The sequence below is a fragment of the Indicator indicator genome, chromosome 4 (assembly GCF_027791375.1).
Source record: "Indicator indicator isolate 239-I01 chromosome 4, UM_Iind_1.1, whole genome shotgun sequence".
Taxonomy (NCBI): Eukaryota; Metazoa; Chordata; class Aves; order Piciformes; family Indicatoridae; genus Indicator; species Indicator indicator.
The window spans coordinates 13197895-13257618 of NC_072013.1; the positions used below are offsets into that span (position 1 = coordinate 13197895).

The 59724-nt window shown below is 46.9% G+C and overlaps 1 protein-coding gene across 1 annotated transcript; it reads left to right on the plus strand.

Moving 5' to 3' along the window:
- Window positions 1–8470: 8470 nt before the first annotated feature.
- Window positions 8471–52098, plus strand: CD44 (CD44 molecule (Indian blood group)). The gene is made up of 18 exons (XM_054400271.1): window positions 8471–8486; window positions 14627–14792; window positions 18379–18515; window positions 19773–19844; window positions 21077–21316; window positions 27038–27163; window positions 27834–27956; window positions 29069–29194; window positions 29476–29598; window positions 31032–31136; window positions 34249–34446; window positions 38412–38564; window positions 39757–39939; window positions 41436–41633; window positions 42512–42697; window positions 46526–46648; window positions 48692–48770; window positions 51882–52098. The coding sequence occupies exons 1-18, from the start codon at window positions 8471–8473 to the stop codon at window positions 52096–52098; spliced, it is 2571 nt and encodes an 856-aa protein (XP_054256246.1).
- The last annotated feature ends 7626 nt before the right edge of the window (window positions 52099–59724 follow it).

The window sequence follows — 59724 nt, forward strand, 5'->3', positions numbered from 1 at the left end:
TTCATCCTGTTTATTCCTCTGTGTGCTCTCTGTACACACACCGAAGGCTGGCAGCTGTTTGCAGTCCAACAGCACCTGGTTCCTTTCAGTCAACAGCAAATTCAAAGTGTAGTTTTCTGTAGGGGTTCTTGTTCAAGATTTATCTCTATGATTGGGGATGTTTGAAGCTGCTTGGCAAATGAGAACTGAATTAGTTCTTTCGTCCCACTGTCAAACTTCACACTTCTTTAGATTCAAGAGCTTCACAACTGATTTAATAATTAACTCCAGAACGATCTTTTAACTTTAACCAACTTTCTCTGCTGCTTGAAGCAACACTTCCTGATGATAACTTTCAGCTATCTCCTTCAGATCTTGGAGCTATTTGCTCTTGATGAATCACAGAAATATTCAGGTTGGAAAAGACCCTCAGGATTACCAAGTCCAACCCAGAGCCCTGCTCTACAAGGGTCATCCCTAAACCATCACCCCAAGTACCATATCCAAATCACCTTTAAACCCATCCAAGGTTGGTGACTCACATTCCAATGGCAGAGGTCCCTTCCCACCCCTACTATTCTAGAACTCTGTAGCTCTCTAGCAGAGCCCATCTGCCACTGCCACTACTCCAGCACAGATCTTCAGAGAGACTGAAACGACATTGGCATGAGTTTAAAATATCCACAAAGACTGTGTTGAGGGCTGGAGTTTGCAGATCACAAGGTGCCTGCCTTTGTGTCCTGCTGTGAAAGAAACAAGTGACATGGAGCGTTATCAGCTCTTGCTGTGACTCTCATGACAGGGTCCAGGTCCCACTTCTCACCTCAGGTAGATGACAGAACCACCTAGGTAAGAATTATACAAGGGACTATTGAAGCGTGGGGTTGCAAAGGAATCAAAGAGTAAGATGCACCATCAAAAGCTATTTGGTGTGAGGGAGACCATGGTCTGGGATGACTATGGCCTGGAGGTGACTATGATCTAGGGTGACTATGATTTGGGGTGACTCTGTGGTCTGAAGTGACTATGGTCTGGAAGTGAGTGTATAGTCTGGTGGTGTCTATAGTCTGGGCTGACTATGGCTTGGAAGTAACTGTGTGGTCTGGGCTGACTATGGCTTGAAGGTAACTGTATGGTGTAGGGATGACTATGGCCTGGAGGCAACTTTGGGACAGGATTTAATGGCCATGGAGGTCTTAGGTTGAAGGTTGGACTCGATGATCTTAAAGGTCTCTTCCAACTGAGGCAATTCTGTGTTTGTACATAAAGGCTTGATACTCTCTGAAAGATGAGAGCCAAGAGGCAAAAAATGACCCAGCAAAGCAGGAGAGGAGCCAAGAGTAGAGCCATTCTGTCCAACCTGGAGGTGGGTCACCTGCTCCCAATGCCAGAAGGCCAGAGAAGCTGTAGTGTCACTGTGCAGCAACTGTGTGCACGCCGGTGACACCCAGGCATATCACAGAACCACAGAAACATTCAGGTAGCAAAAGCCCCTCAGGATCACCAAGTCCAACCCAGAACCCTATTCTAAAAGCTTCACCCATGAACCATATCCCCAGGCACCACATCCAAACCACCTTTAAACACCTCCAGGGTTGGTGTGTGGGCAACACATTCCAATCCCTGACCACTCTTGCTGGGAACAAATTTTTCCTAATGCCCATCTTCTAAACCTACCCAGTGGCAGCTTGAGGCCATTCCCTCTTGTTCTATCACTAATTACCTGTGAGAAGGGACCAGCACCAACCTCTCTACAATGTCCTTTCATGTAGTTGTAGAGAGCCATGAGGTCTCCCCTCAGCCTCCTCTTTTCCAAAGTAACCATCCCCAGCTCCTTCAGTCTCAGTCAGTTGTATTCTTTTGAACAACTTCTTCTGTTTCTTGCACCTGGTGATTTTTTTCCCCCCCTCCCCACTAATCCATCTCCACCTCTGTGGAAGGTCTGGCTGACCCTTGTCTGTGATAGAGGGTTATACCCTGATCTGATCCAGTACAACTCCTGCTAAGCAGCTTACTCATTCTCAGGCCAAACCTCCACATTTGTAGACAGACAGTGCTTTTTCCAAGGGACCAGCCTCAGAGAAGGCTCAAAGCACAAGCAAAAATTCTCTTCTTTTTTTTGGGTTTTTTTTTTTTTTTTTTAATGATTATCTTTTGGTTTTGATCTGCTGTTCCAGCAAGTCTGCCTTAACTGTCACTGTGTTCAGCATCAGGCTAATAGGGCAGGAGCAGCCAGTAACAACCTGTGAGGCTATGTATGGGTAACATCTGCTTGATGGGACACATCCACATCTTCATGGCTCAAGGTAGACATCAGTAACAATATGCAGTGGTGTTTCCTCAACAGAGCATAGAATCTTAGAGTCATAGAATGGTTTGGGTTGGAAGGCATCTCCAAAGGTCATCCAGTCTAACCCCCCTGCAGGCAGCAGGGACATCCTCCACTAGAGCAGGTTGCTCACAGCCTAACCTTGAATATCTCCAGGCATGGGGCCTCAACTTCCTCCCTGGGCAACCTGTTGCAGTATTCCAACACCCTCCTGGTGCAGAACTTGTTCCTCACATCTAATTTAAATCTGCTCTGCTCTCATTTCAAACCACTGCCCCTGGTCCTATCATTCTGAGATGTGTTCCTTTCACTTGTCATCTGCTGGATGCTTCCAAGTAGTGTAGAAAAAGACCTTGAATTCTTCTTGAAGGAGTGACATCTTACACTTTCTCAGTGCATCACTTCAGAAGGAGGTGGTGTCCCTGACGAAATTTTGTTCTGTGCAGTGTTTCCTTCTGTTGCATGGAGCTCACATAAATATTACACCATTCACTCTAGAGGAGGTTGCTGTCCTCTCTGGTGTGTTTCATCAGCACACTCAGCAGGGTTGTGTTCAACTGGCCATGGAATTTACAATGTCAAGTCCAGGGGCTTGCAGCCTTTTGGAAGTCAGTGATTTTTATCCCCACCTCATAGGTGGGGAAGCAGAGAGAAAGCAGAAGTTGTCAGCCAGCAGCACAGCTGTCAATAAAGTCAATCAAGACTTCTCCCAAGGCCCACCCTGATGGTCCGTCAACAAGATCTGTGCCTCTTTCATGTGAGCTGCAGAAGGCAGATGGGATTTCACACACAGGGCTGTTGCAGCTGAAAGAAGCATTGGTATTATCATTCATTAAAAACAAAAGTCCCTGTGCAAACATCCTCCCACCACTGCTGAAGTGGACAAGAGGACAGAGGGCTGGAGCATTCTCTGGAAAGCTGTTACCTTAGCACCAGGAAACTGTCTGTCACCAACTGTTGGGTAACCCCTCCTTGAGGCTGGCTGTGCACCCCATGCTGCAGCCAGACCATGGTGTGAGAAAGTCCTCATGATGAGTCAGAGCTAAATGTCCCTGGTTTTTGGAAACCCCTCCCCATGTTGTTGGAACAGGCTGCCCAAGGGGGGTTGTGGATTCTCCCTCTCTGGAGATGCTCAAGACCTACCAGGATGTGTTCCTGTGTGATCTGCTCTAGGTGCTCCTGCTCTGGCCAGGGGGGTTGGACTGGATGAGCTTTTGAGGTCTCTTCCAGCCCCTAACGTTCTGTGATTCTGTGTGCAGACCTACACAGGGTTCATGAAGAGCATCTCTCAATACTCTGCCAAACTTCATTACTCATGGTGCTCAGGCCATGCCACCTCATCCACACGAGTCACCATCACGTTGCTCTTGAGTCACAGCAACTGCCAGGCTTCTCCTTCACACCTTTTTTCCACCTCTGAGGTGATATAAACACATCCACATAGTCATGGCAACCTCTTCAAGGCCTAATGCAAGCCTGTCTTTTGCCTGCTTTGGTGTCATGGATTGACTGATGTATTGGGAGGTGCCTGAGTATCTGCTGAGTATCCTTCCAGAGGCAGAGGCAGCTGCCTCAGCAGTGTTGCAGGAGCTGGTGCAGTAACATCTGTGTAAGAGGTGCTGCTAGGCAGGTCAGGAAAGACAAGTGGGATCTACATATAGTGACTGGGAACAGATCATAGAGGCACAGAATGGTTTGGATTGGAAGGGACCTCCAGAAGCCATCCAGTCCAACCCCTCTGCCGGCAGCAGGGACATCCTCCACTAGAGCAGATTGCTCACAGCCTTCTCCAGCCTCACCTTGAATAGCTCCAGGCATGGGCCCCAGCTGCCTCCCTGAGCAACCTGTTGCAGTGTCCCAGCACCCTCCTAGTGCAGAACTTGTTCCTCAGATAATCTGGAACAGTGTTTCCATGCTGTGTTCCAGCTACTTCTGCTGTTCCTAAGAGAGATGTCTGCTTTGCTGAAAGAACTTCCTGATGTCATTTTTTGCAAGTACATGATGAGGTCAGCTGCTTTAAGTCCTTTTTGGCTCGTGTTTCAGGCTAAGCTTACTGCTCTCAGTCTTGTGAACTGTGGATAGCTCACTGTGAATACTCTGTCACAGGCCACAGAAGATCAGGGGGGTTTAACTTTTACTTGACATACAACTCAACTAAATGTAAGCAATTTCCTTGGGGGAAAAAAGAAACTAATCTTGTGGTGCTTTATTAATAACCTGTTGCCACCTGCCTAGGATTTTCTCTTTATTAAGATGGCTTAAACTGACTCTTGCTCAGAGGGAATCTCACTTCGTGATGTTTTCCAATGGCATGAAACTCACAGTACCTGAGCTGAGGTCTGTCACTGTATCAGTTGCCTCTCAAACTTTGATTTAGTTCTGGATGTTTTCTCAAAATCCAGCCACATCTCATTGAGGTTAACAGGTCACTGGAATTGAGGAGCAGCACAGCAAAATCACTGGGTTCACAACTCCTAGATTCATAGAATGGGGTGGGTTTGAAGGGACCTTAAGGGCCATCTAGTTCCAACTCCCCTGCCAGGGACTGGGGCACCTTCCATTACACAGAATCACAGAATTAACCAGGTTGGAAAAGACCTTCAAGATCATCAAGTCAATCATCCAACACCATCTAATCAACTAAACCATGGCACTGAGTGCCTCATCCAGGCTGTTTTTAAACACTTCCAGAGACAGTGACTCCATCACCTCCCTGGGCAGCCCATTCCAATGGCCAATCTCTCTGTCTGGGAAGAATTTCTTCCTAACATCCAGCCCAAACCTCCCCTGGTGCAGCTTGAGACTGTGTCCTCTCGTTCTCATTAGACCGGGTTGCTTGAGACCCTCTGTTCAGGATGTCTGCCAGACCACTGTTTTCTTGGCTTTCAACAGGCTTTGCAAGGTTGTTAAAAAGATCCTTGGGGTTCTTTTCTCTGTTGTTGTGAAATGGTTTTCTTAAAGTCAGTAGGGTGTTCTACTTCTTATTTAAGGCCTTTCTCTTTCCCCAGTTTTGATTATTGCTTACTTTTCCATCATGAACTTATCATACAAACAAGTTTAAAGTGGTAAGGATACATATTATTAGAGAATGGCTTAGGCTGGGAGAGACCTTAGAGATCATTTAATCCAACCTCTCTGTCATGGGCAGGGATACCTCTCAACTAGACCAGGTTACTCAAGTGCCCATCAACCTGGCCTTGACCATCTCCAGGGAGGGAGCATCCACAGCCTCTCTGGACAATCCATTCCAGAGTCTTGCCACCCTCATAGTGAAGAATTTCTTCCTAAGATCCAATCTAGACCTATCCTCCTTCAATTTAAATCCATTTCCCCTTGTCCTTCATGTAGGATCCCTTCAGGTCCTGGCAGGCTGCTCTTAGATCTACCTGGAGCCTTCTGTTCTCCAGGCTGAACACCCCCAGCTCCCTCAACCTGTCCTCCTAGCAGAGCTGCTCCAGCCCCCTGATCATCTTTGTAGCCTTCCTCTGGACTTGTTCAAACAGATCTATGTTCCTCTTATGCAGAACTGGATGCAGTATTTGAGGTAGGGTCTCACAAGAGCAGAGTAAAGGTTTGGATGTTTCCCTGTATAACTCACAGGAGCAGAGGAAATATTAAAAAAACAAAACAAAACAAAACAACAAAACAAAACAAAACAACTTGTTTTAGTTTAGAATTTCTTTACCAAACCTTAGGGGGGAAAAAAAATCAGTAGCATGTGAAAAATAGTTTCAAATCACACGTGGTATCGAGTAGCATACTGCAAATAAATTTTAATAGGATTTGTTAATCATAGTTTTGATTTGGTATCAGTTTCTTATCTACATAACCACAGTGCTTAAATCAGACTTCCTGTGACTTGTCAAGGCTTGGATGGAGGCTGTGTGTAAAAGCTGTAAGAACACAAAGCAAGAACAGTGTCATAGGTCTGTGCTCTTGCAGCATCCCTATCAGTAAATCTCAAATTGCTTTATTAAGGAGGCTAGTTGCAAACTGAGGTAGAGAGATGAATTTAGGTTACATCAAGAGGTAAATGATGGCAGGGAACTGGCAGAAGGCCCTTTGAGCTCCAGGCTGCAGATCTGTCTGCTGAACAAGACTGTGATTCACTGGCTTTAGCCCAGATGACCAAATGGTTTGATTTCAGTCAAACAATGAAAATCAGAGTCCAATTCTTATTGTTCACCAGCTTTGTTTCATGTACGTTTCTTCACCTGGGCTGTGTGGAACAGATTTACTTCCCAGCCCCCTGTTACTCAGCCTCTGGGGTCAGACTGCTCCATGCACAGCCTGAAGCTTTCCTAGAACTGACAGTCATAGAATCATAGAATCAGTCAGGGTTGGAAGGGACCACAAGGATCATCTAGTTCCAACCCCCCTGCCATGGGCAGGGAAACCTCACACTAGACACAGTGCTGACTGTTTTCATCACCTCCAGAGGGGCATATCTGATAACTGCCTAATTCCAGGACTATGATTTCACTGCCTGCAGTTTTTTTCCACTGAGGTGCTGCATAGCTCTGCCATGTTCTAGTGGAATCTGAAAACTTCCAGCTCGCAGTTGGGTGAAACTCACGACAGAAAGCGTTGGGATTACAGTCAGCAGCAAGGAAGTTTACTGTAAGTGATGACGCCGTGTGGAACTGACTCAGGATGTTTACCGGAGCAACAGTTGCCATGCAGATAAAGTATGCTTGGAAGATGCATCAGCAGACTTTTTGTCTTCCTGATGAGGAGTGAAATGTCTGTCTTGTGCTTGCTTGCATGCTGAGCGGCTCTGCGAGCGCCTGATTCACCAGCAGCGCCGCCCCCGCTCCCCACTCCTTTGGAAATCAGTAGCCGAGGAAGCCTGTCAGATTAATGAGAGGCTGAAGATTTTGGCACACCAGTAAACACATCCAGAGACAACGTTTCTGGTGGCCAGGAGGCAGGTTTTGTAAAGAAGAGTTTAGAAGGAAGGCAGCAGCTGGAGGTTCGTTCTTGTGGTGGGTTGAAAATTTCCCCTCCTCAACATTAAATTTGCCAGACCAGCTCAGCTGGAAGCAAATGGAAGTTGTATTTACAAGCAAAACTGCAATCTACAATGGAATGCAATGAATATGTACAAGATATACAGGATTTACAATATTGACAGGGATTTACAATTAACAAACAGCACAAGGACTCTCCTGGCCAGAGACCAGGGGAAGCTAATAGCTTCTCCCTCCCTGACCCCCACCCCCTTACCCTCTTGTACACAAAAGGGACAAGAGAAAGGAGCAAAGAGGGATATTTTGCTAGACTTAGCCAAAACAATGCAGCCAAGGTCAAGGAGAAGCCAGTTAGTATCTCCCAGCCCAAGGAAAGCAAGAAGAGACTAAATACTGTTTTGCACACCAGTTTAAGTCCTTTATCTCTTCCAATGGGATTGTTTAGCATTATTTTCCTTTTTACACCCAATGGTGATTTATTTTACTACTTTCTCTTCAAGATCTGTGAAAAAAAATTTAATGGCATAGCCTAAAACTGCCACAGTTCCCAGCATGTGCTTGCTGAAGTAACACAGACGTGGAGTCCCTATGAAGGGCTGGTGGAGAAAGGAGATCCTCCTGCTGCACTGTAGCCCTCTCTGGCTCCTGTCTGTATCCCCAGCTACTTCAGAGCCCACTTGGAGCACAGGGTTAGCATGGCTATGTCAGGACCTTTTACGTAGTGAACAGCATGCAGGGGAGTGAGGAAGCTGCTCTCTTGCTTACCTTTTCAGACCAAATTGCTAGGTACCCAAATAGAACTGGGTAGAACGTTGGCACAACTTCACACAGAGGTCTGTGCCTTTAGATCTGGGGAGAGGCATCTTCACTTTCTTGTTACCACACCCAGCTCCCAAGAATATGTTGTCTCTATTTATAGCAGGCATTCTTTGCAACAGTCAGGGAAATTTCTTTTGTCTTCCTGAACTTTACTGTCTTTAAAAGGCCAGGTGTGCAGAAAATTTCTCTTCCCTTGAATTATCAGCAAGCTAATAGGGATACATCTATGGTTTGTTTGGGTTTTGTTTTTTTTTTTCTCTCCCATGAACATTTCCAAGACTTGGAACAATTCCCTATGTCACATGTCAGTGAAAATAGGAAGGCTTGTAAAAATTGGCCTGGCTGATTTAAACCATCTCCTTGAATTGCAACCATGTCAACCTTCAAACGTAGCTTTCTTGGTTTATTTTATTTTTGTGCTAACTAATTAATTAAGCTTCAGAATTACAGGCAGTTTCAAACTGAAAAGTGAAAACCCCTTCTTTGGTTTTATTTCACACAATACCCATATGACCATGGATTTAACATTTCTTTGCTGCAAGAGTGGTCAGGCATTGGAACAGGCTGCCCAAGGAGGTGGTGGAGTCACTGTGCCTAGAGATGTTCAAAAACTGTGTTGACATGGCACCTGGGGACCTGGTTTGATGGCCATGGTGGTGCTGGGTTGAAGGTTGGAGCTGAGATTGTTCAGTCTGGAGAAGAGAAGGCTGAGGAGAGACCTCATTGCTCTCTACAGCTCCCTGAAAGGAGGTTGGAGTGAGGCTGGAGTTGGTCTCTTCTCCCAGGTAAGCAGAGATAGGCTTGAATGGGTTGAAGTTGTGCCAGGGGAGGGTTAGGTTGGACATTAGGAAAAACTTCTTTTCTGAGAGAGTGGTGAGGGGTTGGAACAGGCTGCCCAGGAAGGTGGTGGAGTCACCAGCCCTGGAGATGTTCAAGAAGCTGTAGATGTGGAGCTTCAGGACATGGTTTTAGTGGTCATGGTAGCTGGGTTAAGGCTGGACTTGATATTAGAGGGCTTTGCCTGCCTTAGTGATTCTATGAGTGGTTTATCCACAATTCCCCCCCCTCCCCCCCCCCTCCTCTCCCCTTGCTAAATCTAGAAGTGTATTTTCTACAAATCATTTCAGGTTTCACAGCTTGGCAACACCCCAAGGAAAGTATTTCATGTGATGGTTCCCAACAATCTGGAAAGACTTACTTTTACTATCACTGTTTGGAGAAGGCTCTCTTATGGTCTAAGGGGCTTGTTTCCAGGCTTGGTTCTCTACTTTCTGTGGAGAATGGTGGCTAGCAGAGCAAGGATGTCATGGGATGAAGCTGCACCAGGGGAAGTTTAAGTTGGATATGACGAAGCACTTCCTCACAGAGAGGCTGATTGGGCACTGGGATGGACTGCCCAGGGAGGTGGTGGAGTCACCATCACTGGAGGTCTCTAAGAAAAGGATGGATGTGGCACTTGGTGGCATGGGTTAGCTGATGTGGTGGTGTTAGGTCATAGGCTGGACTGGATGATCTCAGAGGTCTTTTCCAGCCTCAATAACTCTGTGATTCTGTGACTGGGAGAACAGGAAAACATCACCCAGACCCACTAAACGCTTGTAGATGTTGCTCATTTTTGGTCTGTTGGTAAAGGACTTCACCTTCACAGGTACATGCTTGCTTAGCTCAGATGGGTCCTGTGGAACTGAACTTCTCAGCTTTGATTAGTGTGGAATCACAGAATCACAGGATGTTAGGGATTGGAAAGGACCTCTGAAGATCACTGAGTCCACCCCCCCTGCCAGAGCAGGACCATAGAATTTAGCACAGGTCACACAGGAACACATCCAGACAGGGCTGGAAAGTCCCCAGAGAAGGAGACTCCACAATGTCTCTGGGGAGCCTGTTCCAGTGCTCACAGTGAAGAAGTTCCTCCTCATGCTGAGGTGGAACCTCCTGTGCTGGAGTTTCTATCCATTGCCCCTTGTCCTATCCCAGGGCACAACTGAGCAGAGCCTGTCCCTGTCCCTTCCCTCTTGACCCCCAGCCCTCAGCTATTGATAGACATTGATCAGATCCCCTCTCAGTCTTCTCCTCTCCAGACTGAACAACCCCAGGGCTCTCAGCCTCTCCTCACCAGCCTCTCACACCAGTTGAGAGTCCAGTTTCCCCAGCACTCTTCTCCTTTCCCCACCAAGCCCTGAGGGACTGAGGTACAGGTGTGTGGCAGTGCTGTCGACACGTGTCTGCGAGTGACTGCAGCTGGGCTTCAGTGAATCATTTTGCATAAGCTTGCAAGCAGCTAGCCAGTGGTTTTCATCACTGCTGCCCTGGGCTGCAGTCCAGCTTCTGACACAGAGGCAGAAGCCTCTCTATTCCCTTACTGCTCTCTGGGCTGGTAATGGTTTTAATGAATGGACTAAGGGCTGCTGCAGGGGTGGTGGAGTCCTCAGCAAACAGTGATGCCGCTCAGAGCTCTCTGCATTGTGGTCCGCGAGGTAATCCCTGAGTGGTGGTGTTGTAGTGCCAAGATGAGGGGAATGGGACTGTCATAGCACATCTGTTGACACAATGTCTTGGGTCCTGAAATGCTTCAGGAGTCCAATCCCATAGGAAATTGTGCACTCAGAGGGTATTTCCTCTCTTCTGGAGTAAAACATATTTTCTTAATGAGCCATAAATTAGTTTTCCTGAGAAACATTCGAAAAGTAAACACCGACTGTCTGACCTGAGAGCTGACTGCTGAACTCTCTGGCCCTACAGATGTTAGGGTTGGCATGGCCCAGTTTTTAGATCTGCCTGGAGAGCAGCCATGGTTCTGGAGGTTAATCCAGGGAGTGGAACATCTCCCTTATGAGGAGAGGTTGAGGGCTTTGTAGCTTGGAGAAGAGGATACTGAAGGGTGACCTCATTGCTGTTGATAAAGATGTGCAGGGTGAGTGCCCAGAGGATGGAGCCAGGCTCTGCAGGGTGATGCCCAATGACAGCACAAAGGGCACTGGGTGGAAGATGAGACATAGGAAGTTCCATGGAAATAGGAGGAAAAAATTTTTCACTGTGAGGGTTGAGAGAACATTGGAACAGGCTGCCCGGGGGGTTGTGGCGTTTCCTTCTCTGGAGACTTTCCAAACCCACCTGAATGCATTCCTGTGCAGACTACCCTAAGTGATCCTGCTCTGGCAGGGGGTTTGGACCTGATGATCTCTGGAGGTCCCTTCCAACCTCTGATACACTGTGACACTGTGAGACAGGTGTTAATTTGTTCCCAAGGCACCACTTGTCACTACCCTATTAACAGCGTGCATTAAAGCAGGTGCTAATCTCCCAAATGAAGCTATCAGTGCTAAGCTAATGGTGGTTCCTGTTTGGAACTGTCACCAGGAGACTGAATAACCTCTGATGATAAGGAAACTTTGGCTTATCTGCCTAGATCTTGAAATCTGCTCAATAAACCTAGAACCAAGTTCTTACAGGAGGAGGCAAAACTATGCTTCACTAAAGCAAACAGCGAATGAAAGCTATCTGCACCATCAATCCCCCTCTTCCCCCCCCCCCCCTGTCCTCGTTTCCAGACCAGATTTATCACATCTTGGTGGCCTACCAACATCTTGAACCCACAAACTGAAAAGGAAAATCCCCACGAGTGCAGCACGCCACCGTTTCCTGGTTGCCATGAACTGCAGACGGTGGTTTTACCAAGAAGTTCTGTTAACAGACTTGAATCTAACTATTCTGCTACAAGTTTTGCTTTAAAGGGGGCAGAGGTTTTTGGTTTGGGTTTGGGGTGTTTTGTTTTGGTTCTTTTTTCTTTTTTTCCTCCCTCCTTTTGCAAATTTTCCATTCAAAATCGACTCCAATGGGAAGAGTTTGCATGAATCAGTGTTACTCATTATGTGTAAGGGTGGAAATAGAGCTTGCACCTGGCTTCCCACTGTGACAACTTCTAACAAGCCCCTAGCATTAATAATCAGGGTGTAACTCACACTTTCATGCAAGAACAATGCTCTTTAGACTGTCTCAGCCAATTCCATTGCACCTCCAAGAGGCTCTAGCTAGCAAATTGTCTGCAGAGCCTGAAGTTAGTGGTTTTGACTGCAAAGTGTACTCATTGATCCTGGGTTAGATACATGAATGGTGGAGAAGGGCCTGCATGCAGCTGCTGGAGACAGGGCACCAGAAATCTCAGGAAAGGCAGGGAGAGGTGACTTGTGTGAAAGTTAATCTCTGTGCTCATAACCCCCGGGCTCAGGGGCATTCCGTGGCTTTGCGCTGAGTCACCCAAGTCTCATGATCTGGGTGAGATTAATGATGATGACCTCTGGTGCTTTTTGCCTCATTTGTGAGCTGCTGTTAAACACTTCAGTGGCAGAAGGGAAGGTTTGGGTGCTGCTTGCACTTCTACTAAGTCCACTTTGAGTCAGCTCCTTTGAAACTTCAAAAGAGTGGAAGGGATCTGTAATAGTTTGACGCCACAGTGTGAGTTTTGCATTGCCTCATCTCTTGAGCCAAAGTACAAAAATCCATCTTTTGCATCACTGTGCCAGAGCCAGCTAAGTAACACTGACATAAGCTTAATGGATTTGACCTTCCTGTGTTATGGGAAAAGGTGGAACATGTATTTAGACTTGGATGTGGCAATTGTGTTTCTTTCTTAACTCAAAATTAGTCTATAAGCATCACTGTGGAGGGGAAAAAAATAATCATAGAATTGTTAGGGTTGGAAGGGACCTCAAGGATCAGCCAGTTCCAACCTCCCTGCCATGGCCAGGGACACCTCACACTAGATCAGGGTGCCCAGAGACACATCCAGCCTGGCTGCAAAAACCTCCAGGAATGAGGCTTCCACCACCTCCCTGGGCAACCTGTTCCAGTGTCTCACCACCCTCATAGGGAGGAAATTCTTCCTCACATCCAATCAGCATCTACCCATTTCTAGGTTTTTCTGCATCCCACCCCCCCCACCCCCACCCCCCAAGTCCTACCACTCCCTGACACCCTAAAAAGTCCCTCCCCAGCTTTCTTGTAAGCCCCCTTCAGATACTGGAAGGTGACAATAAATCAAAGCGTTAATTTAAACCCCATCTTTTACTCTTGAGCATTATTGTATCGATGTGACTTAGAAATATTTTTATTATTCGGTTTAAGAGTCTCCCTTGGGTGGACATTAAAACCTGAGACCAGAAAGCAAACCCTCTGGCTTCCCCGCAGCTCTGGGCAGCAGGCTCTGCACCTCTGTTTTGCCATTTCAAGGAGGTGCTAATCGCTGCAATCACAGAGAGGTTGCTGGGTTCCCACAGGCTGCTTCGGCTGTGAAGCCTTGTGTGAGTTTTTGGCACCGCTGGAGCCCTTCTTCCACACTCCCTGCTTCACGACCAGAGTCTGCACTACCAACAATTTTAATAGTGGGTGTAGCAGATACCATCAAATCGAACACAAAGCCTGCTGTCTCAGCCTCTAGGGCAAAGTGCCCACTGATGGGATGGCCTCAAAACCAGTTTTGAGATTTGGGTTGCCACGTTTTTGCCCTGGACACCCAGCTGACATGAGGCTCCCTGGGAGCCTTGGTCCTCCTGCATGTGCCTGCAGTGCAGCTGAGCTTTAACAAGGCCAAGTGCTGGGTCCCGCGCTCGGGGCACAAGAACCACACAAACACTCCAGGCTGGAAACTGTCTGGTGGAAAAAGACCTGGGGGTGCTGGTAGACAGCCAGCTGAGCATGAGCTGGCAGTGTGCCCAGGTGGCTAAGCAGGCCACCAGCATCCTGGTCTGGATCAGGAATGGTGTTGCCAGCAGGACCAGGGAAGTGAGTGTGTCCCTGTACTGGCCACTGGTGAGGCCACACCTCAAATACTGGGTTCAGTTTTGGGTTCTTCAATCCAAGAAGGACACTGAGGTGCTGGAGTGTGTCCAGAGAAGGGTGAAGGATCTGGAGAACAGGGCTGGTTATGAGTGAAATATTTTTGTTTTCAAAATACATTTCAACATTCTGGTGGTTTTGCAGTCACAGGTGGCCTCCAAGCCAACTTCACAATGCATTTGTATCTTCTGCATTTTATTGTCAGCTCAACAGCACACCAAACCCTGCTGTGTTGCTGGTTTTGGAAAGGCAGAAGGGTTGGCTTGTGTCTCAGTCCAAAGAAGGGAGGTGTGAAGGAGGTGACTGAAAGTGCTGATGTTCTTCCCCCATGATTGGGTAGCTGCTGTTTGTGCACTGAAAGCACCACACCTCACGGGCTCACAGGATGTTAGAGGTTGGAAGGGACCTCTGGAGATCACTGAGTCCAGCCCCCCTGCCAGAGCAGGACCAGAGAATCCAGCACAGGTCACACAGGAATGCATCCAGATGGGTCTTGAAAGCCTCCAGAGAAGGAGACACCACAACCTTTCTGGGCAGCCTGTTCCAGTGCTCCGGGACCCTCGTGCTGAGCTGGAACCTCCTGTGCTGGAGTTGATATCCATTGCCCCTTGTCAGTAAATCATTTCCAGGTCTTTGGTGAAGCAGGCAGCCCAGCAATCAGTAACCAATTTCTTTTCCTCTCCTTTGGGAACAGAATTCAACATCACTTGCAGATACGGAGGAGTTTTTCACGTGGAGAAGAACGGCCGCTACAGCCTCACACGATCCGAAGCCATCAAGCTCTGCAGAGCTCTCAATAGCACCTTGGCAACACTACAGCAGGTGGAGAAAGCAAATGAGCTTGGATTTGAAACTTGCAGGTAAAGAAATTATGGGGGGCAGGGGGAGGGAAAGAACATATCACGACAGGGAGTGATAATTACAGCAGACTTCATGTGGCTGTTAATTAGATGGCCACGTCAGTCCGTAGGTTACACTCTGTGAGGAACAAAACATCTTCCTCTGTGTGCATGGTTCCAGTACCAAATAAGACCTTGACTGCATATGCTTTCTACCAATTATCTTTCAAAAAACATAGCCTCTTACAGAGAAAATATAAAGACAGCAAAAGATTGACAGTGTAATAAACTCCTGATGGAGATCACAGAATGTTAGGGGTTGGAAGGGACCTCAAAAGCTCATCCAGTCCAACCCCCTTGCCAGAGCAGGAGCACCTAGAGCAGGTCACACAGGAACACATCCAGGTGGGTTTTGAATAACTCCAGAGAAGGAGATTCCACAACCCCCCTGGGCAGCCTGTTCCAGTCTTCAGTCACCCTCACAGAGAAAAACTTTTCCTCCTGTTTCCATGGAACTTCCTATGCCTCAACTCCCACCACTGCCCCTTGTGCTGGCATTGAGCACCACCCAGCAGAACCTGGCTCCAGCCTCTGGGCACTCATCCTGCACATCTTTATCAACATGACTGAGGTCACCTCTCAGGCTCCTCCTCTCCAAGCTACAGAGCCCTCAGCTCCCTCAGGCTCTCCTCATGAGGAAGATATTCCACTCCCCTAATCATTTTTTGTGGCTCTCTGATGGACTCTTTCAAGCAGTTCCTTGAGCTCCTTCTTGAACTGAAGGGTCCAGAACTGAACAAGATATTCCAGATGTGGCCTCACCAGGGCATAGCATAGGGGCAGGAGAATAGACGTACTGATGACACCCCTTCTAACCCACCCAGAATGGCATTGGCCTCCTTGACCACAACAGCACATTACTGGCTCATGGTCATCATTCCATCCACTAGGACCCCCAGGTCTTTTTCCCCTTTACTGCTCTCCAATAGGTCAGATCCCAACCTATCCTGGTCCATGGAGTTTTTCTTTCCCAGGTGCAAGACTCTCCCCTTGCCCTTGTTGAATTTCATTCAATTTCTCCCTGCCCAGCTGTCCAGCCTAAGTCTGGCTGAATGGCAGCACAACCCCCTGGTGTGTCAGCCACTGCTCCCAGTTTGGTGTCATCAGCAAACTTGCTGACAGTGCCCTCTGTTCAGGTCCTGCTGTATCACTCATTGGTAAGATAAGTGTGTGAAAATTATTGATGATTTTGATGAGCTGATGTAAGGTCAAAGACTGAAGGTTGTATATCCATAGAGGGAACTCTGTGTGTCCTCCAGAAACAGCAGAAAGCATGAAGTGGTGCAGAGAGGGATGAGCTCTTGATATCCCAGTGGAAAAAAAAAGTCCACAGTATTACTGTGCTCTTCACAGGATCCCAGAATGGTTCAGGCTGGAAGGGACCTCAGAGATCATCCATTCCGACCTCCTGCCATGGGCAGGGACACCTTTCAACTAGACTTAGATGCTCAAGGCCTCATCCAACCTGACCTTGAACACCCTCAGGGAGGAGGCAGCCACAGCTTCCCTGGGCAGCTTGTTCCAGAGTGTCACCACCCTCATCCTGAAGAATTTCCTCCTCAGCTCCAGTCTAACCCTGCTCTCCCTCAGCTTCAAACCATTCCCCTTGTCCTGTCTCTAGACACCCTGAGGAAAGTCCCTCTGCAGCCTTCCTGTAGGATCCCTTCAGGCACTGGAAGGCATCTCTAAAGTTCCCCTGGAGCCTTATCCTCTCCAGGCTGAACACCCCCAGCTCCCCCAGCCTGTCCTCATAGCAGAGATGCTCCAGCCCTTGGATCATCTTTGTGGCTTCTTCTGGATTCACTCCAACAGCTCTGTGTCTTTCTTATGCTGTGTCTTTCAACTGGAGGCAGTATTTGAGGTGGCCACACTCTTTTTGATTCAGCCCAGGATGTGATTTGCCTTCTGTGCAAATCTTATAATCTGAGAGTGGAGAAGTTTCAGAAACAGCCATAAAAATGATGGAAAAAAAAAAATAACCAAACCACATTGTCAAGTGACTTAATTACCCTCTGTAATTTATGATGCACAGGGCAACAAATGTGGATAACACAGATTCCACTTTAGCAAAAAGAAAAAAAACAACAAACCTCACTACAGCAAGAGACTGGAAGCTGGGTAAAAGAAAATCAAGTGAGCACTAATACAGCAAAACACATAAGGATAGTAATTAGCTGAATCACCCCAGAGGGGTGACAGCAGATCCTTTGACACACCAAAATGTCATCAAGAGCAAATATTTTTGCCCAAACAGTACCCAAGCTGGGAGGTTTCTGTGGTTTGTAAATCCATCAGACTGGAGTATCATCTGGTCTTGTTTTACCAAGCAAAGAATGCAGTTATTGTGAGAATCATTCTAAACATCCAGCTGCAGAGAGGAGATGGAACTTAACAGCTGTGACTTTGAAGTTCAACCTGTCCTTTTAGAAGATCAGATAACACAGATTTGTTCTCTCTACATCTCATGCTCCCTGCGGCTCCCTGAAAGGAGGTTGGGTCTCTTCTCCCAAGGAACAAGTGATAGGACAAGAGGAAATGGCCTCATGTTGCAGCAGGGAAGGCTTAGATTGGACATTGGAAGAAACTTCCTCACTGAAAGGGTTCTCAAAGACTGGAAGAGGCTGCCCAGGGCAGTGGAGGAGTCCCCATCCCTGAAGGGGTTTAAAAGCCGTGGAGATGTGGTGCTGAAGGGTATGGTTCAGTGATTACCTGCCAGTGCTGGGTTAACAGCTGAGTTTGATAAGGTCTCTTCCAACTCAAAATGATTTTATGCGGGTAAACCATTATAGAACTGAAGTAAATGTCAGTAGATTTTCAACTTTATTGCAATCTAAAATAAAGGGCAAATATGTAGAAACAGGATTTACCTTCTCACTGACTGGAGTAGAAAAGTTCAGTGGACGTTTCTCCAAAATGGTAAGCCTTCGATTCCAGTACTGTAAGAAACACTCCTGGCAGCAGAGCTGCTTACAACTATTTCCTGTGAATGATTCTGTTCCAGTTTAGTCAGTGGTGTTTTCCTTTTTGAGTGCCTAATGCATGAATGTTCATTCCTACTGGCTTGCAAACCCGTGAGAATTGAATAAACCACAGACTCACAGAATGTTAGGGGCTGGAAGACACCTCCAGAGATCATCCAGTCCAACTCCCCTGCCAGAGCAGGAGCACCCAGGGCTGGTCACACAGGAACACATCCAGGTGGGGTTGGAGAATCCCCAGAGAAGGAGACTCCACAACCTCTCTGGGCAGCCTGCTCAAGGGCTTCAGCACCCTCACAGTCACAAAGTTTTCCCTTCTGTTCCTGTGGCACCTCCTCTGCTCCAGCTTGCCCCCAGTGCCCCTTGTGCTGTCCTTGGACATCCCTGAGCAGAGCCTGGCTCTGTCCTCCCCTCACTGCCCTGCACATCTTCATCCCCAGCAATGAGGGCAGCCCTCAGGCTCCTCTGCTCCAAGCTCCAGAGCCCCAAGCTCCCTCAGCCTGTCCTCACAGGGAGATGTTGCACTGCTGTGGTAGGTAACAGGGTGTGTTTCCCTCTGCTCCTGGCAGGTATGGTTTTGTGGTGGGGCACATTGTTCTCCCACGGATCAAGCCCTATCACCTGTGTGCAGCAAATTACGTCGGCGTTTACAAGCTGCCCGCCAACGCCACGGGGCGCTACGACGCCTACTGCTACAACGGGACAGGTACGTCTGTGCTGTGGGGGCTGGGGCCTCAGGGAATGGTTTGGGAGGAAGGGACCTTCAAGATCATCCTGTTCCCACCCCCTGCCATGGGCAGGGACGCTTCACACCAGCCCAGGTTGCTCAAACCTCATCCAGCCTGGCCTTGGACACCTCCAGGGAGGTCTCCTGGGCTCCTTTCAGAGCAGGGTGTAACAATGTGAGAGCTGAAATCCTCATCCCACACTGACAACAACCAGGCTAGCTCAGTCTGGAAGCAAATGAAAGCTGTATTTACAGGCAAACCTACAATCTATTATGAAATGCAACAAATATGTACAAATACACACTATTCACAACATTTACAAATAGGTACAATCAACAGAAAAAGCACAACCAAGCCCTCTTTGCTTCTCCCAGGGGGCTTCCCCCCTCAGCCAGAAGGAATCTCCCCAGGCCTCCCTGGCAGAAGGCAGAGAGTCAAGCAGCAAAGAGGCTGTTAGGCTTAGCTTGTCAAGGCCAGGATGTTATCTTCAGCCAGAAAAGAAGCAGCAGCAGACAGAAGCCCAGCAAGCAAGCTGAGACTGCCCAACTCCCCAGCCTTGTTTAGAGTAGAGGTTCTTAAACATTTCTCTCTCTCCAATGGAAGTGTTTAGAACAATCATCATTTTGCTTTCTTACACCCAATAGTGATTATTTACATTCTTTAACTTTCTCTGCTTGAACTTTGTGAAGAAAAATGAAAAAGACAGTCTTAAAGCCATCACACAGGGCCAGGGGGTTTTGTGCTGTTTCTATTAATTGTATATATTTGTCAATAAATAGTGTATATTTGTACATATTCATTGTATTCCATTGTAGATTATAGTTTTTGCTTGTAAAATACAGTCCCATTTGCTTCCACGTTGGGCTGGTCTGGTATTGTTAACATGGGGAGAAGGTTTCAACCCACCACAGGCCATCCACAATCTCCCTGGGCAACCTGTTCCAGTGTCTCCCCACCCTCACTGGAAAGAATTTCTTCCCCATCTCCAGTCTCAATCTGCCCTCCTCAAGCTTAAAGGCATTGCCCCTTGTCCCTGTAAGCCAAGTTTAGTGGAGAGGCGTCCCTGCCTATGGAAGGGAGGTTGGAGTAGATGAGCTCTGAGGTCCACCTTCTAGCCTAGGCTGTGTTAGGATTGTCCACATCTGAAGCTGATGGTTTGGGATTGTGTGCAACCAACGTGTGATGTTTTGCTCAATTTCCTCAAACGAGTGTTTTCTGTTTTCCTTCTTTTCCAGAAACAAGGAACCAGACATGTGAGCCTGTTGAAAGCCTGGATGCTTCTTTCCTCTCTGATCAGGATGAAATAGGTACTGTATTGAACAGAAAAACTTGCCACTTGCTTTAGGACCTGGTTATCTTTTTTTTTTTTTTTTTTTACATCAACAACTGCTAGTATGAAAAATCAAACAGAAGTCAAGAGGTGCTGCACAGCAATTAAAGCCATTAGTCATTTGTCATAAGTCTGCTGGATCCTGGCTTTTCTCAAGGTGCTACCAAATTTTTTTTTTTTTTTTTGGTAGGTGTTTGACAATTTTTAGCAGTTCAGGGCTACTAATTCCTTCTTTAACATGTAGGGCTTTGCTTAAAACCTTTCTACATCTTAACATTTCTGCACCTCGTTTGGGCTGCTGCATAGAAAAGCAGCTGGAAGTGGGAGAAAATTCTCATAATGAATTTGTGAGGGGCTTGAAATTAACCCCCAGCTAATTTGGAGAACTACCTCCCCCAAAATTAAAATTGCCAAACCAGCTCAGAAGGCTTTGGAAGCAAATGAATCTCTATTTACGAGCAAACTACAATCTAGAAATATGAAATGCAATGAATATGTACAAAATATACAACATATGTACATTGTATAGATACATTTACAATTTATAAACAACACAGAAACTCCTCAGACCCACCTGGATGGATCCAGGGGACCTGTCACCTCTTTCCCCACTCACTCCCTCCTTTTCTGTTACCTCACACAGTAGTCAAAACAGAGATACCCTGGAAAGGCCATGGGAGAGAGAGAAGTTGCAAGCAGATACAACAGGAGAAGAGAGAGCAAGAACTGTTTCTGCCTCTGCTCTATATCCCCACTAGCAATCCAACGAATTCTATAGACCTTGTCATCATTTTTCTTTTGCTTCCAATGCTCATTTATTTTACTTTCATTCTTTGCAGTCAGGATCTAGGCTGGAGTTCCCCCTTCAAACTGCAACCAAATTATTTGTCCCAAGTTCTGAAGTTCTGATTGACTTTACAGAGGTCAGGATTTTATGTTCACGCTTAAGTTAAGCTGTCTGACCAAGATCCCAAAATACTTGATGCAGAGCAGGCCCTATGTATTTGACACATACCTACACTGGTATGGATAATGCCTGCATGGCGATGTATGAGCTGGATAGGTCAGGGAGGATGGCACAAAGGTATGACCTGGTGTTCATTCACAACTATCGCTTCCTTTGTCTGACTGAAGTTGCTTAGTGTGACTTAAACACAGCTCTGTAGCTCCCTGATATCCATCAGCTCTTTCCTTCTCTCCTCCCAACAGTCATCGACAATGCAGACGGCTCCCGTTACAACGCCGACGGCACCCGCCACGGCGGAGAATCCTTGACCTCAGGTGGGGATGAGGACAATGTAGGTAGTGGATTGACACATGACACAACGCCCATGGATGCTTCCATCCGGAGATCCAGCCCATCATATTATGGAAGCGTGACTCCAGCCTCACAGCTGCCAGACCATTCTTCAGGCGGGGGTGAAAAGGACATTCCTATCAGATATTTTGGTAAGTGCCCTGGGTTTACACTGCCACCTCTGGAATAACTGAGTGAAGGTACAGGATCACAGAATCACAGAATGCCAAGGGCTGGAAGGGACCTCCAAAGGTCATCCAGTCCAACCCCCCTGCCATAGTAGGAGTACCTAGAGCAGATCACACAGGAACACAGCCAGGCAGGGCTTGAATATCTCCAGGGAGGGAGACTCTACAACCCCCCTGGGCAGCCTGTTCCAGGGTTCTCTCACTCTCACAGGGAAAAAGTTTTTCCTCCTGTTTCCATGGAACTTCCTATGCCTCAGCTCCCACCCATTGCCCCTTGTACTGTCATTGGGCATCACCCAGCAGTGCCTCTGGGCACTCACCCTTTATATCTATATCAACAGCAATGAGGTCACCTCTCAGGCTCCTTCTCTCCAAGCTACAGAGCCCTCAGCTCACTCAGTCTCCCCCCATAAGGAAGATCTTCCACTCCTATTATCATCTTTGTGGCTCTGTGCTGGACTCTTTCAAGCAGTTCCCTGAAGTCCTTCTTGAACTGAGGGCTCCAGAACTGGACACAATACTCCAGATATTGTGAGAGAATGAGAAGCACCATCTCTAACTGGTATCCTAGAGAGGAAAAAGGAGAGTGTGTGTCTTTGAAAGAAAGCAGCAGCATTCAGAATGTCTAAGGACACTTTGGATTGTAGGGGAATAGAAAGCAGCCACTGATCAGCACAGTTTCCCAGAGAAACCTTCCCAGGGATTTGAGAAGAGATGGTTCTAAGAATTTGCACTTGTTCTTATTGTTTGTTTCACTGAGGGCTCAACAACATATCTAGCAGTCAACACAGAGGTTAGTCAGGTTGATATTAAATAAGAATAAGAAAGAGGAGCTTACAGCAGAGGTGATTTCTCTTTGCACCAGCGCAGGAGGTATTTGTGCTGCAACGCATCACGGAGCGTTCAGAGAGAGAAAAGTCTCCAATTTAAATGTTATTGATATCTCCTTCCTTTAGGTGGTAAAGCCAAATTCTGTTTTCATGATGCCCTCCCAAATCCAAATGCCACACTGCTTTCTCAGGCTTGCTGCAGGGTAGCAAATCAGTGAATTGCAGCACCTTGCCCGTGCCTGGCTTCCTTAGGAGGGTGGCACAGGTTTGATCTCAGCTTTTGTGTTCCTGGTGTGGCTGAAGTGCTCAGAGGTCTGAAAGACCAACTCCTGTTGAACCTAGCGGATACAAATATAATTCCTCCTCCAAGTACAGTAAAGTTTACTGCCTGACCTCTGACTACAGGCTTTTTAGCAAATCACCAATAACTTAGCAGTGAAGGATGCCAGTAGCTTGCATCACTACCCTTAATAAATACCAAAATTAAGGGAGATGGGGGGAGGAGAAAAGGAAGAGGAAGGGAAAGAAAAGAAAAGGAAAGAAAGAAGAGCAGAAGCATTGGGATTATAAAATCATCATGAAAGGTAAACCCAAAGATTCTCTTCCTAAGAAACTCAGGTTGGAAGCATTGCCCAGGGTGTGTGGCAGGTATTTCAGCTGCTTGCCATGACCACTCTTCCCAACCCCTCTTAGATGCAGAGTTTAGATTTTTTTTTTTTTTTACTAAATCTCAGAATACACCTCAGCAGAAGGGAATACAAACAGCTTCTGGAATCCCTAGAATCCCTGTCCAGGTGGTATAGGGATGCAACTGGAGCTTGTAGCACATGAACAGATCACTTCCAGGACATTCATAGAATCATAGAATTGTTGTGACTAATACACACTGCTCTTGAGATAGCTTGGCTTGGTGATATCTTCACTATGGCTCCTTGGGGGTGAATTATGTGAAGAACCTAGTCTGCATCTTTCTCCTCTCTTGGACCACTGAATGAAGGAATGAAGCTTCCTGTACAGAATAACTGAAGTGGTTGTGAGTTATGAGTCTCACCTCAGTTAATGCAATAGTAATGATCCATCCCTCACCATACAGGTGATGAAGTTTCTCCTGTGTCATCTGCCTTCCCTTTGGTGACAGCAACTGATGACTCCCCTGGCAGAGCTGCTGGACCATATCCTGCGAGTACCAGTAAGATTTATGTATTATCTGTATGCATTAAAACTGCTTTCTCCTTCTAGCAGGACATTCTGGTAAGTGGTGAAGTGTTTCCAGTTCTTGCCAGCCTGCTTAACTTCCGTCTCTGGGACAGGGGGAGCAGAACCAACTACTCTTTGTTTACTTCCATACTTAAGGATGAGTTTAGAAAGATTGCTGGTTTGTGTTTCCCACTGCCTTTTTTTTTTTTTTTTTTGCCACTCCTCTTTGCTCCGTGAGGAACCACAAATGAGTGCAACCACCTATCACTTACCTCAATTTATTCCTGATGGAGGGAAGGGCAGTTTTGTCCATCTTTGGTGAAAGTGCATGTTTCTAATACGTTTGTCTCTGTGAATGTGGGTGATCCACCTGGAGACCATTGCCTCACTCACCAAAGCAGCCAAGAGGCAGTTCCAAGTGCCAAGCCACTTTGCACTGCAAGAACTACTTTGGTCCTTCTTGTTGGCAATTTGCATGAGAACAAAAAACCAAAACCAAAACGACTGGGGCTTGTGGTGGCTCCACAGGCCTCCAGGGCTCAAAAGACCAGCAGCCATCTCTCTGCTTTGTCCTTAAGGAGCTGCACTGAGTGGGGAAAAGGATTTGTGGTGTTTTTTCTCGGGTACGTAGAACAGAGCAGCTACAGCGAATAGGAAACTTTCCAAACCATCTCACCCGTGTTGGGGTGGAACTGTATCTGGGTTCACTCTGGTCCTTAAGTTTAGAGTGAAAATGATCTTTGCCTCTTAGAGTGAAGCTGGAGGGAGGGCATTTGAATTATACAGAGGAGCTCTGCAGAGGCGTGCTGTAATAAAGACTGCACTGACTGAAGTCAAAATTTCTTCCTGCTGACTCTTTTATTCCCACCATGGAAGCCTGCCATAGGATTTTGCTTTCCTGAGCGTGGGCTGCTGCTAAATGATCCAATAGCCTGTGTGACTGAGAGGAACAGTGTCCTTCTTCCTGCATTTGGAAACCACAAGCTAGAATCAAAGTGAGTGGATGTCTGCTGCACTGCGAGGCAGAAATCACTCAGCCAAACTGCTTGGCTGGGAGGATGTGAAGGTTTGGTAACAACTTCACGTAGATGTTAGAAAGAAATATCAGGCTAACCTTCCCCTAGGCTTTGAAAGCAAGTAGAGATTTTTCTGCTGCTTGTTTCAAGTGAAGGGCTTTACTCCCAAGCGTTGCCTGTGAAGGGGAAGGAAGTCCCACCTGCTAACAGTGGGGACTTTGCCTGATTGACTTTGGTGGTGACTTTTCCTCCACAGCTGCTTACTTTTAACTGTGAGTGTGAATTAATGCTTCCTTGTGCAGACATTTCTGCACCCATTGCAAAACTGTCTGCAGCCTTGCTAGGCAGGAAAGCTTCTGGGGTTTTGTTATTGATCCTACATGTTGATATCCCTTCCTTTTGAGAATGGTTCTGTCTCATGGGCATGACTATTTCAGTGAGAGAAAACTAGAGGTATTGAAGACTTTAAAAGATCAAAACAACTTGCAGAGCCATGTAACCAAAGGTGTCAGTACTGATAGATGTGTATGACAGCAACTGTGGCATTGGCATGATTGATTATTGGGGTAGGATGGATTGATTGGTTGATTCCCTGGAGTAAAAAGATTCTAAACGTGCTGCACCTGGGCTTTCCTGGCAGGTTTAGCTATTACTTAGCAACACTACCACTTGTAAAGCCACACAGACCCATTTAATTTCATTTTACTGAGTAATACAGCACTCTGTTCACAAGTCACCTATCTCCACCAGAAATCATCAAATATTCAGCAGCACAGGAGAAAGTTACATAGAGAGCAAGGAAAAAAAAAAAGAAGATAAACCCATGCCCCAATGTCTACATTTATATTGTGCAAGAGTGAAGGCTCACTGAAATATCCTGGCCAGAAATTGATTTCCCAGAGAAAAATCCCACAGAGAGGAAAATTAAGAATTAAGTAAAAAAAAAATTAAAAACAAAATTTAAAAACTTGTTTGGCAAAACACCTTCAGCTAGATGGCTGAAAACACAGAAAATGAGCAATAAAACTAGGGGGTCTCCATGTAGGGGCTGGGAGGGGTTGATCCTTAGAACTCTGATTCCTGTATGTTGTAGGTTAAAGGGAAATCAAGAGTTAATTAGCATAACCTTAAGGAAAAGTCCTCCAGAAGCTAGAGAGTCCCAGGGGATGGGCAGTTCATCCCAGGATATTGTAATCTATTATTCTATTCCATTTTCCTGTACTTCTCTATTTAAGGGAGTGTATAGCCAAAGCTCTCCTCTCCCTCTCCCTCTCCCTCTCCCTCTCCCTCTCCCTCTCCCTCTCCCTCTCCCTCTCCCTCTCCCTCTCCCTCTCCCTCTCCCTCTCCCTCTCCCTCTCCCTCTCCCTCTCCCTCTCCCTCTCCCTTTTCCTCTTCCTCTTCCTCTCCTCTCCTCTCCCCTCTCCTTTCTCTCTCCTCTCCTCTCCTCAATATCTTTTCTCTCCTTTTTGTCCTGGTCAGCTCATGCCTCAGAACTAGGATACTGTGTCTTGCATTTGGATGTGGTGCTTGGGGATATGGTTTAAGGGGTGAACTTTGTAGAGTAGGGTTCACAGCTGGACTTGGTGATCCTGAGGCTCTTTTCCAACCTGAATATTTCTGTGATTCTGTGATTTGTTTCCTGTGCTTTTCAATATTGCACAAAAAAAAAAAAAAATATCCAAACTGGCATCTTTGATGTTATTTTTCAAGGGGTTTCCCTACATGAGTTATTTAAAGGTTTGGTTTCTTCTTCTTCTTTTTTTTTTTTTTAATGAAAAAGAGTACACTATATATATATATATATATAAAAAATAATTTTTTTTTCATCTTTGAGACATAGAGGATGGTCTAAATGTTAACACAAATACTGTGTGCGAGGAACTGCCAGAATAAAAATAATTTCCAGAAACCAAAACCAAAAGCCAGATTTTGAAGTAGATTTTGCTTTCTTGTGGTGAAATGTGTGTCTGATTTGGTGTGCGGCTCATACAAAGTCTGCTTCTCAGCTTCTTGATGGATAACTTGGTAGAGGAAAAGGTGAAACTCTCAGCTGTCTTGCTTGAGGGATCTGAGTTTCTGTGGTGTGCATGCCTCTATCAGCCTTGAGTGCTTTCTGTCAGATCCTGGGCTGTGTCTCACAGCCAGGACAGATTTGGAGCTGTCTCAGGTGAACATGCAGAATTCCTTGACTTCACTGGACTTGCAGAGCTGCTAACAGAATCTCACACTTCTAGTAGAACATTTCAAGCTTCCCTTGCATTCAAAAGCTTTGGATATGTTATCCTGGTGGATATTCCTCATCCTAGAGACTAAGCCTGCCTTCTCTATCCTGCTGGCAAAGCCTAGGAGGAACTGATCTACCTTGTTGAATGTGTTAGCAAACCCTTGTGGGCCTTTTGGTGACTCTTCTCAAGGGACTGTGCTGTTTCCTGGCACTGACACTAGTGCTTGCAACTGGCTGGTTGTTAGAAGAATGTAATGACCCCCAGGGTTCATACATTCACCTGGAACTCACATCCATCTCCGTGGCATGAGCATGCTCAGTGGTGGTGCTGGTGCTGGTGGACTTGACTTTGCTGGAGCAAAAGGACTTCTCAGGAAATCATAACAAGATCTTGGTTGAATGAACCATGTCCTAACAGCTCCCTTGGCTCCTCATGACGACCTGGAGAAAGCCACCACCCAAGCTTGGTGGAATCCACTCTCAAACCACTGGTGGTGGTCAAATCCTGGAGAGAAGACGCAAGGACCCACGCAAGCAACCAAGGGTAAAGAATGTCATGCTAAGGAGGTGCTTTGGTGAGGGGCTGAATAGCCAGGGCAGCAGGGCAGCAAGCTTCAGAAGCACTGGATGAAGAGGGGGGGTTGAATGTGCGACCTGTGTCACTACTTTTTTTACCATGTGTTTGAAGTGGGAGGAGCGAGGTTCAGGGCCACCTCTCACCGACTGCACATTTGGTAGACAGAGCAGTTGTCCACTGCAGTTGTTTGTGTCCTGTGGATAACTTTGTGTGTCTGAAAGGGCTAGGGATGTGAGTCCTCTTACAGAGGACGTTTCTAGAGGGTTTTGCTTTTCTCCTGTTGGAGGCAATTTAGAATTAGACTGTTCCAACGGGAAGGACTTGTGGGATGAAAGTATGAAATTATTTCAAACCAGTCCAGTGTGCTCACTCTGCTAGAAGAGGACAGGGCATGGTTAGTGCTGTGAGCATGCACAAGGCTCTGAAACATAGCTAAGAGCGGTGCTGGGGCAGCTTCCCCAGGAGCATGGCAGAGTGAGGAATCCCTCGTGGGTGGAGGATTCAGGAGGAGACAATGGACTGGGGGCGTCATGGTGCTGTGCAGTGCCCTGTGAGTGAGTGAGACAGGACAGCATGACTGCTGGCAGCAGAAGACCTTGTGGGCTTCGGCTTCATGGCAGATTTAACATCACCACAGCAGATGTGACCTCGAGTGGCAATGGTTCAGATGATGAAGACTCTTCAGAGGAGGTGCCTTACCCAACAGTGTTTGCAGGCTGGGACAGAAGTGTGGTCAAGGATGAGCATGCTCCAAGCACGAGTAAGGAAGTTCCTGCCTCTCTAGATGGTTTCTTTCTTCTTTTTCCTGTTCTCCCCAATGTTCCTCCTCCTCTGACACACGTTTATTGTGTGAAAATTGAAGGCTGTCCTGGCCAGCTCTTGTTTCACACACATCTCCCATGCCACAGCAAAAAAAAAAAACTTTAGATCTTGTGAGGTCCATCTCCTTAGAAGCAGCATCTTCCATTGCTTCTAGAATTGATGTCTTGTCTCCATTCATATCTGATTTGTGTCTTTTCCTTGTGGCATGTTGTGCCTCAGGAATTCCTCTTTGGGGGGAGCTTCTAGTCCTCTACAGGGGTGGCTCTGTTTGCATGCCACTCCCCCTGTGCCTTGCCTAGCCCGGTGGACAAGAAGCCTCTCATTTCTTGTCATTGTTCTACAAAAAAAGAGGTCTTTCCACCCTCCAATGCCCATCCCAAATGATTGTTGCCATGTCCAGTGCTGTGTTCAGAGGAAATGCTGTGCAGTGGTGATGTGATGATGGAGTAAACCTGCAGCTCTCTCTCCATGCTCTGCTGCTGCCTCGCTGTGAGGTGTTCTGCTGTGGGTCTTGCTGCCAGCAGCAGGCCAAGGGCAGTGCCTGCTGCTCAGCCCAGGTCCTTGGCAGTGCTGGCACGTGAGGCTGTCAGTGGCAGAGGAGGCTGCACTAACAGGTGTGCTTACCTCTGGGTGTCCTTTTCTGCCCCTTCTGGATGCTTCTTTCACCTTTCGTATGTGACTTTGTGTTATCCTGGTGGATATTCCTCATCCTAGAGACTAAGCCTGCCTTCTCTATCCTGCTGGCAAAGCCTAGGAGGAACTGATCTACCTTGTTGAATGTGTTAGCAAACCCTTGTGGGCCTTTTGGTGACTCTTCTCAAGGGACTGTGCTGTTTCCTGGCACTGACACTAGTGCTTGCAACTGGCTGGTTGTTAGAAGAATGTAATGACCCCCAGGGTTCATACATTCACCTGGAACTCACATCCATCTCTGTGGCACGAGCATGCTCAGTGGTGGTGCTGGTGCTGGTGGACTTGACTTTGCTGGAGCAAAAGGACTTCTCAGGAAATCATAACAAGATCTTGGTTGAATGAACCATGTCCTAACAGCTCCCTTGGCTCCTCATGACGACCTGGAGAAAGCCACCACCCAAGCTTGGTGGAATCCATTCTCAAACCACTGGTGGTGGTCAAATCCTGGAGAGAAGACACAAGGACCCACGCAAGCAACCAAGGGTAAAGAATGTCATGCTAAGGAGGTGCTTTGGTGAGGGGCTGAATAGCCAGGGCAGCAGGGCAGCAAGCTTCAGAAGCACTGGATGAAGGGGGGGGGGTTGAATGTGCGACCTGTGTCACTGCTTTACTTTGCCATGTGTTTGAAGTGGGAGGAGCGAGGTTCAGGGCCACCTCTGCCCTGTGAGTGTGAGGCTGTGTGTGAGTGAGACAGGACAGCATGACTGCTGCCAGCAGAAGACCTTGTGGGGTAGGGCTTCATGGCAGATTTAACATCACCACAGCAGATGTGACCTCGAGTGGCAATGGTTCAGATGATGAAGACTCTTCAGAGGAGGTGCCTTACCCAACAGTGTTTGCAGGCTGGGACAGAAGTGTGGTCAAGGATGAGCATGCTCCAAGCACGAGTAAGGAAGTTCCTGCCTCTCTAGATGGTTTCTTTCTTCTTTTCCCTGTTCTCCCCAATGTTCCTCCTCCTCTGACACACATCTATATAATCAGCATCTATACTGTAGTGGGCTTCCTGCCTGTGAAAGATGGTCAAGCACAGTTTGGGGAAGCTAATCCTCCAGTGGCGTTTTCATTGGGAAATGTCCACAAGCCAGTCCTGCATTTGCCACCTTCTTCACTTTTCCCCATGTGCTTTCCTGACATCATCTCATTTCTTTTTGTTTATGCACATGTTTAGGCACAATCCAATACCCCAGCTCAGACATTTTAATACACAGCCTTATGTGTCTAATATGGATGGTCCCACACTGATCACCTTGGGTTTTTAAGCCAAAAAAAAAGTAATCTATAACAAAAATCATTTTATCTGAAAACCAGAAGACCACCCCACATGAGGAGCTAAACCAAATGCTATGTCATGAAGGGGACAGCCTGATACTTGGTTGTGAGTAGGGAATGGCCCCAGCCCTTGGTGTTTTCTCAGTATAAGCATTGCCATTAGTGACTATGCTCTAATACTCTCACTTGTACAAAGATAAGAATGTCTTCTTTTTTTTTGGTAAATCAGTTTAATTTGAACACATCTTAATGTATGGTTTCTTTCTGTGCACTCATTTCACAGTGTTTATCCATCACTGATTGCAAGGTTTCTTTGTTTTTTTCTGGAGAGAGTGGACTGCTTGGATTTTTGGGTGCTTTTTTTTTTTTTTTTCAGAGGTGATCGTCATTTTTACAAGGAAATAGAGAAAACTCATTTGGCTCTGGGACTTTTTAATTCTTGGGGGTGTTTCTGGTGTTAATTCATGTCTCTCTGCAACTCTGCATGGGTAGCACATGGCCTTCCAGCTGCCTTGGATGGCCTAGTGGTGCCTGCATGCTCCATGGGGGGCATGTGTACAGCCTCTGCTCACAGACTCCTGTGGAAGTCTTGTAGGAGCCAATTGCATTGTAGCTCTCTTGACCACTGCTGGCTTCCTGGGGGCTGTCCAGGTGCTCAGGTTTGGCTCAGTGGTGGCTATTCTAACACAAGCAGGAGAGCTTCTTGGGTACTTGGCAAGCATGGTTTACATGGATCCAGGCAGCTAACACATTCTTTAGGCCCAGCACTGTCCCTCAGGCTTGAGTTCTGATGCCTGTAACTGCTGCCATGGTTCTGCACGACTTTCACTCTCCCTGATTCCTCTCTGGTTTGTTTTCCCCATTCCTCTCGGGAAAGCTTGCCTCTGTCCAATGCGAAGAAAAGAACCAACTGCTTGGATGCAAAGGGCTTTGTTAAGGAGATTACAGAGCCTGCAGTTAAGCTGTGCCTGGATTTCCATTTTCTATCACCTTTCTGGCACACACGGCCAGCAGGGTACTGGTCAGTGCTGACCCCTCCGTTGTTTAACAGCTGTGGACTCGCAGCATGGGACGCTCCTGGAGATCTCCACACAAGATCCTTGGAACCCTGCCTATACAGATGAAGAGGAGCAGTATCCTAGCTCTGCTGGCAGGGGTAAAGCAATTCAGTATTTCAGACACCACTCAGATTTGTGCAGCTGGGTAGAATTCCCACACCATCAGTCTCAGCCTCAGTCCAGCATCTGTATTAGAGCCCTCAGAAGGGGCACCTCTAATATTCAGTTGTCATCCCAAGTGCTTCCTCTTTTACATTTAGTCCCCATTACTTGCCACTTTTCCTCACATCTCAGACTTTTCAACCTGCACTGCCAGTAGTGTGATATAACTGAGCAGATTGTACCTGATGAGCCATCTCGGTGAGAGGGGGGGGAAAAAAAAAATCTCCTTTTTTCCACTCCCAAATTCCTGTTATAAAATCTGAAGACAAAGGTAAAAAAAGGGAGCTAGTGGTTCAAACACATGAAACTACTACAGAGGGTGATGGAGCATCTCTAGGTGAGTGTGACCATGTTGCTGCCACTCTTAGTGCCAGCAGCCAGTTGAGATGCTGAAAGTGTCCTCATGCTCTTCAAGAGGTTGGAATTTTTTGGCCTAAGCCCCTGTGTAGGCAAAGGCTTGCAGGGCTCATTCTCCAGCTATTTTTGCTCTGTACCTAAATGGTTTCTAGTTGCAATGTTTTGAAGAGCACAGCTGGAGATGAGCTTTGTTTGGGGGATGTTTTGGCTGTCATGCACAGACTTACCCTGTTAAGGAGGAGGTGCAGAACTGAACAGCTGGAGGCACAGCTGTGTGCATCTGGCCTGGGGGCCAGACTTGTCATGACATAAAATTAGATTGTGCTGAAAAGAAACAAACTCCCCTGGGACTTGTGGAAGTCCCTCTGTGAAAAGCTTGTTCCATGCTTCTGGATGGTAGGATCTGCCCCCACAGCCAGATACCTGTCCTTCTGCTCCCAAGGTGCTTTAGCCAGAGAGTTTACACAGCTGCCATCGGAACAGTTGCTGTAGTTGCTTAGAAATCCTTTTTTGTGATACCTTTCTTTTCAGTCTGAAGTGTTGTTAGATCAGTTGGAGGAGGAGTTAATTGGAATTGACTTTTTTTTCCCTTTTTTTCTTTCCGACAAGATAATCTCTGTGGTTTGAATTTAATTACAAAAAGACTTAACTCTGTTTGCATGAGTGTCCTCCTTATGAATGCTGCATTGTCTGGATGTGAAGATAAATATTCCTCCACTTCCTCTCTTCTTGGGCTATCAGGCAGATTTCTCTTTCTGGTGACCTGTGGTGTATGTAGAAGTCCTGGCTCAGTCTTTGCATGCTCTGAAGAAGGACCTTTGCTTTACCTTCAATGTATTGCTCATGGAAACATTTCAAACCTAGGGTGGCTATAATTCAAACTGACTTTTAATGCTCACCTTAATGTATGTTACATGTGTTCTGGCTGTTTTTTTCCCCCCTGGTCTATATTTTCTAAGCCTTTTAATGCTCACTAGTAAAACCCTGATGGTGGTGGTACTTCAGGTGATTTCTGACTGCATCTTCTGCCACATAAGCAACAGTAAATTAGAGAGTGAGCAATGTGGAAATGACATGAAATGAAGTGGGAGTGTTGATCTGCTGGAGGGTAGGAAGACTCTACAGAGAGGTCTGCATAGGATACAGTCTCAAGCTGTGCCAGGGGAAGTTTAGGCTGGAGGTGAGGAGAAAGTTCTTCCCAGAAAGTAATTGGCCATTGGGATGTGCTGCCCAGGGAGGTGGTGGAGTCACCATCCCTGGAGGTGTTCAAAAAAAGCTTGGAGCCATGGTTTAGTTGTCAGGAGGTGTTAGGTATTAGGCAATAGGTTGGACTTGATGATCTCTGAGGTCTTTTGCAACCTGGTGGATTGTGTGATTCTGTGGTTCTGTGGATAGGTTGGGCTGATGGGCTAAGGTCAGTTGCAGGAGGTTTAATAAAACGAAGCACTGGGTTCTGCATTTGCATTACAACAACCCCATGAAGGCTGCAGGCTTGGGGCAGAGTGGCTGGAAACTGTCCAGCAGAAAAGGGCCTCGGGGGGGCTGGTTGACAGCCAGCTGAGCATGAGCCAGTGTGTGCCCAGGTGGCTAGGAAGACCTCCAGCATCCTGGCCTGGATCAGAAGGGGTGTGACCAGCAGGAGTAAGGAAGTGATTGTCCCCCTGCCCCCAGCACTGGTGAGACTGCATCTCAAGTGCTGTGTTCAGTTTTGGGCATCACAGTACAAGAAAGCCATTGAGGTGCTGGAGCAAGTGCAGAGAAGGACAATAAAACTGGTGAGAGGTTTGGAGAGCAGGTCTGGTGAGGAGAGGCTGAGGGATGTGGGATTGCTTAGTCTGAAGAAGAGAAGGCTGAGAGGTGACCTCATTGCTTTCTACATGTACCTGAAAGGAGGTCAGAGCGAGGCCAATATTGTCCTCTCCTCCCAAGTAACCAATGACAGGACAAGAGGAAATGGCCTGAAATTGTGCCAGGGGAGATTTAGGTTGGAGACGAGGAAAAATTTCTTTGCTTCAAGAGTGCTCAGGCATTGGAACAGGCTGCCCAGGGGGATGGTGGAGTCACTGTCCCTGGAGGTGTTCAAGAAATGAGTAGATGTGGCACTCTGGTCATGGAGATGCTGGGTAGAAGGTTGGACTTGATGATCTTGAAGGTCTTTTCCAACCTTAGTGAGTCTGTGATTCTATAAATTATTTTGTCAGTAATAGCTTTAATTATTACTGAGTTCAAGAATTTTTTTCTAGTTTGAATGTAAGAACCTGTTAATTTCTTCACCCAATCCCAGAAGAAAGGAGAGCTTTCTTGAAGCCAGTCTGTGTAAATTGAGATCCTAACTCAGAAGAGAAAGTTCTTCATCTTTTTGCCTTAAAAATCCCCAGAAGAACCCGACTGAAGAGTTAAGTTACTATGAATAACTGAGCTAGAGATGCAAGCGGTCGTTCCTCCCTGTTTTCCACCTCTTACAGCTTTTCTTTGCCCTTGGCTTTTGGGATACTTCACCACACACTTACATCTCCTTCCTGGGGGTGCTTTGTGGTGAGCTTTCCGAAGGACTTCTCTCCTCATTCCTCTTCCCTTTCACATCAAATGCAACAGTGGAAAGAAAAAGCCCCAACACAAAAGCCAGGCAGCCTTGTTGTGTAGGTGATGAGGCGAGGATAATATGACCCTGGTTGATCGTCATTGACTCAATCATCATCTTATCAGCAGTAGTTACAAGGGAGCAGGAAAAGCATCAAGGACCAACCCCACCTCCACTGATACACAGTGCTCACTCAGGAGGAGGGAGCAGTCAAGAACAAAATCCTGCAAGTACAACCAGGAGTAGTCAGCAAGAGGAATTTACTGCTACAGGTGAAAATGGCACTGGAAAGGAATCTTCTCCTACAGGTAACAGTACAGGGAACATTTAAGCCAAATACCACAGACTGCTGAAGCTTTAGTTTTAGGGTTTGGGGGTTTTGTGGCTTGGGTTGGGTTGGGTTTGTTTTGGTTTGGTTTTGGGTTTGTTTTGGTTTGCTTGGTTTGGGTTTGATTTGGTTTGGTTTGCTTTGGGTTTGCTTTGGTTTTGGTTTGCTTTGGTTTGGGTTTGCTTGGTTTGGGTTTGATTTGGTTTGGTTTGCTTTGGGGTTGGTTTTGGTTTGGTTTGGTTTTCATTTGGGTTTGGTTTGGTTTTGGTTTTGTTTAGGTTTGGGTTGGGTTGGGTTTGGTTTGCTTTTCGTTTGGGTTTATTTTGTTTTGGTTTAGATTTGTTTTGGTTTAGTTTTGGATTTGTTTTGGTTTAGTTTTGGTTTGCTTTGCTTTGGTTTTGGTTTGCTCTTGGTTTGGTTTAGTTTTGGTTTGCTCTTGGTTTGGTTTAGTTTTGGTTTGCTTTGGTTTGGTTTCGGTTTGCTTTGGTTTTGTTTTGTTTTTATTTTTTTTACTAAAAATGTTGCATTTTAAGGCCATAACAGAGGTTCTATGAATAAACTTGAGCAATTCTGATGTTCTTCCACCTGTTCTTCAGACCTATCCTTGTGGTCTGTTTTCTCTCCTGTTTGGATTGCATGTCAGGACCTATGGCAGATTAGTTCTGTACCTGTCTCTTACATTTTCATGTCAGGACCCTGTGACAGATTAGTTGTGTGCCTGTCTCTTACATTTTATGTTCCATGTCATGCAGTCACAAGGTTTTAGCAGGCTATCCAGCAGGGTTCTGTCTGTAGGTCACAGTCAATGTTTAAATGACAAAATAATAACATCAGTTGTATTTTTTTTACATATCTGGGAGCTGTGTTCACTCCCCTGTTGCAGGTCATGATTGGACCTGGGGTGGTTTTGGTTTGGTTTTTTTTTTTTTTCAATTTTTGTTAATATGGCAATTCTGCCTAAAATATTTATGAGGCTATGAGGACAGGTTAGGGTTGTTCAGCCTGGAAAAGGCTCTGGGGGGACCTCAGAGCTGCTTTCCAATACCTGAAAGGATCCTACAGAAAGACTGCAGAGGGACTTTTCATGAGAGTGTCTAGAGACAGGAGAAGGGGGAATGGTTTGAAGGTGAGGGAGAGCAGGGTTAGACTGGAGCTAAGGAAGAAGTTCTTCAGGGTGAGGGTGGTGAGACTCTGGAACAGGCTGCCCAGGGAGGCTGTGGATGCCTCCTTGCTGGGGGTGTTCAAGGCTAGGCTGGATGAGGCCTTGAGCAGCTGAGTCTGGTTGAGAAGTGTCCCTGTCCATGGAGGGGAGGTTGGAGGAGATGAACTCTGAGGTCCCTTCCAACCTGAGCCATTCTTTGATTCTGTGATCTTCTCACTGCCCTTTTAAAGATAATACTCTTGCTGAAGGGAAGAAAACAAACAGTGTAGAAGAGAGGCTTCTCTCTTCCATTGGTCAAAGCAACTGGACCAAAAAAGGTCATTAATGTTTGAACTGATAACCTTAAAGGTCTATTCCAACCAAACTGATTCTATGATTCTATTACCAAATGATATCATAAAGCTAGTAACTGAAAACTGGCCCATATTAATGTCTGTCCCTGGCATGTACTAAGGTTGCAACTTGATGACTGATGTGCTGTGCTAATCACTGCCAGCAGAGAATTTAACTCAGCCACCATCTGCTCCTGCAGATTTTCACAAGCAGGCCACTGAAGAGAAGCATATCAGAAGCAGCATCTGTATGCTGTGGATCCCTTCCTTCAGCTAAGTGTGACTGTATCAGCAAAAGCTCACTGCCTCAACAGCCCGTAAGCCCACGTTCCTCTAAGGTACCTACCCCAGGTGTTTCATCAACATCCTGTAAAAATCTGGTGATGCACTGCAGTGTGTTACTGATAGACACAAACACTGTGCTGTGCTGCAGTCCAAGTGGTGCTCCCCAGGGCTCAGCATTAGGACCACTTCTGTTTAACATCTTTGTCAATGATCTTGATGGAGGGCACCATTTGTACACCTGCAGATGACACCAAGTTAGGCAGGAGTGTTGATCTGCTTGAGGGCAGGGAGGCTCTGCAGAGAGACTTAGACAATGGCTGAGGTCAATGGATTGTGCCTCAACCAGGCCAAGTGCCGGGTCCTGCACTTGGACCACAACAAGCCCATGAATGCTCCAGGCTTGGGGCAGAGTGGCTGGGAAGTTGCCAGCAGAAAGGGACCTGGGGGTTCTAGGGGACAGGCAGCTGAACAAGAGCCAGCAGAGTGCCCAGGTGGCACAGAAAGCCAGTGGCATCCTGGCCTGGATCAGCTGTGGTGTGACCAGCAGGAGCAGGGCAGGGATGGGCTCCCTGTACTGGGCACTGCTGAGGCCACAGCTGGAGTGCTGGGTTCAGTTTTGGGCACCTCAGCACAAGAAAGACTTTGAGGGGCTGGAGAGGGTGCAGAGAAGAGCAACTAAGCTGCTGAAGGACCTAGAGAAGGAGTCTGATGAGGAGCAGCTGAGGCAACTGGGAGTGGTTAGTGTGAGGAAGAGGAGGCTGAGGGGAGACCTCATCACCCTGTACAACTCCTGAGATCACAACAGAGAAAGGTTGGTGCTGGTCTCTTCTCACAGCTCATTAGTGATGGCACAAGAGGGAAGAGCCTCAGGCTGCACCAGGGGAGGTTTAGGCTGCACATTAGGGAAAGCTTTCCACTGCAGGAGTGGTCAAGCACTGGAACAGGCTGCCCAGGGAGGAGGTGGAGTCCCCATCCCTGGAGGTGTTTAAAGGTCCTTTAGATGTGGTGCTCAGCAGTGTGGTTTAGTGGTGACCTTGACAGAGCAGGGTTAGTGGTTGGCCCTGAGGACCTCAAGGGTCTGGCCCAGCCTGAATGATTCCTTGATTCTGTGAGTCTCTACTCTACTCTACTCTACTCTACTCCTACTCTACTCTACTCTACTCTACTCTACTCTACTCTACTCTACTCTACCCTACCCTACCCTACCCTACCCTACCCTACCCTACCCTACTCTACCCTACTCTACTCTATCTATCCTACTCTACTCTACTCTACTCAACTTTGCTTTATTATACTACTATAGCAATATATTGTGGCCTAGTTGCAATTAATATTTTAACATGCTGTGGCAATTTTCTTGATTTGTGTTGGTTGGTTGGTTGGTTTTGGGTTTGTTCTTTTCTTGTTGGTTGTGGTGGTGGTTTTTGTGGTTTGTTTTTTTTTTTTTTCTCTGGGTTGGAGGCATTACAGAGGAGTTATACTACCTCAGAGCTTTGGGTACCCTTGTGCCATGGCTGTCTATTAAAAGCTACAGATTGATTGCTATTGGCAATATCATATTTTCCTAAGCAACTGCAAATTCAAATATGCTCTAGTTGGACACTGTATTAATCATTGTGTGCACCATTCACATACATCTACAGCAGGTGCTGGCCTTCCTCTCTGCCAGCCTTCCTTGTCTAGCTTTCTGGAGATGCTACAGTTAATTAAAAAAAGGGAAATTTTAAGGGGAGAAAAAAAAAAGGGGGGATATAGTCATTACACTCAAATTCTGTGATTAAAAATCCTTCTTGGGGGCTCCTGTTCTCGTGGTTGTTTCTTCCCCTGCTGTTCTCACTTCTGCATCAGTGGCTGATGGTTTGCTCCTCCCCAGACACAAAGCCAACAGCATAATTGGGGGAAATACTTTCAAGCAGCAATGAGGTGTCTTGGGTTTGGAAGGCACCTGCTCAGTGCAAGGAGGAGGCAGTCCTGTTGGTGACAGTAGGCAGCTTTTCGAAGCATAAACCAGACTGAGAAGCAAATCTGCTTTACTTCTCTTTGCCATTAAATGTAGTAGACATGTGAGCAAGGCCTGTCATAGAGACAAGAACTGAAGAGGACAATAATGTGACAAATGGATCTTTATATACTGAGTTCATAATTGCTTCACCATCGTCATAACAGCTGTGGTCTCCAGCCATGGGGCCACACACAACGACTCTGCATTGGTGTATCCAGGCTGGGAGCAGGGAGAGGATTATGCCACACAAACTGCTGTAATGGATAGAATTATTCCTTCCAGAGACAACAATCACCACAAAGAGTCTTCCACTACAGGTACTCTCACTGTGTGCATCTCACCACTTCTGCCTCTCAGCTGCTCTGGCTTGGGAAAGATCTTGCAGGAACTTGTAGAGGGGAGTAATTTAGCCATGTCTTGAAGACAATTGATACAGAGTGTTTAATTTTCCCTGTGGTCTTCATGGATAGACCTAGAGATAGATGTTTTCCAATTTATCTCTAGATAAAACATTATTTTTTGCTGACCATCATCACCACTTTTAGTGCTTCCAGTTCCTGGGAGAAGCACGACCGAGGGCTTGCCTCAGGCTGATTTTGTTTGGTGTGGCCAAGTTGCCTTTACCATAAAGCTGACTTCATGGTGAAGTGGGTTACTGCCACTGCTTTGTGAATATTCACCTGGGTGAGCAGAAAGGTGTTATCCAAACATTTGTCCCACTGACACACAGAGTGATGAGAGAAAGGAATTTCAAAGCCTGGCATGAGCCAACATCATGCTGCAGTCCCATGTAACACTCACCTGTTGCACCAGCAAAACAGTGCTCTAGAAATATGGTATGGGAAACACCCCACTTGTCCTGAAATCAGGGAAGAGCAGCTGGAATCCCTTCTCAAACAGCCAGTGCTCAGGATCTATTCTTCACTGTGTGGCTGCTGGGCAAATGTCTTCTCTGGTTGCTGTGTGGTCTTCATGTGGTGACTTTTCTGTCTCCTGGCTCCTGCCCAGGAGCTTGGATTACAAACCTGGAAGATGATGGAAATTAAGATAAAGGGAAAAGCCTGTTATCTTTTCTTCTTTATGGTCCAGTTAGAGTAAAAAAAAAAACAATACAGGCAACTCTGCAGACAGGGAAGAGGAGTGTTGGGCTCATTGCACATCACAGTACAGAGTGGTTCTAAAAGGACAGGACAGAGGCTTAGAAGTGTTCTCTGTAACCTGGCACTAATCAGAGTCTGGAGCAACAAAGGGGAGCCAATGCCTACAGAAAGGGCTCTTTACTCTCACTCCTGCTAGCTGTGACATAAAACTCCCTGGAGCTGCACCTCAGCCTGGGATGCAGGCCAGGGAATTCTCCTGGCTGCTGCCTCTCTGCCCTTTCCCTGTGCTCACCACCCTTGGGAATGTTTTGGATTAAGTGAAAAAAGAAACTTGCATGTGTTGGGCATAGGGTGGGCAAGACTGCAGGCACGGAGCTCACAGCTGATTAAATCATTGTGGTAACTGCAGTTGCCTCTACTGATGGTGCCCACCATGAAGATCCAACTCAGCCACCTCTACCTTCAGATACTGAACCAGGACAGGGCACTGAAGGCATCATGCATCCCACAGACATCCCTGGGAATGAGCTCCTCCACACGACCACAGCTCGTACGGGCACAGCTGGAGATGACCCTCCTCTGATGGGTACCAGTAAGAATAATGGATCACCCTCATTTCTCATGGCTGGAGTGAAATGAGGCATTATTTCTTCTGAAGCTGACTCCTTGCCCTCTCTTTCTCCTCGTGGGGTCTGTGGTCTCAGTCTGGACTTGCAGTGTGAGCCTCTTCTGGTGGGATCTGTGCTGGTGATGGAATTGACTTCTGGACAATGCCCAGGGGCTTCCTTGGTGGTGCACTTGGTGGTCTCTGTCCTTTACTGAAGCCTGTTTCTGGGTGGCCTCTTGACTCTTCTGCAAGACAGCTCAGTGGTGATGCTGAATCTCCAGCCCCTTCCTCCTTCCTTGCTCTCTGCTGGCATCAGGCATGGTACGCCGTGGCGTGGTGGAGGTGCTCTGTTGGGTTCAGCAGATGGCTTGCTCCTGTGCCTCAGCAGCAGCACCATGAGTGAGGATTGCTGTCCCTGTGGTGAGGGCAGGGCAGCCATGGGAGAATCGAGCCCCATCACTCCTGCCCTCAATCCCATTTGCCTCCTCACTGATGGATTGCTAGGCAAGAGCAGCAGGGAGCAGGCTGCAGCATGGCCACTCGCTCCTGACTTACAGGGTCAGCTTCTTGCTGCTCCAGTCTCTCCTTCTGAAGGTCTTCCCTCCCCACCTGCCCCTGGCATCTGGATAAGTAGGCAACATCTCCCTCCAGCATGCTGAGCCTGCCTGTGGTGCTTCCAGACCTCTGAGAAGCCAGTGTGGGAGAAGGAGGGGAGGCCTTCATGTCATCTTCTCTTCCTCTATGCTTTGAATGAGGAAGAGGGACATGTTCCTGGCTTGCTGTGAATCAGGAAGGAGGGAATACTGTGGTGGTGGTGAGGTGAGCAGTCTTGTGTGAATCTGATCATGCCCCCATCACTGCAGTCTCACCATCCATGGATGATGTTAATCAAGAGGAAGCAACCACAGAGCCACTGGCAGCTAGCACTCTACCTGGAGGTGAAAGCCAAGAAGCCAACAGCACAGAGGGTTCCCATGGCAGTTGGATACCTGCACTTTTCCCAGACACTGAAGATGATCTCAGTCAATTGCAGACCCCTCTTCCTACTAGTAAGAACAAAGATTTAAAACCATTTTCTGTAACCTGTCTGTGCTCAGTCTTGAGCAACAAACGGGAACCAATGCCTACAGAAAGGGCTCTTTACTCTCACTCCTGCTAGCTGTGAAGTAAAACTCCCTGGAGCTGCACCCCAGGCTGGGATGCAGGCCAGGGAATTCTCCTGACTGCTGCCTCTCTGCCCTTTCCCCTGTGTCCACTGCCCCTGGAAATGTTTTGGATTAAGTGAAAAAGATGAGGAAAACATATGCCAGTGCTTGATAAATGGATTCAAAGAGGAGTGATAACACACAGCAGGAGAGAAGCTCTCTGCTCTCTTGTGGTGCAAAAGGGATAGCAGTAGTTTAATGTCACCAGGAAACTTGCATGTGTTGGGCATAGGGTGGGCAAGACTGCAGGCACGGAGCTCACAGCTGATTAAATCATTGTGGTAACTGCAGTTGCCTCTGCTGATGGTGCCCACCATGAAGATCCAACTCAGCCACCTCTACCTTCAGATACTGAACCAGGACAGGGCACTGAAGGCATCATGCATCCCACAGACATCCCTGGGAACGAGCTCCTCCACACGACCACAGCTCGTACGGGCACAGCTGGAGATGACCCTCCTCTGATGGGTACCAGTAAGAATAATGGATCACCCTCATTTCTCATGGCTGGAGTGAAATGAGGCATTATTTCTTCTGAAGCTGACTCCTTGCCCTCTCTTTCTCCTCGTGGGGTCTGTGGTCTCAGTCTGGACTTGCAGTGCGAGCCTCTTCTGGTGGGATCTGTGCTGGTGATGGAATTGACTTCTGGACAATGCCCAAGGGCTTCCTTGGTGGTGCACTTGGTGGTCTCTGTCCTTTACTGAAGCCTGTTTCTGGGTGGCCTCTTGACTCTTCTGCAAGACAGCTCAGTGGTGATGCTGAATCTCCAGCCCCTTCCTCCTTCCTTGCTCTCTGCTGGCATCAGGCATGGTACGCCGTGGCGTGGTGGAGGTGCTCTGTTGGGTTCAGCAGATGGCTTGCTCCTGTGCCTCAGCAGCAGCACCATGAGTGAGGATTGCTGTCCCTGTGGTGAGGGCAGGGCAGCCATGGGAGAATCGAGCCCCATCACTCCTGCCCTCAATCCCATTTGCCTCCTCACTGATGGATTGCTAGGCAAGAGCAGCAGGGAGCAGGCTGCAGCATGGCCACTCGCTCCTGACTTACAGGGTCAGCTTCTTGCTGCTCCAGTCTCTCCTTCTGAAGGTCTTCCCTCCCCACCTGCCCCTGGCATCTGGATAAGTAGGCAACATCTCCCTCCAGCATGCTGAGCCTGCCTGTGGTGCTTCCAGACCTCTGAGAAGCCAGTGTGGGAGAAGGAGGGGAGGCCTTCATGTCATCTTCTCTTCCTCTATGCTTTGAATGAGGAAGAGGGACATGTTCCTGGCTTGCTGTGAATCAGGAAGGAGGGAATACTGTGGTGGTGGTGAGGTGAGCAGTCTTGTGTGAATCTGATCATGCCCCCATCACTGCAGTCTCACCATCCATGGATGATGTTAATCAAGAGGAAGCAACCACAGAGCCACTGGCAGCTGGCACTCTACCTGGAGGTGAAAGCCAAGAAGCCAACAGCACAGAGGGTTCCCATGGCAGTTGGATACCTGCACTTTTCCCAGACACTGAAGATGATCTCAGTCAATTGCAGACCCCTCTTCCTACCAGTAAGATCTGTAGAGTCATAGAATCAGAGAATTGTCAGGGTTGGAAGGGACCTCAAGGATCATTCAGTTCCAACCCCCCTGCCATGGCCAGGGACACCTCACACTACAGCAGGTTGCTCACAGCCACATCCAGCCTGGCTGCAAAAACCTCCAGGGATGAGGCTTCTACCACCTCCCTGAGCAACCTGTTCCAGTGTCTCACCACCCTCATGGGAAAGAACTTCTTCCTAACATCCAATCTGAATCTTTCCATTTCTTTTTTTTGTTGCACTCCTCTTAGTCCTATCATTACCTGCCACCCTAAGACTATCAACGATGAGCATTTTCTTTTGTCCATCATTACAATGGCACTTGCCCAAGAGCTTGTGTACTAACCACACTTGGAAATTATTGTCAAGTTATTTTTTTGTTTTAGGGGCGTTATTATTCTTTACATCCTGCTCCTAAGACATCATTAAAGGGAATTTCTTCCTGTGCAAAGCTAAAAGGCTTAAAATAGCATTTTGCCAACAGCCTTTCCATGCAGTCTGGTGCCTGTCTGGGGTAGCACAACTATGAGAGTGAACAGATGTGATGTTTCTCCTCCTGACCACACACACAGAGACCCCGAGAGCATTTTGTCATTCTTTTAGGTTTTTTACTCTGTCACTTCTCCTCCATCCATATTCCCTCTGCGTTCTGTGAAGATGTTTCAATAGAGAAGTAATTCCCTGTGCTACTCTTTTTTTTTCCTAAGTGTGTTTGCTGTTGATACCTTGCCAGTGAGTAATTATTGAGGTGTAACTGAAATTTCATTTGTAAATAATCTTTTTTTATTATTATTTTTAAAGAGCTGTTCTGCTAGAGCCTGAGCAGTCAGCAGGAGCAGTGTTTGCTTATTCCCCTGCACACAACCTTCCTTTTGATGCATTGCTTGTGATGAACACTGACAGCATGGGAAATGCAGGGACTTTTCCTTATTCCCAAAAGCAGTTTCCACACCAATAATCATCCCAAAAGGAAGTTGTTGTTTGTTTTTTTTGTTTCTAAAGACTACTTCTCATACACACCAATCCCAAAGCTATTGCCATGCACTTTCTTGGAAACTAGGGGAACCTTTCCAGGGTAGATTTGGCCAATGCTCTGTAGAGATTCTCTGCACATAAAAGAAGATGATGGACCTGTATTTATATAACATTACACAGCAAACACTTTAAAAAGAAGTCTGTTATTAATTAATTAATGTTAATTCATCATAACATAACATGGTGTGAACATAATAATGTGGCAACTTATAATAATTCAGCCTGGAGAAGAGGAGGCTCCAGGCAGACCTAAGAGCAGCCTGCCAGGACCTGAAGGGGCTCCAAGAAGGCTGCAGAGGGACTGTTTGCAAAGGGCTGCAGGGACAGGACCAGGGGCAATGGTTTGAAATGAGAGCAGAGCAGATTTAGGTTGGATATGAGGAAAAGGTCCTGCACCAGGAGGGTGCTGGGACATCATGCTAATGACTGATCTATTGTCCAAGTGACCATGGAATCACAAATCAGTTCACTGATGGAACCCAAACCAATAACTGCCAAAAGATAAACCCCACCCTAGGATGTTGCCAAAATAAGATGTAAGAGCTTTTGAGGATCCTTCACAAGCACCTCCCCAGAGCCAGAACTGCAGGGGACTGAGTGCTGAGTCTTCTTGTCAATGCTCAGGGAAGGACAGGGGCAAATGCAGTTCTCTGAACATGTATTTCTTAGCAAATATCTGAGTGCCTTTCTAAGGGGTGTTGTGGTGGCAATCCTCAAGGGTGATAGAAAGCACCTTAATAAAAAAGATCCCTGAGATGTGGTGTAGACAAGCAAGTATGTTCAGCTTGCTTGGAGGCTAGATCAGGACCCTTCACTGCTGAATTAGTGCTCTGTACTTTGTACAGTCATAGAATGGGTTGGGTTGGAAGGGACCCCTAAATGTCATCCAGTCCAACCCCCTGCAGTCAGCAGGGACATTCTCCACTAGAGCAGGTTGCTCACAGCCTTCTCCAACCTCACCTTGAACATCTCCAGGCATGGGGTCTCAACTCCATCCCTGGGCAACCTGTTGCAGTGTCCCAGCACCCTCCTGGTGCAGAACTTGTTCCTCACATCCAATCTCAATCTGCTCTGCTCTCATTTCAAACCATTGTCCCTGGTCCTGTCCCTGCAGCCCTTTGCAAACAGTCCCTCTTTAGACAGTACAAAACAACTCAGCAGTGGTTTCTTCTTAATAAAAATTATGAAATTTAAAAAAATAATAAGGAAAAAAACATCTGGAGGCTTCATTAACTACTTGCTGGCAAAGCTTAATAGAGGGAAAAACATGTTTCTCGGTTTTGTGTTTCTCAGCTCTGTTAGGAAATGAGATCAGAAAGGCTGACTAGAAATGACTTGCAATGTGTGCTAAAGCAAAAGAACTTTACAGCTGATTAGTGGAGGTCCTCCCTTTGGTCTAGCAGAGTCTGGAAGAATTCAGAGAGGTGGAGATTTGCGATATTTTTTTTTTTTATAGTGACAATGAAGTAGGAATCCCAAATGAAATCACTTTATCTATGGTCTGCTGATAATATGAGGCTTGGGATCCCCATATGGCAATAGGCAAGGCCAGAAATGCTTCTGCAGGAAAGTTCAAGTGGTATGGTCAGCACAGCAAATACTTGAGACTGGAAGCATGCATTTGGGTTTAAGATCTAGAGCCATCTTAGAACCAAAGGAAAGAAGAAGGGGATCCAGCTCTAAGTTTGCAGAGAGCATTTTTTTCCCCCCCACAGCTATCAATTTTAAGGCCATTAGAGAAAAATCCTTTTATTTTATGACAGCAATAATGTTTTAGGAGTTCATTTTTAGCCTGTGTAAGGTTAAAATTAGAAGTTTCAGAATGTCTCTATATTGGTCATTTTAGTTTTAAATTAAAAAGAAAAAAGAAGGAAAATGTGTAGGCATTTATGATTGCATTTTGGTTCACAAAAGTGCAGCATAATCAAAACTGAAACAGAGGAGAGAGAGAAGAGGGGAAACCCATGAGCGTTGCTATTCAAAACACTGAAACTCATCATTGTGCAGACGGGTGTTGGTGGTTCTAGGCAGTGTGATAGTTCTCAGCATGACCTTTTGAATCATAGAATGGGTTGGGTTGGAAGGGACTTCCAAAGAGCATCCAGTCCAAACCCCCTGCAGTCAGCAGGGACATCCTCCACTAGAGCAGGTTGCTCACAGCCTTCTCCAGACTCACCTTCAACATCTCCAGGCATGAGGCCTCAACCACCTCCCTGGGCAACCTGTTGCAGTGTCCCTTATACACTCCTGGTGCAGAACTTGTTCCTCACATCCAATCTCAATCTGCTCTGCTCTCATTTCAAACCATTGCCCCTGGTCCTGTCCCTGCAGCCCTTTGCAAACAGTCCCTCTGCAGCTTTCTTGTAGCCCCCTTCAGGTCCTGCTCTTAGGTCTGCCTGCAGCCTTCTCTTCTCCAGGCTGAACACCCCCAGCTCCCTCAGCCTGTCCTCCTAGCAGAGCTGCTCCAGCCCCTGATCATCTTGGTGGCCTCCTCTGGAGCCTCTCCATCAGGTCCATGTCCTTGCTGTGTGGAGGGCTCCAGAGCTGGACACAGCACTGCAGGTGAGGTCTCAGCAGAGCAGAGCAGAGGGGCAGAATCCTCTCTCTCCATCTCTGGCCACGCTGCTTTGGATGCAGCCCAGGAATGACCTCAGCACAAACTTTCTAGAGTCTGGGTTTTGGGTTTTGAAGATCACAGTCTCTGTACCTCACTGATAAATGTTCCCTAAGCATCCTTGGCCTAACAGATGGTTTTGTCCTTTAGGATCTACCTCCAGTAATTATGGCAACCAAGGACCACACAAGGGCTATTATGAATCCACCACTTCCCCTGGAGAGACTACGACAACAAAAATCACCTCACAACCACGGTCAGCACAGGTACCAGGTAGGCTTCTCAAGTCCTGTATTCTAATGATGTAAGCACAGAAACTGAGCTCATTCTGAATCAGATTGCATCCAGCATTTTCACTAGCAGGCTAGAAAGCTGAGGGTATTGTAACATGGAACTCTCCAGCAACATCAAGCTGAGAGAAACAATGTGTTTCAAAGGGTGGGATTATGAGCCAAGTAGCATTTCTCAATGTATAGGAAATCAGGTGAGATTCAGTGTGGCTATGTGCAAAGAATCCTATCCTTGAGAGTGTTCAGGGAAAATAATGGCTGAGGGGAGTGTTGCAGAGGGCAGAGTTTGCAGACTGAAATGGACTAGAGAGAGGCCAGTGCCGTGATCCAATCGCAGAAGTATGCAGCTATATTCTGGGACATGTTGGCAGTAAAGTCATTTTTTAAAGCAGAGAAAGCCATGCTCCCACTCTGCTTTCAGGTGCAGAGCTGAAGCTCTGTGCTCAGTGCAAGGCATTTCTTTAATCACATATATGAAGCTGGAGATGAGCCCAAAGAAAAGTTAACCTTTGAAGCACCTTCTGGAGAGCTCCGTTTTTCAGGGACAACTGAAAGGAAAGATGAGAAGGGTAGGGTGCAGAAGGAATACCTAGCAGGGTTTGACCATGGAGTAATAACGATCAACTCATTAGAAGAAGGAATTAGTTTCAAATGAAAGGTAGGAGACTGGATTCAAACAGACAGACTAATGAGTTAGCTCTTAGGAGTGGATCTCTGCCTGTGATGGTAGTACAGCAGCAAGGACAGGCCACCAGGAAGGTTGCTAAAGCTCCTTTCCTAGAAGTCTTAGGAGCAAAGGAAATACTCCTCAGCTCATCCTCTTACTGACCCCATTTCACTGGAGTGAGATGTAGCTGAGATGACCTCTTAGGGTCCCATCTGGTTTGGCAGTTCCTTTCTTTTCTCTTTTCTTTTTTCTTTTCTTTTCTTTTCTTTTCTTTTCTTTTCTTTTCTTTTCTTTTCTTTTCTTTTCTTTTCTTTTCTTTTCTTTTCTTTTCTTTTCTTTTCTTTTCTTTTCTTTTCTTTTCTTTTCTTTTCTTTTCTTTTCTTTTCTTTTCTTTTCTTTTCTTTTCCTTTCCTTTTCTTTTCTTTTCTTTCTTTTCTTTTCTTTTCTTTTCTTTTCTTTTCTTTTCTTTTCTTTATTTCTTTTCTTTTCTTTTCTTTTATTCTCTTTTCTTTACTTTTCTTTTCTATTCTTTTCTTTTCTTTTCTTTTCTTTTCTTTTCTTTTCTTTTCTTTTCTTTTTTCTCTTTTCCCTTTTCCCTTTTCCCTTTTCCCCTTTCCCTTTTCTTTTCCCTTTTCTTTTTCCTTTTTCCTTTTTCCTTTTTCCTTTTTCCTTTTTCCTTTTTCCTTTTTCCTTTTTCCTTTTTCCTTTTTCCTTTTTCCTTTTTCCTTTTTCCTTTCCTTTCCTTTCCTTTCCTTTCCTTTCCTTTCCTTTCCTTTCCTTTCCTTTCCTTTCCTTTCCTTTCCTTTCCTTTCCTTTCCTTTCCTTTCCTTTCCTTTCCTTTCCTTTCCTTTCTTTCCTTTCCTTTCCTTTCCTTTCCTTTCCTTTCCTTTCCTTTCCTTTCCTTTCCTTTCCTTTCCTTTCCTTTCCTTTCCTTTCCTTTCCTTTCCTTTCCTTTCCTTTCCTTTCCTTTCCTTTCCTTTCCTTTCCTTTCCTTTCCTTTCCTTTCCTTTCCTTTCCTTTCCTTTCCTCTTTTCTCTCCATCCTGTCTTTGTGCCCAAGCCTTCAAGTGTAGCATTGCTAAGCCTTTGCTTTTGCTCCTGGTGTAAAGGAGTGGTACCACTCTGCCCACCAAAGTGCAGTGCCACCAGGGGCATTTCACCTGCAGTGCCCTGGGTACAGCTGAGCGATGCCAAGGCATTCGGTGGACACTTTGTAAAAGGAACACTCGTGCAAGCTGGGAGCAAACTCTGGCAGTTCAAAAGATGCAACAGGCCTTGTGTTCTTGCAGCTGTGTGCAATGGCAGAGCTCCATGAGACCTGCTAATCCTCTCTCCTGCCCTGCTCCACCTCTCCCCACAGAATGGCTGATCATCGTGGCAGCTCTGCTGGCGCTGGCGCTGATCCTGGCGGTGTGCATCGCGGTGAACAGCCGCAGAAGGTAAGGCAGTCCCTGTGCATTTGCAGTGCCCCCTGCACCTCTACAGAGCCCCCTCTGCCTTTGCAGAGCCTCCTGTGCCTCTGCAGAGCCCTCTGCTCCTCTGCAGAGCCCCCTGTGCGTTTGCAGAGCCTCCCGTGCCTTTTTAGAGCCCTCTGTGCCTTTTTAGAGCCCTCTGTGCCTTTGCAGAGCCTCCTGTGCCTTTGCAGAGCCTCCTGTGCCTCTGCAGAGCCCTCTGCTCCTCTGCAGAGCCCCCTGTGCCTTTGTAGAGCCCCCTGTGCCTTTTTAGAGCCCTCTGTGCCTTTGCAGAGCCCCCCATGCCTCTGCAGAGCCTCCTGCAGCTCTGCAGAGCCTCCTGAACCTTTGCAGATCCCTCTGCCCCTTTGCAGAGCCTCCTGCAACTTTGCAGAGCCTCCTGTGCATTTTCAGAGCTTCCAACTTCTTCTTTGCTGTGATTCTGGAGTTACACAGCCTCAGCTTAACAGCCTTACCGATTCCTACGTTCTTCAGTCATGCCTTTGAAAGTGGACACTGCCATTTGTTCCCTCCTAACTCAGCCACCACAGGAGCAGGGACACACAGGGCCACTATGGTTAGTGACAGACTGCATTTGACACAAAAGGAGCTGTAAATGACTCCCTAGGCACTGTCAGTGGGAAGCATATCTTTTACTTAGAGCTTCCATGCAACTGAGGGCAAGCTGCAAAGTGCCACCTACCTGCATGAACCCAGGGGTTGGAGCCTGCTAATCTGTGTAGGGGTTGTACCCTGGTGTGCTTCATACAGATTGGGTTTTTTTGCCTTCACTTCAGCAATATCCAATTGGTAACATCAGTAAGTCAAGAAATCTTCCCTCATCATCAGGGCAAGAGAGGGGATTCTGCCCCTTGCCTCTGCTCTGCTGAGATCCCACCTCCAATCCTGCCTCCAGCTCTGGTGTCCCCAGCATAAGAAAGAGACAGAGCTGGTGGGGAGAGTCCAGAAGAAGGCCACAAAGATGATCCAAGGGCTGGAGCAGCTCTGCTGTGAGGACAGGCTGAGGGAGCTGGGGGTGTTCAGCCTGGAGAGGAGAAGGCTCCAGGGGGACCTTAGAGCTGCCTTCCAATACCTGAAGGGATCCTACAGGAAGGCTGCAGAGGGACTTTTCCTGGGGGTGTCTGGAGACAGGACAAGGGGGAATGGTTTGAAGATGAGGGAGAGCAGGGTTAGACTAGAGCTGGAAGAAGTTCTTCAGGATGAGGGTGGTGAGACTGTGGAACAGGCTGCCCATGGAGGCTGTGGATGCCTCTTTCCTGGGGGTGTTTCAGACCAGGTTGGATGAGGCATTAAGCAGCTGAGTCTAGTGGAGAGGCCTCCCTGCCCATGGCAGGAGATTGAAGTGGATGATCTCTGAGGTCCCCTCCAGCCTGAGCCATTCTCTGGTTCTGTTCTGATAACTGCTGATATGCTGCAGAGGTGCAGAGAGGTGGTGGTGGTGTAGCCAGCATCCTGCATGATAATGTCACCTCACGTCAGACTAGCACTGCAGCAGGGACAGGAGACAGCAGCATAGCTGAGGAGGGAGGATGCAGCAGTTGTGTACCAGCTGGGCAACAAGCTGAGAACGTCCCAAGCATTCATCTCTTGAAAGAGTGAGAAGGATTTGTGGTTTTATTTGTGCAGTGCTGACAGTTACTTTATTTTCTAAATTAATATCTCCAGTCTCAGTCTCACTTGAGTCATATGAAAAAGCTTCACTGAGTGCAGGCCTTAGTTTCATGGCAGCCAAAAACTAATGCTTGAGGAACTGCCAGATCAGTCATTCAGGCAAAATGCACTCATTTAAGGAGCAAGCTCTTCGAAGCAGAGCTTCACAGAGACCCTGCAGCTCTGGAGAGAGCTGTGCTTTGTATGTTGAGTTGATGCATGGCTGCTCCAGACAGGCAGGATGTTCAGCACTGTGTATCCACAAAAGCATTTCAAGCCCAGGGCCAAGCTGGCAGCTGTGTAGGTAGCACTCCTTTGCTAGCCTGAAGCATAGCCAGGCCACGCTGACCACTATGCATGTTTTGGCCAGGAGGCTTTTTAAAAGGGGGTGTGTGCCTTCATGCAGAGCTGCAGAGAGCTGCACTGCAGGGAGCACAACTGGAAAAGCACAGCTGCTCCTTCCTACCTTACCATCATAGGTTCTTCTCCCCCTCTACTCTGCCCTGGTGAGGCCACACCTGGAGCCCACCCAGTTCTGGGCTCCCCAGTTCAAGAGGGACAGGGATCTGCTGGAGAGAGTCCAAGGGAGGGCTTCAAGGATGCTGAAGGGACTGCAGCACTGCCTGGTGAGGAGAGGATGAGAGCCCTGGGGCTGTTCAGTCTGGAGAGAAGACTGAGAGGGGATCTAATAAACGTCTATAAACATCAGACTTAGCAAGGATCTAATCAATGTCTATACACATCAGACTGATGTTTATCAATGTCTATCAATATCTGAGGGCTAGGTGTCAGGAAGGAAGGGACAGCCTCTGCTCACTTGCACTCTATGATAGGACAAGGGGTAATGGATATAAACAGCAGCACAGGAGGTTCCACCTCAACATGAAGAAAAACTTCTTCCCTGTGAGGATCCCAGAGCACTGGAACAGGCTGCCCAGAGAGGTTGTGGAGTCTCCTTCTCTGGAGCCTTTGCAGCCCTGTCTGGATGTGTTCCTGTGTGACCTGTGCTGGACTCTATGGTCCTGCTCTGGCGTGGGGGGTTGGACTGGAAGATCTCCAGAGGTCTCTTCCAACCCCTAACATCCTGTGAGCCTGTGAACTTTTCTGTAGTAGCAAGAAATACAAATCACCTCAGTGAGCTCCTGACCTGCTTTATGCATACAGTGGTAGATGCTTTCTAAAGTCAAATGTGCATTATGGAGAAACTTTACCCTCTGCACTGTATAAGCCTGCACTGGCAGTCACCAGAGTCATTTCCTCCCACTGGCAGCCACAAAAGTGTCATTTCCTTGCACTGGCAGCCACAAAAGTGTCATTTCCAAGCACCCTTTCCAAAATACTAATTTCTATTTTTGCCTTATTTCTGTTAGTCTCCATTTATAGTACTCACTTTCTTCTGTCTGTCTTTCTTTCTCTCTTGATTTCCAGATGTGGGCAGAAGAAGAAGCTAGTGATTAACAATGGCAAAGGGGCAGCGGAGGATAGGAAGACAAGTGGGTTGAATGGAGATGCCAGCAAGTCCCAAGAAATGGTGCACTTGGTTCACAAAGAGCAGTCAAACGACCGAACAGGAGCTTGTGAGGAATTCCTGACTGTTAATGAGACACAAAACCATCAGGAGCTGGACATGAAGACTGGAGTCTAATGGTACTGAGCTGCCAAGGAAAGCAGAGCTGGGGAATTCAAAAATCATGTGGAACTGGGACAGGAATTCACAGATGCACTGTGCTACTGATGCCATTTGAACACAATTAGACATAAGTTTCATTGGGTTTTTAATCACTTTTAAATGATGTCTGGGTGACAAAATTGACCTTTGCTTTCTGAAGTAAGCCCCCAAGTGCTGCACAAAGCCTTCAGTCCTAGTTCCTACGCAGGGGACACTGCCTCCTGGATGTTAGGATGGATACAGCCTTACACCATTGTTCCCCAGATGGAGTCTTCACTGTGTGGAGCTGCAGAGGTATCCAAGTCACTCCATCTCACAGGCATCTAAGGTACTATAGCCATGCTACAAGAGGGAGTGAGGAACAAACATCCAGAGTAAAAGTCAAGTCTGAACCAAAAAGGTTTCCTATACAATGTCTAAGGCAGCAGAACCCTTCAGAAATGCCTTGCAGCCAGCAAGAGCAGTAGGTGTGTCCAGTCTGCCACCGTAACCAAAAAGTGAGATTTTATAGTGACCAATGGCTTGGTCTGCAGAGAGGGAAACCCAGAAGAACAAAATTTATTTATCTCTTCTTTTTTTTTTTTTTTAATGTCTATGGGTCTGCAGCAAGCCTTCCTGGGAGGGGGGAATAAGGTGATGGAATGAGCAGACACACCACAGCCTTTATAATCCTAGCAATCTCCACAGTTTCCCTTGAGATTTTGTGGTGTGGATTGCTCTTCCCCTTCCCTCCTTCCCTGGTGACAGTCTGACCAGTCTGTCAATTAGGATAATGAATACAGCAGAATGCCCCCCAGCTCTATCACACATGCAATTGGAGATCATTAGAGGAGATGACAGTATTGTGTTCCTGAAGGAGAGGTCTCTATCTCCTTCTGCTCCCTTTGACTTAGGAGGTGCTGAGCCCAGTGAAACCTCTTGCCCTGGAACTTGTTTCATGACACCAGGCTGCTGGTGTTTTCAAAGGTGCCTTTCTATGATCCAGCTCACTTCCTCTGGATTCTACTTCATCCACATTTCCCCATTTTTTTTTATTTTAATTTGGTGTTGTTTTGTTCTGTTTTTAATTCCATTGCTTGCTAATTGGTACCAGAAGTTCAAATTCTACAGGAAAGGTCAAAGAAACTTAAAGGAAACTCTTCCCAGCTATGTAAGATAGTAAAGGAGCTGCAGCTGCGTTGTCATTATGCTTTTTGTTTTGTCCTTAAGGTGTCTGTCGTGTAAAGTATTTGTATTAAGCTATGATGCTGTGCATTGTATTGATATGGATTGTCAGAAAGAAAAGTTATTTGCTACCACTTGTCTTGTGTCATTCTTAAGAAGGATTAGTGGAATGGAGGGAGAAGGACAACTTCTGGTTTGGCCACCTTGAGAACACGCAAGGAAGAACAAGCCAAGGGACCTGCATCCAGCGGTTGCTATGGGATGAGGAATGTCCTGCAGCAGGGTTATTCCAGTGTTCCTGTTCACTGACCATAGCACCAGTCACAGAATCACCTCCAGAGATCATCCAGTCCAACCCCCCTGCCAGAGCAGGATCGCTCAGGGCAGGTCACACAGGAACGCAGCCAGATGGGTTTTGAACGTCTCCAGAGAGGGAGGCTCCATAATCTCTCTGGGCAGCCTGCTCCAGGGCTCTCTCACCCAGTCTTTGAAACTGTTCTGATGAAAAAGGTTATTTTCTGTTCTCCTTCTGCAGCAGTGTGGAGGAAGGGCATTCAGCTGGCTCAGTGTGAGTGCTAGCAGGCACCCCTCTGTGCTGGAACAGAAAGCACAGTGCTGCTTTGTGTTCCTGAGTCACTCACAGCCTTCCAGCCTTTCCCCATGTGTTCCAGTGCCCTGCTCAGTGCCCTGGTGTCTGCAGGCAGATCTCCTCTGGGTGAGCAAAAGCTCTCAGGATGAGGTGTGCCCTGAAAGCACATGTAGGATGTTTTGTGCCTTCATGTAAGCCAGCATGCTTCAGCTGTGAACAGCCACACAGCTCAAAGCAAGCTGGAGCTAATAGGCTCAAGGTGATTTACAGCACCAGTACCAGTGGTCCACCCTCAAACTCCCCAGTCCTTCCATGAACTTTAATTCTGGGCTGTGTAGAGGGAAGTTTTTGACTCTATGCAGTCATTTTTGTTTAATTCCTGTAATGTTCCTAAATAGGCTTCTCTATTTGTCATTGTGAACCAAAATGAGCTGCTGAAGGCTGCATTCTAACTGGCCTTAGGTACTCATTTCACTAAGGATGGTTGTTCCAAGTGACAACTCTTCCTCTAGTCCTACTTAAACACAAGCCTCAATTGAAAGGAGATATTTTGTGATCTCTTAAAAGAAAAAGAAAATAAAAGGGGGGGGAGGAAAAAAAAGAAAAGAAAAAGAAAGGGGGGAAAGTAAAAGGGAAAAAAAAGGAAAAGAAGAAAAGGGGGGAAAAGAAAAGAAAAAAGAAAAGGAAAAGGAAAAAAGGAAAAAAAGAAAAGATAAAAAAGAAAAGAAAAATAAAAAAGAGGGGAGAAAAGGGGGGGAAAGGAAAATAAGAAAAGGGGGAAGGGAAAGAAGAAGAAAAAGGGGAAAAGAAAAGAAAAAAGGAAAAAAGTTGAAAAAAGAAAAGAAAAAGGGAAAAAAGAAAAGGAAAAAAAGAAAAAGAAAAGGAAAAAAAGGAAAAAGAAAAAAGGGGGGAAGAAAAGGGGGAAAAGGAAAATAAGAAAAGGTGGGGAAAGGAGAAGAAAAGGGAAAAAAGAAAAAATGGAAAAAAAGGAGAAAAAAGAAAGGAAAAAAAGGGGGGAAGAAAAGGAAACAAAAGAAAATAAGAAAAGAGGGGAAGGAAAAGAAGAAAAGGAAAAAAGAAAAGGAAAAAGGAAAAGAAGAAAAGGGGAAAAAAGGAAAAAAGGGAAAAGGAAAAGAAGAAAAGGGGGAAAAGGAAAAAAGGGAAAAAAGGGAAAAGGAAAAGAAGAAAAGGGGGAAAAGGAAAAGAAGAAAAGGGGGAAAAGGAAAAAAGGGAAAAAAGGGAAAAGGAAAAGAAGAAAAGGGGGAAAAGGAAAAAAGGGAAAAAAGGGAAAAGGAAAAGAAGAAAAGGGGGAAAAGGAAAAAAGGGAAAAGGAAAAGAAGAAAAGGGGGAAAAGGAAAAAAGGGAAAAGGAAAAGAAGAAAAGGGGGAAAAGGAAAAAAGGGAAAAGGAAAAGAAGAAAAGGGGGAAAAGGAAAAAAGGGAAAAGGAAAAGAAGAAAAGGGGGAAAAGGAAAAAAGGGAAAAGGAAAAGAAGAAAAGGGGGAAAAGGAAAAAAGGGAAAAGGAAAAGAAGAAAAGGGGGAAAAGGAAAAAAGGGAAAAAAGGGAAAAGGAAAAGAAGAAAAGGGGGAAAAGGAAAAAAGGGAAAAGGAAAAGAAGGAAAGGGGAAAAAAAAGGGGGGGGGGGGGGGAAGAAAAGAAAAAACAAGAAGGAAAAGTCTGTGGCCTGTTCTTCACCTCCCATTAAATGCAGATATTTAATGAAGACATCTGCAAGCTCCTCCCTAATCTAAAGATCAGCAGCTACAAATGCTACTGGTGCTACAGCATTTGCACAGTGGCTACAGCACTGGCTGGTGTAACTTTACATTTTTCACATGAGGAGATGCTCAAGTTCTCTCCACAGTGCCCATATTTTGTTTCTGCTGATTCTTTCTAGTCTCTGCAGTGTGATTAATGTGTGCCTAAGTGCCATGACAGTTTCCAGACCAGCTGGCCCTTCCATGTCTGTAATAGAGTACCTCTTGGGAATAACCTTGGCTTTGTTATTTGAGGGGGGTTGTTTGCTGTGAGTTATGTATTTTTATTTTTTATATCTACATATAACACTTGATATATTTGCATATTTATTGAACAGATCAATCAGCATGAAAGAAAATCGAACCTGCAAGCTGTAAGTAGAAGTAGCCTTGCTGAAAGCAGATGGAACTGTAAAACAAGCTCTCCAAATAAACTTGATTCAACAGTGAGGATCAAAAGTAAGCCTGGTGGAGAGACGCATCAGCAGGAGAGATGTGGTTAGGACTGGTGAGTCAGGGCTTATTTTGCCTGCTTGCAAACTCTAAGCCAAGCTCAACCAAAGGCTCTCCCACCTTGTCAACTCTGACAGGTGCTCTGGGAGCTGGTGATTAACTCAGCTTGCCCCTACAAGCAGACAGCTTGGTCCCATTTAAGGTCAACCCATTAAGGTCTTGACCACTATTCCTGGCTGACTGAACCAATGGCATTTTAGGAGAGTGCAGCACCTAGCAAGATCCAGCCCTTCCCTCAGGGTGCTGACAGACACATTGGGTCTTGGTCTACCCATGGGGCCTGGGAAGAACAAGAATTTCTCCTGACAATGCTACAGAGAGCAGGCTGGACATAGAACAACCCCCATAGTCAGCTCAGGCTTGAGCAGCTGTATACCAATGGACCCCAGGGCAGCTCTCAGGGAAACGCTGCCTGGAGCAGTCAGGATATCTGGGAGATGGACTGTGTGTGTGCATCCAGGGGGATGGCTTCACCTGTTTTTTTCCTGGAGCTCTTCCAAGGATGTTTGTGTGTGTGCCACACAAGCAGGTGTGGCTGTTACATGTCCCTATGTGGATGTTGGTCCTGTAAGGCCCTGCATCTGGGTCAGGGCAATCCCAAGCACTGATATAGGCTGGGCAGGGACTGGCTGGAGAGCAGCCCTGAAGAAAAGGCCTTGGGGGTGCTGGGGGAGGAGAAGCTCACCAGGAGCCAGCAGTGAGCACTTGCAGCCCAGAGAGCCAAGCAGAGCCTGGGCTGCAGCAAGAGAAGTGTGGCCAGCAGGGCCAGGGAGGGGATTCTGCCCCTCTGCTCCACTCTGCTGAGACCACACCTGGAGCTCTGGGTCCAGTTCTGGAGCCTCTGTTCCAGGAAGGATCTGGAGGTGCTGGAAGGTGTCCAGAGAAGGGCCATGAGGATGAGCAGAGGGCTGGAGCTGTTCTGCTCTGGAGACAGACTGAGAGAGTTGGGGCTGTTCAGTCTGGAGAAGAGAAGGCTGCCAGGAGACCTTCTTGTGGCCTTCCAGGATCTGAAGGGGGCTCCAAGAAAGCTGGGGAGGGACTTTTGAGGGTGTCAGGGAGTGATAGGACTGGGGGGAATGGGACAAAAAATAGAAATTAGTAGATTCAGATTGGATGTTAGGAAGAAGTTTTTCACCATGAGGGTGGTGAGAGACTGGCAGAGGTTGCCCAGGGAGGTGGTGGAAGCCTCATCCCTGGAGGTTTTTGCAGCCAGGCTGGATGTGGCTGTGAGCAACCTGCTGTAGTGTGAGGTGTCCCTGGCCATGGCAGGGGGGTTGGACCTGGCTGATCTTTGAGGTCCCTTCCATCACTAACAAGTCTATAATTCTATGTTTTAAAGCCTTTCCAAAATGCCTGTTCCAGCAGTGTGTTTCTGCAGGGTGGTTTTCACCTGGCAGGGATGGCCTTTGTGATGTCCTTTGTCAACTACAGCAGCCTCTCTGCTAAGCACTTGGAAGCACGTTGAATTTGTGCTGTATTAGGCCATTATCAATCCTAGAATGGCTCAAGTTGGAAGGGACCTCAGGGATCATCTCCTCCAAACCCCTTTCCATGGGCAGGGACACCTCTCAGCTAGACTCAGCTGCTCAAGACCTCATCCAGCCTGGCTTTGAACACCCCCAGTGAGGAGGCATCCACAGCCTCCCTGGGCAGCCTATAAACAAGCAAGATTCTGACTTCCCTGGTTACAAGAGATTTGAATAGTCAGACACAAACCCTTTAGATAACCAGGGGTCCTGATGAACTTTCCTCTGAAGGCTGGGGAGGGGAAGGACAAAAAGGTGGCAGGAAAGGGGTTCCTTGGCGTGTGGTCCCAGTTGTGTGGCAGTGGGTGACAAAACTCTCATCACTTACAAGGGGAAAGAATTGTGCAAAGGTGTTCTGGGTGGGGAGCTCTGGGGGACCAGAGGTGGAGGGAGGATGTGGTGGTTGGGAGAGGAAGTGAAGGGAGAGTGAAATTTCTGTGCTGCTACTGGGGAAAGTCCCTTTGACATCCCCAGGCTTTAGCACTAGAAACTTGCACAGCTCCAGGAAGAAAAAAAAAAAAATTAAAACCAAAAGAACTGGCTTTTCCCTGTGAATCCCCCACTTCCAAGTCACCTTCTACACTCACCACCTCATCTGCAAACTGGTTTTGACTCATTTTGTTATCACTGTGCCATGCTGCCTGCAGCCTCCACCACCACCATTCTGAGAGCGAGCAGCTGCGGCGGTGAGCAAGGAGAGGCAAAGTGCAGCTGTAGCAAGGATGAGCAACAGCACAGGGTGAGGTTTTTTTGGTCTTCCCTGTCTCACCCACTTGGAGTAAGATTTTGAGAACATTGCTCTTCTTGCTCCTCTTCCTGTTTTTCAAGTTCCAGACTTACACAGACCTCCACACGTGCCAGATGTACTGCTGCTGCTCCTGCTGCTCCTGCTGCAGCAGAGTGGTTTGAAAAGTTGAAATGAAAGAAGCGAATCCATCACCAAAGCAGCCCCCCCCGACCTCAAAGGAGGTAGTTATTGCTGAAGGGCACATAAAGCAGAGGGAGCAAAAGCTCTAAGGACCCTTTCAACAGCTTAGCCTTCTTCCAGTTTGGTCAGGATGGTTCCAGCAAGCACTAGAAAGGTTTTGTCTGAACAACAACATCAAGGAGCCTCAACCTCTTCAGGCAGAAGGGTTTGAGATGAACAAGTAGATGCATGAAACCCACTTTCATACCTTCTCTGCACTGAACACTGATGTGAATATCATTAGTTTTGTGTTTTCTGTCAGAAAAAAAAAAGCTTAAAATCATAGAATCCTAGAATGGCTCAGGCTGGAAGGGACCTCAGAAGTCATCTCCTCCAATTTCCTGCCATGGGCAAGGACACCTCTTAACTAGACTCAGCTGCTCAAGGCTTCATCCATCCTAGCAAGCAAGGAGGCATCCACAACCTCCTTGGGCAGCCTGTTCCAGAGTCTCACCACCCTCATATCAAAGAACTTCTTCCTCATCTCCAGTCTAACCCTGCTCTCCCTCAGCTTCAAACCATTCCCCCTTGTCCTGTCTCTAGGCACCCTCATGAAAAGTCCCCCTGCAGCCTTCCTGTAGGATCCCTTTAGGTACTGGAAGGCAGCTCTAAGATTCCCCCAGGCTTCTTCTCCAGGTTGAACAAGCCCAGCTCCCTCAGCCTGTCCTCACAGCAGAGGTTTTGGATCAACACAATTCCACCAATACTGTCAAAGGTGAAAGGGACTTTGTTTTTTGTTTGTTTTGAGGAACAGCCACAGCTGTAGCTAGTTTTATTTCCCTAGACAATGAAGGGAGTTATTTCCCCGGAGGATGAAGCTGTGGAGGATTCATCATCCCTAACACCTGCCATAGCTTTGCCTTTACACTGAAAGGAGATGAAAACTGAACTGAAATGCTTCCAAGAGGTTCATTTCCCACTGGAGAAAAGTTTGTGTGAGTGTACAGGGAAACAGAATTCATGGAGTCAAAGGGAATTGGATAGCAGTGGGAAAGCTCTCAAGGAGCTCTTAGAACACAGAGAGAAGTCTCACTCTGGAGCACCCACCCAACTCACACTTCAGATCAGCAGCAGCTTGGCTTTTGGTGC

What these genes read in the sequence shown, in the direction of transcription:
- CD44 (XM_054400271.1), top strand. An exon ending in AAAGGAATCTTCTCCTACAG is followed by an intron (nt 34,447 to 38,411) that starts GTAACAGTACAG and finishes TCGTCATAACAG; the next exon opens with CTGTGGTCTCCAGCCATGGG. An exon ending in CCCTCCTCTGATGGGTACCA is followed by an intron (nt 39,940 to 41,435) that starts GTAAGAATAATG and finishes CTGATTAAATCA; the next exon opens with TTGTGGTAACTGCAGTTGCC.